The following is a 72089-nucleotide window of genomic DNA, read 5'->3' as shown; positions in this document are numbered from 1 at the left end:
TTTATTAGGATTAAAGTTCTAATCTTAAATAGAAAAAAAAATAATCAAAACAAGCACGAAGAATACACGAGATTTATAATAGTTCACTCTCAATGTGAGAGTTATGTTCACTTTGTCACCATTGCGAGTTTCTTCACTATAACTAAATTAGATATTACAAGAGAATGCACATTAATACTCTCTAAGAATCACCCTAATATATGCCAAGATAATAATTAGGCTCCACACACACTAACAATATTTTGTTTGTGTTCAAATTGTACGATCCTAGCAATTATGTTCATTTCACTCTTCATACAATAACTAACATGCAAGGAAATGGCAATCAACCCTTTTTATTGTCAACCAATCACAACAAAATAATTATATTATTAGTTAAATAATAATTATATTTATAATACTATAATTATTGCTTAAAAATATAATTATTATAATACTGTATTTAAACCAATAGTATAGAAATATTGAAATAATACAATACTACGCAAAGAAAAATAAAAGTACAACAATATATAAAGGGTTGATAAATAGGTTTATTGCCTTACCAAAAGTGCTAGAGGTTAATTGACGTTTGTTTTTCAAAATATAACGATATACAGACTGAGAAGGTAGCATAAAATCCAGAGTCTGACAGCAAACTGGAACATTAGTTGAACACTATTAAAATTGAAAGAATATGAGAATTTTATAGAATAATTCTGTTGAAAATTTTATCATTATTTTTCAATGAAGGAAGCCCTCCATTTATAGAAGAGGGAGAAGGAATGAGGAAGGAAAAAAAGATAGAGAGATAATTGCCTACTTCAATTATATATATAAATATATATAAAATATCTTTATATAATATATAATTGAAGTAGGTCCCTTCTATATATAATATAAATTATATTATTGAAATAGTATTTGCATTATTAATTTTACAGTTACCCACGATTTCAATTTGCGCACTATGTGCCTCATACAGTGTCAATCAATCAACAACCCACGTAGGCATAGCGTACGCATAGTGCACATATTGTTTTTTTTATTTTTTTTATTTTTATAATAATATAAATTATACATTATATTACACATACCCTCAAAATAATTTTTTAATTAAATTTTCATTCACCCATTTATCAATTTTAACATATAAATATACCAAATATATCAAATTTTCCAACATCTATCATCCTAGATTGGTTTCAGTCATAATCTTGTCCTAAAACCAAATGCAAGTTTTATACCAATGTCACAACAACTGATAAAACAAAATTCTTAATGACTACTTTATTTGGATATTTAACTAAAAGTTATACCATCCTTCTTTAATATTGATTAGTTTAATGTGAGTAGACATTTCCAATATATCCCGTCAGTCATTTCACCACAAGAGTCAGTAATATCATCTATAACACCTTCTTCAAGTAAGTAGTTGAAAATTGCATAGAGAATAATTCCATGTTAATCAGGTGTATTTGCAAGATGATGGCATGGGCATTCAATCAATGATGGCAAGTTGTGTTTATAACTGATGTCGTGATAGTAGTCTTTTGTGTAGTTTTTGCATTGATACCAACATAATGAATGATACCTTTTGTGCAGCTTTTTGGTACATAGCAACAATGATAGATTTGGCAAATTTTTGTTAAAACTTGAATCATATGAAGAATACATGTAAATAGAAATAGAATTTTATAATGTTTACACTTTCTTTCTTCATACTATTGTGAATAAGTTAACCTGAAGCAGTTCATCCTTTTTCAAATTTTGTCTACAATGTCAAATCCTACAAGTTACTAAAATTTCTTCTATTGGTGAAATATCTATAATATATGTAACACCCCACCTCCTAGAGATGCCACTATCTTGAAAAACTAGGTATCATTTTTTTTTTCAACACCTAAGATTGCGTTCTTTTTGTTGTTTTCAAGTCATTTTTAGTTTTTAATTTTCTTAAATGATGAAAACGCGTTCTCTTTACTGTTTTTAAAAATGTATTTTTGAAAACAAAAAAAAAATTGTAAAGAAAACTCAAAACAACAAAAAGTTGTTTTGAGTGTTTTCATCCAAAACAAACTCAAAACTCAAAACACATTTATGTATTTATTTATTCATATTTTATTATTATAATAAAAAAATATTACAAAATTCATTAAGTTTAAAATGTAAATATTTTTTTAATAATTTATAAACATTAAATATTTTTAATTTACTGAATAATCAAATTTATTGAATAAAATATTATTAAAAAATTATTTTCAAAATTCCAAAGAGAACGCGTTTTCTAATTTTCTATTTTGAGAAATAGTTTTTCAAAATGACAAAGAGAACGCGTTTTTAATTTTCTAAAAACAGACTATCAAAATAGAAAATTGAAAATAAATTCAAAACTCAAAACTGAAAATTAAAAATTAAAGAGAATGCAACCTAATTTTTCCAAAATAACAGATTTAGATGCGAGAAAGTGGCATGAAAGAAAACCTATATGATAAATAATAACCATGGATTGAAAGTAATAAACATTTTATTGCATCTTAAAAAATGAAACGATCACTTATTACATTGCGTTTATCTATAAAAGTATTAGTGATATGCTCTAATACTAGATCTATATAACATTTAAAAAGGTATTTTGATGTATTCTTGGGATTACTGCCCTTGTGCTGTCCCTCGCCGCTCGTGTCCTCGATTTCAACAGAGAAAATAAATCGTAGGTGGAGATTTTTTGATGTACTCTTGCATATTATAATTTATGCAATGACACGATATTTTCATTCATATCTCTCCATGATATTATTAATGAGTCCATAGATTTTTTTATTAAAAATCTTATTTTTAAGTTATTAAGAATATGTATACGAGATTATTTAGCATAAGAATTCTTAAATTGTTCCTAGTTCTTAGATTCCATAAATACGGATTTTAATTAATTTAGTATGGATTATAAGTTTACTATCTTTGATTAGTATGAGATACTAATGATAAAAAATAGTGAGTTACATGCAATAAAGCACGAGATACATATAATAAATGTGTGGATGATTATTAGTTGAACAAGGCACTAAATATGACATCAATAACAAATCACATAACTAAGAGAATTAATGATTTGTTATTAGTTACAACTATGTAAGTGATCCTTTGATTTGAAGCAACATAATTGTCTTATATATTGGTGTTTGAGATTGTTAAAGTATGTGGACTTGCCCTAATCATGGGTAGAAATGTTCTTTGATGGCTTCTTTCGACTGTTATATGAAGGCACATGTTTGCCAGAAAAGATCCATTACCTATGATGTGAGACGAAATGTCATATGCGATTTTATGTTAGACTGTAATAAAAGAAGTCTTTGACCAGGGCTTGAATGATTGAAAATGAGTTTTCAATGCGCAATCTCACATGATACCAAATAAGATCCATTGCATAGAATTAAGATAGTGAGTTTATTTAGGGGTGTACATGGTGCGGTTTGGGCAGTTTTTGGCCAAAAAAATGCGCCAAACCGCATATGCGGTTTGCACCTATAATCAGACCGAGCGGTCTGATTTGGTGCGGTTTCCGCGGTTTGCTGAAACTTAGTGTTTTGTGTAATTTAGGTGCGGTTTGGTGCGATTTTTGGTTCCAAAATGATAACAAAAAATTATTTAAAATGGGACTGCTAGTCTACTACAAAAAATAATCTAATTATTTTATATATTTTATTTTTTATTTTTTATTTATTTTAATTATTAATATAGTCGAGCGGTTCGGTTTGGAACCGAACCGCCAGCACCCCAAACCGCATAAACCGCGGTTTGGGTATTTTTCAAACCGCACCAGACCGCGTCCTTAAAAAACCACGCGGTTCGGTGCGATTTGGTTTGGTGCGGGCGATTTCTGCGGTCTACCGATTTTTTTGAACACCCCTAAGTTTATTAGTGTATACTCTCATTCGATCAGGACATTAGTAATGAAATGGTTGAATTACATGGTAATCGTTATCAGAATAGGTTTACTCAAAATTAACTTTATTGTCATTTATATTATCTTGATATGTTGTTAGATGTCACTCAAGATTTTTAGGGGGTTTTGAGAATATGAAGAGATTATTGAAATAAATCAAAAAGTTCGATTAACATCAAAGAAGTTTGATGATGCTTCATAATTGCTATTTGGGGGGTGAACATAGAGGCTCACACAACTAAAAGTGAAACGACAAAGTAAGTAATGTTGGGCTTGTATTATGTTCTTAAATACCATTAAGAGTTACTGGAGGACTAATTATATACCATTAAGAGTTAATGGACATATATGTAATTAAGCATGACTCGCAGTATAAAATATAAAATGGTTGATTGATTTTTTTTTTGAAGTTAAAATAAAGCTTTTTAAAAATTTGAAATCTATTGATTGCATTCATAACTATCTATTCAATAGATTATGTAGAATAATCTAAAGTTAAGGGAAAATCCACTAACTCTTCATGCTAATTGTTAAGCCCATATGCTACATGCTTAATTCAGTGGATTATTAGATAATTCCATTGAATTATCTCAAGCTTTGCAAATAAATAAAGAAATGAAAGAAGAAAAAAAGATGATAATCTCTTGACAACTTCTTCTTTCCTTCTACTCTTTTTTTTGGCTCAGTTGAGCTCATTCTTGTTCAATTAAGAACAAAATAAGCTTGCACATTTCCTTTGATAGTCTTCAACTAGCATAAGGAAGCACCAAATTTTGTTTTGCATGCTCACTTGATGTGGACAGCCTAGGTCCTCTTCACTTGAGGAAGAATTAGTCAAACTTGAAAAGAAAACCCTAAGAGCTTATTCATCCACAGGTAACAACGTTTAATTTGTTAATTATTATATGCATATTGGTAAAACAACTAAGCTATATGGGATTGCATGTTTATTTGTTGCCATTAGAATGAATGTATGATTTAAAATCAACTCAATCCGCCCTCAAGATGTAGATCAATTGGCAAAGGAAGAATGTGCTGGGGTGTTGCTCTTTGGACCCGCAGGTTCTGTGTTCGAACCCTAACCAGGAGATAGTTCAACAGGTAAGGAGCGACCCTAAAAAATGAAAAATACTTACTGCCCACACGTTTGAGGTTGTGCTAGGGGTCGAAACTTGCTTGCTGAATTCCCTGATTTACCTCTCCTGCTAAAATCGTGGGTCCGAACAACGGGGGCATTCGTGATAGTGCGTTAAAAAAAAAATCAAGTGAATCCCAACAAAAAGAAATCATAATAACGTAGTTCAGAAAACAAAAGAACTCATTACTATAGCATACATTCTCGTAAATGAAATTATGACCAGTGCCGTACTTGAGATTTCAGGGTCCTAAGTCAAAATGTAAAAATTGGGCCCCCAAATCATAGTGTACATTCAAATTTTATTTTTCATAATAAAATATAAAAAAAATATTCATACCATATCAGAATAAAATTGAAAATTTTATAACTAATCAACTAAAAACTACTCTCCTTGCAGTTTTGGAGGCAAAAATATCAATCAAATTTACATAATCAAGTTGTTCGAGCATTTTTTTTCTCAATAGACAACATAGCCAATCCATTCAATCTGTCTTGTGACATAGTTGAGCGAAGATAAGTCTTGATCAACTTCAACTTGGAAAAACTTCTTTCTACAGATGCAACTGTAACAGGTATAGTTAATAAAATTTTGTAAGCAACACAAGCATTTGGGAAACATCCATCCATTCTGTTCAAATAGTTTACCACATCAATTGTTTTTTTTGTTTCTGTAGGTAAAGAGTATTTCAAGACTGACAACTCCAAAAACAAATCATCTCCATCAATATCGGAATGACCATTATGCGTTAAGGATTTTCAAGATTCTTACAAGACCCCAACAAAATATCATCATCAGCATACTTCAACCTCTTCAAATTAAATAAAAATCCAAATGTTTCCTCATATTTTTGAAATTGTTCAAATCTAGTTTGAAGTGAAGAACGAGCCTAATCAATTATGAAAAGGAAATAATTTACTCTAAAAGAATCTTCTGCTGATTCTGTTACCTCATCATTGCCATCTTCATCAAATTGCTTCTTTCTTCGAATCATATATTTTTCTTGAAATACAGCTTCAACTCCTATTTCATTTGCCATTTATTTTGCTTCAATCATAGCCTTATCAAATCCAGATTCTCTATAGTCATTAAGAAACAAAAGAAGTCCTTCTAAAAGATTGATAGCAACATCAATATTCATATTTTCAACTTGAAGAAATTTACTTGCAAGTGTTAATTGCATGCAACAACTTGTACCAAATTACCATACCAAGCAAGAACTCAAAATTTTGAAGTTCATTTGTTACTAAGGGCTCAGTTTCGCTCTTTGTTTTAGGATCTTCACTACTATCTGCCAAGTCAAATAAAACATCTCTTATTTGTATAGTTTGCTCTTTTATAGCCCTAACACTTTCAACATAACTTTCCCAACGTGTTTGTGACAATGGCTTAAGTGTAAGACCTTTTACATGATCTTTAAAAATTTTCCATTACTTGGTAGAAGAAGAAAACAATGTATAGATGCGTTGTATCACTCTAAAAAATGACATAGTTTTAGGACAACAATTTGCCATATCACATAATGTCAAATTAAGACTATGACAACCACATGGAGTATAGAAAGCCCTTGGATTTATTTCAAGTAGTCTTGTCTGTACACCTTTATGCTTTCTTTTCATATTAGATCCGTTGTCATATCCCTGACCTCTTATATTGTCAATATCAAGCTCAAGATTGGTCAACATATTTTTAAGCTCAGTAAAAAGTCAAAGTCCTGATGTATCATTAACTTTCAAAAATTCTATCCAATATTCTTCTACCGTTGTAGAGTTTGCTGAATCATCCACACATCATATTACAATAGGCATTTGCTCTTCATGACTGGCATCTGGAGTACAATCTAATATGACCGAAAAGTATTTTGCTTATTTAACGTTTCTAACAATTGAACTTTTCACCTCATTTGCCAACATTTGTATCAATTCATTCTGAATTTTAGGGCCCAGATATGTATAATGAGTCTCATGTGCTTGAATACGCCAAATGTGTTCTTTCATAACTGGATCAAATTCAGCAATCATTTTAATCATTTGCAAAAATAGACCATTATTTTCCACATAAAGCTTCTCACAATCTCCTTGAAATGCCAAGTTATTTTTTGCCAATTTTTGGACAACAGCTATTATCCTCTTCAACACATGTCTCCAGTGTTCTCTTTCTTTATTGATTTTAATTTGCACACTTTGATCAATTATTTTATTTTTCTGCAGTCTTGTTTCTAATTCAATCCAACTAGTCATGCAATCTATATGCTCCTTACTTGTTTCATGATTTTTAAGACTCCGACTCATATTATGCCAATCTTTGTATCCTTCATTTCCCAACTGACCAATTTTACTCATTATTTTTTGACTCTTGAATAACTTGCAGCAAAAGCAAAAAATCTTGTCCAAATGAACTGAATATACTAGCCATCTCCTATCTTTTGTTTCTCCATTGAGTAGTACTCTCTTATATTGTGATAATTCAAAATGCATACCAATACTATCTTTATGAAACAATACTCTATCAACTCTTTTTGGACCCCTCTCTACTAAAAAATCTCTTATATTTTGATCAATCTTATCCCAACACCCTGGATCATAAAAATTAATCAACAAATCTTCATGTTGAACATTTTCTTCTTCTTCCTCATTCAACTTATTCACATCAACATTTTCTTTTTCTTCTTCATCGTTCAATTCATTGATATTAATGTGACCGTCTTTGTCTTCATTAAATTCATCAACCTTTTCACATTGTTCATAGATATTGTCATTCCAAGTTTCTTGTTCCTCCACCAAGGTTTTATCTAAGTTTTCAACTATTTCTGTCTTCTCTGTTATTTTGTTGCTACTAAAGTATTTAAACATATCACCGGCTTGACATTGAACTAATGATTCTTCCCTTTGTTTCCTTTTTTCTTTTTTGAGCTCCAGACATATGTTTAGAAGACATGATTTGTGATTATCACTTAACTCTAACAAAAGAAAAAAAAAACAATTATTATAACAATACACAACTCGCTTATGCAATAATAATATTAAACTTAATTCTTAAATTATAATCCAACAAATCAATAAAAATTCACAAATCAATATATGCATAAAATCCTAGTTACCCATAACCCATTACTAGAGCTTCTAATTCACTAAGATTCTAGTTAATCATAATTGAGTTTATAAATTTAAATTATCAAATAAAATAGAAATAATTAAACTCAATTAAATATGTTTGTTCTCTTGATTTCAAACTATAAAATCAAATTCTATATCACAAAACTTGTATACCTAAGGCACACAGAAAACATTAACATCTAGAAATATATAAACATATATATATTTACAGAATACATATATATTTACATATATATATTTATAGAATATATAAACATTAACAAACACATATATATATTTACAAAATATAAAAAAAATAACAAAAATATAAATAATAGAAAAAATAGATCTTATTGGCAGATCCCACCGCCGGCCACCGTGGCCGGTGGTTTCTGACGATCAGAGGCAACCATCCAACACCTTTATCTCTATCAACCAACATAGCAAAAAACCAACAAGATCCAACAGCCGAATCTCTATAGATCTAAGATTAAACTTTCGGCCTAGCCCAAACCGTGTGTATATACGTATATATCATGCATCTATATTGAAAATAATTGCTGATAAAACTAAAAGACATACTTTCTTGTAGATCAATGCCATTTTCACAGTAAAAATACGATTGGATCTAAGATCTGACAACTGAATTTCAAAAAATCACTGATTTAGAAGGTTGTTCTTTTTGAGAGAGTGAAAGAAAATAGAAGAGAGAATCTTCCAAAGAGTTACTGTCGCGTTCAACAGATTTTTTTTTTAGAGAGGAGAGAGATTTATATGGGGTAAACTTGTCATTTTGACACAAGGGCAAAATAATAATTTTCTATTCAAATTTATGGGCCTCTTTAATTGGCAAAATCATGGGCCCTGAGACAATGGGCTCTTGATTTTGCCTATGGGTCCGGGCCTGATTATGATTCTATATAAAAATCAAAATGACTAAAAAGATCTTCAACACAGGGATTAACTGTGGATCTTCTCTTAACCTTGTTAGAGCTACCTAATATGTTTGAATATATCATATTAAATGTTGAATCATTTAGTGATGGCTCAAAACAATTTTCGTGCATGTGGATGCAGAACGACATGTTTTCTATTTTTCCTTGTGTTTAATGATGCAAGGCTTTTATACAACCTTTCACGCCAGGACTGGGGTGGCAACACCAACCACCCATGATGGTAAAATACATTCTTGTCACTAAACAACAATATGATGTGCAAATGTGTCTTATATGGCATGAATCATCATCAGTGTTCTTAACATGTATGGAAAATTATTGGGTCAACAACTCACCTAATAGCTTGTAAATTATCTTGAAAAATGCATCAATTTCAAAAAAAAATTGCTCCAAACACCCTTTGGGTTCGAATTCCTTTCCTAGGCATGAAAATCATCACAAATTCCTACCAAAAAAATTCCAGAATTTTTTCTTTTTTTCTTAATTTTTCACATGTTCCCACGCACATGCACCACTTGCTTACACGCCCACATGCCCAACCATATATACCTCCTTCTCTGGTCTTTTTCTTTGATGGCTTGGTTGTCAACAGCCTTTTTTAGACAGTTATTTCTCCTCATCTAAGCTTTTCTTTTCACTTTTTTTCATTTTTTTCTTTCATTTTTTCTCATTTTCCTTCTCATTTCTAAAAACTATCAAAAATTCAATCCCCGAACTAGTTTTTCGAACCGTGCCCAATTTTCTAGTAACTCGGTTTTTCACTTGATACGTCACTAAAATGTTTAATGAAATCACTTTTACAATCTTTTTTTCTTTCCCTTTTCAAAACCTTCAATCAATTTATTCAGAAATCTCTCTTTCCAACTTAAATTTTGTACCCTAACCTTAGCCCCAACCTTTATTTCCCTAAAATCACCACTTAACTTAGAATTTGAGTTAAAAATAAATATTTTTTATAAAAAATAAGTGCAATCAAACGCACCTTAAATCCAACAATCAAAGGGTCAAAAAAAAAATCCTTAATTATATATCTCACATGACTAGCTGTTAATTACAAAACGGTAGTTAATCAATCATTCTCGTCCTTTCTTCTCCCTCAAGCCTCTTCCTTAGACTCTAATGGCCCTACAGCCTAGCCTTGGCCGACCAAGATAGCCAATGGCGACCTGCTGATGTTGCAATTTGACACTGCAACTTGTTATAGTGTGAACACTGCAACTTTCAAAAATTATAATTAGGCCCTTTTTTCCCCTTTTTACTTTACCCCTAGCAATCATGTCCCTTACCTTTCGAAAAATAGCACAAAGACCCTATGAATTTGGGTTTTTCATATTCATCCCCAATAGTTTTAGAAAAATTCATAAAACCCCAAAAATTTGTCAAATCATATTTTCATCCTAAATCTTAATATTTTGATAATTTTCTATTTCCTTTCAAAAATATTTGAAATTGCTAAAAATTTTAGCTGTTATAATATATGTTTGCATTATATGAATAACAAGACCTTTTTCAGTTTACCTTACCTTCGAATATATATTGTATTGTTACAACTCATTATAATTATATAACTGAAATCTATGAATTAAATATCCCGAATCCATGAAAGCATGTAACTATCATCAAGGCGATTCATTCATTTATGATGAACACATTTCATCCTCGTAGTAAGTTTATAATTTAAGAAAACTAGCTGTTAATTAACTTTGTGGAGAAGTGTTGATAATTTCATGTTAATTATTTACAGAAAAAAAATATAGTTTCATGTTAATGTACTGATAAAACCTACAAATCATAGACTTCAAACACCCATAAACAGACATCAAACTCGTTCCTAGCAAAATACAGTAGGACATAAAAATATATAGCACCTAAACAATGAATTGCAATCCAGCCTCTGCCATCTCATCACCTTGCTTCTTTCCATAATATCCTGGAATACTTTTCCACTACCTTGGGAGTTGTATACCAAAACCAAGACCATTTTAGTTAACTTAATTGGAAAATCACATGAGAATGCTGAATTATAGAGGATGAAACTACCCAGCAAGAAAACTGATAGAACAACTCGTTTCCTATTTCAACTCTCAACTAGATAGGGCATCAAGACAATATTTGGACTCTAGCACAACTATGACTAGATTATCAGAGCCAATGACCATACTTTAACCCCAAAATTCATAAAGCCCTCGTGTAGCATGGCCGGTTAAAACATGATGAATTACTCGAATGATATACGGGAAATACAAGAGAGATCCATAATTAATAGGGGCGGATTCAAGGGAGGGTTGGACTGAGTTTTAGCCTATGCCAAGTCCAGACATCAATATATATATATATATATATATATGCACCACAGCTCTTTGCCTACCCTTTTCAGCTCTTTGTCCTCTACTTACCCCATGTAGTCCACTACCCACATGTTCCCTGGATCCGCCCCTGATGATTAATAATGCTTGATGGCCTCATTTTATATGAAACTATTCTTCATAATTAAATAAATAATGTTTGAATAACATTATTTGATTATGACAAGAAATTCATTTTTGTTTTGCTAATATTTAACAAATTATCACTATAATTGTGATTGAGCTAACAACTAGCCAAATACCAAGTGCAATCACAAAAGTAAAGGAGACAACCAATTTACATAGAAACCCCCTCAATGTGAAAAGTAAAAATCATGGGACCGAAATCCACCTAAAAGTTTCCCTAATATCACCAAATCCTGATTATAAAATTCTCTCAACAGTTATAAGAGGCAAGAGACAAAACAAAATCAATCTTATCTCAAATCAATAAAATAACTAAAGAGATAATGAAGAACAGACTGAACCAAGAGGCAATACGAAGACAACTCGACTCCTAAGGATCTCAGCCTTCAAAATAGATTTCCACCATTCAGATCTTAGAAACACGAGTTTAGAACATACCTTCCAAATTTAAACTCAATCAAACCAGAATAGACCGTTCAATCTCCTGTTCGATCACAGCTGCACAAGCCAAAATAGAAATCCAAGCTAAACCACAAATCAGAAAGAAACCAGCTCTATTCTTAAGGATCACTGCCACCAAATCAAATCTCCACCGTCCAGATCTTACAAAAATGAGTCTCGAACATACCCTCAAAATTTCAGATCAATCGGAGCACAAACAGCCATAGGAACGACTATTCAATCACAGCTGCACATGCAAGAACGAAAATCTGAATTTCTTCCAAAAATTTGTTGTTTTTCTTTTGTTCTTTTCTTCCATTTTTTCCACCTGTTATGCACGGATTTTATACTTTAAGATGCTCAAAAAAACCCTAATTCATTAATGGTATTTTAGTCCCATGAAATAAAGATATTAATAAAAGAAACCAAACTATTCTTTTATAAAACGTCTCAACCATTATTGGTTCATTATTTGGCCATCCTCCAACTAGAAGGAAAACTCGACCCAACAACAAGAATGGATTGGATAGAAAAAAAACACCTTCAATACAAAACATGCTTTAAGACAGCTAAACATGTCTTTAACATTGTCACAAAAACAAGATACTTCTAAATAAGTGTTTCATTACTTCGGAGCTTCGAGCACATAATGATATTCAACATTGTCCTCGTGGATGAACCCAACTAAATACTTAGACTGCATTCTTTTTATTATTTTTAGACTATTTTTAGTTTTCAATTTTCTAAAATAATGAAAATGAGTTTATTTTGTTATTTTTAAAAATGCATTTTCGAAAACAAGAAAAAAAATTGTAAAAGAAATCCAAAATAATTGGTTGTTTTCAAGCAAAACAATCTCTAAATTCAAAACATGGAAAACACAATTCATTTTTCATGTTTTGACTCTAAGAAATAAAAGAAAAGAAGGAAAAGAAGAAAAAAATATTCTTAAATTTTAAAAATAAAATTATATTTTTATTTAAAATTTAAAAAATATAATATATCTATATTATAATTAAAAATATAAGATAACATATAATATATTATTAAGTATATTATACATATTATGTATAATAATATTTAATATAAATTATCACTCAGATGCCAGCAATTTATTAATTAAATTTATTATTTTATTTTAATAGTAAAGTTTTATTAAAAATAGTTAATTTTATCATTTAATAATCAAATTTATTGAATAAATATTAAAAAATAATTTTTCTCAAAATTTTAAAGTAAAAGCATTTTTAATTTTCTGTTTTAAGAAATAATTTTTTAAAATGACAAAAAGAATACGTTTTCAGTTTTCTAAAAATAAACTATCAAAACAAAAAATTAAAAATAAATTTAAAACTCAAAACTAAAAATTAAAAATGTCAAGAGAACACAGCCTTATTCTTTGCAAAAATCATCGACTTATTTTTGTAGCACATATGTAGATATGTCGAAGTATATAGTCCATCTATAACTACATCATTATGTGAAAATAAAACAGGAATAACCATTTCCTAACCTCTGTGAAATAAGGCATGTGTTTTCCTTCCCAAATCTCTAAATACTTGATAACATATATGTCACAATCAAAATTAAGTAAAATGAAACACTTATGATTATTAAAAATAAATTATTGAAGATAGGTGTAACATCCCGCATCGAGCGATAAAAATGATTGGATCAACTTACTTGATGGATCTACGCGAACTTTTCAAGATTCACCCATCCTCATACTTAATCCAAGAGTTCTTTATTTACATTTAACCCAAAAGATATCCAGTTGGTGTTGTTTCCTTTTTACTATTCTCGATATATATTCTAACTTCTCTAGAGTCTCTTATTAAACCTGACCTTAAACTTTCAGGATGCTACAATAAGAACTTAAAGAAAACATAACTAACAATTATGTAACCATTTTCCAACGGGTTTGGTTGTTTGCCACCTTGGGTTGGTTAAGTCTATATATAGCTAAAAATTGGTAAATCAATATTCGGATTTACATGGTATACCAACTCATGTAACCTTACCCTCTAAATTATCTCTAAAATGTGACTCTTCATTCACACAAATTCACTGATTATCTTCAAGTTCCATTATTCCTTTTTGAAATAAAGATGGTGAGCGCACTTGGTTTGGAACACAGCCTACAAAAACAAAATAATTATCAGTCATGTTACATGCTCAATAATTTTACATTTGACTAAGTGGTAATTTATTCTATATATTTACCTACATCATAAAAATGCAAGTATCATTAACCTAACTTTTCTACGAGACCCATTAATTTGATAATATAACTTCATTTGTTCATTTGCTTCAGCTACAAATGATGATTTATTTTCTGGGGATAATGATTCCCATGCTTCCTTTACTTTGTCTTGCATGCATTTTACTTCTCAAATATCATTTCTAGTAAAAAGAAATTAATATGCATAAAGTACATCAATTCCAATGAAGTGTATTTTTAGTTGCATTCTTTAGTTTGTTTCTCATCTTCTTTTCTTTCATATTTGCTTGAAATTCTTTCTTGAAAAGTCTAAAAGAATATAAATTCTATGACATTACAATTACATACATTAGAAATATATAATAGCTCGAACAAGTTAGTACCTAAATAGGGGCAAACCACTTATGTACTTATTTGGCTTAATCTCTTTGGGGATGCTGAGAAGGATGATCATGCTCAATTTCTACACCTTCATTCATTCATCTTGTCTTTCCCTTTAACATCTTTTACATTAGATGATTTTGATTTTCTTCTTGGAGCCATATCTTGCTACACACGAACCACAAATAAGCATAATAATTTCATATCATATCAAATTGGAATAACCCAGCCCAAAGGATGAGAGAAATGGGACTTCTATTAATGATCTCAACTTCTTCGAGTCTATCAATGTTACAAAGGGAAGCTACACCATGGTAGGGTAATCATTTTTACCACATTGATTTTAAGAACTTGAATGCACAAGTTATGGGTAGTGCTCTCTAAGAGGCATATGATAAAAAAAGAGACCTATATATGATGATTTTGAATACTGTAAATAACAAATAGCAAGGAATTTATTTAACAAAAACCAGTTACAGAAGATGAACAGTGTTTCGAGGTTGACTATGGGTGGTGGCCTACTATGAGGCTGAAAGGTGATGTGGAAGCAATGAGGCAAGGGAAATGGCCAATTGGGGTTCTAGAGGATGGAAGAGAAGTATTTTTGTAGAGGAATGAGGGTTGTGGCAATGGAACGACAAAGATGGTGGCCAACGATGAGGATATGGTGGGCAGTGTTATGGCAATGAGGTAGGGGATGTGGTCTATAATTATTGTAGAGGGTAGAAAAAAAGATGTGGCAACAATGAGGAAGGAGGTGTGGCAAAGAATGTGTGGCCCCAATGAGAAATGGGTTGTGGCAGATATGGTGGTAGGCGACGAGGCTGTGGTGGGTGATGAGACATCAATAAGAAGCTGATGTTCAAATCAAGTGATCAGTTTTATATTCAAACTTGAGTGATTAGTTTTGATGATGAAAAACGATATTTGGTTTTTTGAATCCGTTATTGAAAACAATTTGTCATTAAGATAAATAAACGTTTTTGTAAAACTAGCCATTATGATCAAATCAATCTTTATACATATAGCTATGAAAAATTACATTCAAAAGATTGCTTAAACCTTTATTCAAATGGTTTCAAAATGAGGCAATTTTTTTCAAAGAAGGAAGGTCATCTGTTGACTGGTCAAAGTGACATGTTGACCGTTTTTCAAATTTTGGCCAAACTATCGACAGTTGGTAATAGTTTGTTGATCGTTCTGGTGTGCAAAGCTTCTGGTTGTCGACCAATTGCCCTAGGATTGTTGACTGGCAGAATGTTTGCTCATGAGTATGACTTTTATTTGTTGACAAATCTCTAACCATCTGTCGACCAATCTTTTATTTTTTGGTTCATCTGTTGATTGATGCTCATATATTTGTCAACCAATAGAATACCCAGCCTTATTGCTTCGAATGCAAGTTATCTGTCAACCGATGTTCATGTATCTGTCGACTAGCAGAATGCTCAAGTTTATTGTTTTCAAAAATTGTAAGTCATCTGTCGACCGATGCTTATGCGTATGTCGATAGACAGAGTACTTGCACAAGGATCTGTCAACAGTTTCAAATAAACTATCAACCGCTATTTGAATTTTTACTAAACTGTCGACCAATGTGTTGCATCTATCAACCGATTCTATTGCAAGAACACCTAATGGCTAGTTTGTCCACTACTCTCAAATGCTCTCTCCACTTGCAACAACAAAATTCGTGAATGGGCTTTCAAGAGACTATAAATTCAAGTAAAAATGAGGATTCAAACTACTCAAGTGATCAATCTATAAGCTTCCAAGTGTTAACCCATTATTGTGCTTCATTGGTGTATTCAATCTCTTCATTTCAAGGTTTTGTAAAATTAGATTTCAAGTCTTGAATTTGTTTATGATTATATTGTAACTAAGAGTGTATACTCTTAGATATTTTTCTCTTGTATTTCAATTTATGTTCCTAACTTATATAGTTAGAGGACCTACTTATGTTTAAGTATGAGGTTGTATCTTACCTAACTTTGCTAGAAGGCTTGCTTATTTGAGCAAGAGGATTATAATTTCCTAGCTTGGAGCTAGAGAGTCTATCTAGTGTGATATGAGGGCTATAGTGATTTGCTTAAAAAATTTTAGTGAGGAGTTAAGATAATGGATTAGGCTTGTTTAAGCCGAACCACTATACATCACTTGTGTCACTCAATTGCGCTTACTTTTCACTTCATAAATTGTGATTTGCATTCTTTCAATTATCTTTAACTTGCATCAAAAATTTTATCATTCTTAAGTAAGAAAACTTTCAAGTTTCATATCAAAATTTTAAATAACCTAATTCACCCCATCTTAGATATTTGTGTCATAGCAATTCGATTATATCAGAAGTAACCAACAAAGTGGTAAAAAAGGTGGCCAGTGACGATAACTTGGGTAGCGACAAGGGTTTATTGGATATGAGTTGCAAAAGATGGAAAGGTAAATTGAAAAGAAAGTAACTAGGTTAGGGTTTTTATTTGGATGGGTTTACAATTTGTAAAGATTTAACAAGGTAATTTGGATATTTCAATTAAACGGTGTTTGGCCATTAAAAAAAGAAAGGAGAAATGGGGGTGTTTGAGTGGAGAGTCACTCCAAGTGTTAGCTTGGAGATTTTGGCTAGAATTTTTGTATTCTTTTTCTATTTTACACTTCTTACATTCTTGCACTACATTATCTTTCCATCTCTTTGGATTAGGGGTGTCTGCGGTACGGTTTGACTGGTCTAAACTATTTTCAGCACGCCAAACCGTTGATGCGGTTTTTCAATCAAACCAGACCGGTTTGCTTTGGGTGCGGCCAAATCGCACCGCATTTGCGGTTTCGTTTGGTGCAATTTACCACAGTTTAAAAATCTAATACAAGTGAACCTTAAAATCACTAAAAATGCTATTTAAAAATGGTAAATAAAGACACAAATATTGGTAAATAAAGACAATCAAAGGTAAATAAATAGAAACAGAAAATAAAGACAAAACAGTGTAATTTAACATACAACATTTCAACATTGAAAGTAGAAAATAACTTGTTTAGCAATGAATTATGCAATTAACATGTTTAGAAAATAAACAAATTATCAAATTAATCTGTTTAGCAATAATAATAATTTTTTATAATTTTTGTTTATATTTTCTTGGACAATTTGGTTTAAAATTGAACCGCCAACTGTACAAACCACGCAGTACCGCGAACTGCGTAATTTGTACAATGTCCAAACGATTTTCGACTGCAAAAATAAAAAGTCGACCAATTCGGTATGGCTGATTTCCGCTGTGCACCGATTTTTTTAAACACCCTTACTTTGGATTATTGCTGCAATAAGGAAAAATTGAAGGGCAAAAGGTAATTTTTTTTATACACATGTACATCTCCTTATTTTTATAATTAATTAGGTTATTATGTGTTTTTATCTTTTTTATCTATTTATTAAGCCTGGAACATCTCTATTTTGCGTTATGTTGATGAACAATTTATGTACTATTCTATAGTGACTTGCACACGCCATGCATGTGCTCGGTTTCTAGTAATGATATATAATTAAACAGTATTTTTAAAATATGAAAGTTATACTTAATTAAAATAATATATTTGGATATTTAAAACATTATTATAAGCATAACTTTTTTGTTATATATTACTCCACTTAGTTTGATATAATTGTACTTAATTGCATATGTAAAATTAATGTTTATTTAATTTATTTTAATAATATTTTAACCCTTAATATATTGGCATTGGCCTCAAATCTAGCTCCGCGCGCCCCTACATAAAATGGTTAGTTTACACGTCATGTTAATCGCTAGCTAGACATGTTTAAGATATTTCTTAAATATCCAAAATTTTCTTTTCTTTTTGTTAGACATTTAAGACCCACTCATTGTTATTTACTCTTAATTAATAGGGTAAATTATACTTGACATTCTTAAGATTTAATTAAAAAAACACAAAACTCCCTCAATTATTGGAAATGACAGTAGCTGCCATCGACTATATCAACTATGCATCACTTTGCCCCTTATTATAGGATAATTGACTTTTCAAAATTTTCATATATCCAAAATACCATTTTCTATCTACTCTTTCTCTCCTAATAAAATTCCACCATCCATTTTTATGTTAGCATTTTTCTCTGTTCTTTCTCTTTGTTATCTTTTTCTCACTCTTTCTTGAATCTAAGATGGGACCTAACCATCGATGTCAAACCTAGCAACAACACTCAACTAACAAAATAGAGAAAAGATAGAGATAAAGAAATGAAATGCATATCATTCTCCGCCACTATGGAGAAACACCATTCTTGTTGCTTATCTCTTTTCTGGTATGATCTTTTTGTCTCTCTTGCTTTCCCATGCAATGGCAATTCAAATTGCAATCCAACCCTTAATCTTGAGGTTGCGAAAAAAAAAAACCCTAGAAAAAAATAACAAAATCTCAAGCAACTAACAAGATACATGAATTCAATGTGTTAAGCCTCCAAAGGAGTTATGTGATGATTGATAGAGAGAGAGAGAGTGACAAGTCTCTATTCCATATACACCATTGACCATTGTGATGGGGTTCATCATTAATGAGACATGGTGGACAAAGGAAAAAGAAAGAATGAGAAAAAGAAAAGAAGAAAAAAAAGAAAATCCCATCCCCCATGGCATTTGTGGTTTGTTTCCAATGGAAGGGTATGGCTCTTTATTGCCCGAAACCATGGTATTTGTAGCACACAAGCATGCACACACATAGAGAGAGGAAAAAAACATGTTGTTTGTGGCTTATTTTTGGGCAAGAGGATTCTATTAATTGGTCATTGAAAATCACAACTTTATAGCATAAAGGAAAAGATAAGAGAAAAAGAAAAGGAGAAAAAAAAATAAGGGATTAATTTATACCCTAACACCATTGAGCTTCGATAAAAAGATAGATACATCCTTAGCATTTGAGAAATGATAATGACATTCTCTAACTTTATAGCTCTTAGTTACACTTTTCCCTTTATTATTATAAAATTTGTTAATTAATATAATAAAAATACATTTATATTTTCTCTCTTTCTCTCTCTCTTTCTTCCCCCTTCCCATTTATCTTCCTCCTTTATTCAGTGAAGTGGCCAAAATCTAATAATTTGTTAATCTATCTCTCACACTCTCTCCCTTTGGTTCAGTGCTAAACCAAAGAGAGAGACCAACAAATAGTTAAATTTTAGCTTGTTCACCATACAAGAAAAAGAGATCGAATGAAAGAGAAAATATGACAATATTTTAATTATATTAAAATTTTTAACATCAATGAAGTAATGATAATAAAAGAAAAGTGTAGATAAAGACATGAGAGATCTCTATCATTGCTTAAATGTCAATAATATTTCTATTTTTTTATTAGAGCTATGGAGTGTTAAAATATAATTTATTCTAATAATGAAAGGATTGTAAAATCCTTCTACTTGATTTTTTTTATTTTTAACGACAGAGTGGTCTGTCATTCCTGATAATTTAAAATATTTTGTATTCTTTTCACTAAACTTTAGGGTATGGAGTGTAATGTAGAGAAATGGTTGGGCACTAGAGACGTCCCGAAATTGGCAGCCTATGGGAAGAGAGTCGGCCAGTGGTTAGTGGCCGTCACTGTCATCACCATTTCCACTACTCGATTCTCTGTACTTATTCATTACGCCACCACCACGGTCTTTAATTTCATGCTCTCGCGAGCGCGCGATGTGGTCCAAACGCGCAGCATAAAGCAATATCGCCAGCTCGGTGCCGACTTCTTTGCTTTGTTTTTCTAAGAATGACGGTTCATCCTTAGATTTATTTGCATTGCCAATTCCATTTTGGACCGACGATGGCGACCACCGTGATGTAATTCGTACAAGAGAACAATGACCAGACGACGCCTCCTTTCTCGTATTCTCTATCCTATGTATGTTATTATGCATTCAATGTGAAGTTTAATTCGCAGTTTTAGTTTTTTTTTTTTTTTCGTTAGATTTTTGTTTGATTCTCTTGGCAACTGAACTGGTGACGGCGGCTCTGCTGAGTCGCCATCTTTTTCCACATTTTCTATCTTATCCATTCATTCAGTCTACGCTGTGAAAGTTCAGTTTTGGTTTTGATTTCTAATTATTTGTTTAATTTTTGTTCTATTTCTTCGTTGCCGGCGACCTCGGTGGTCGTCGCCGGACTCGTGACGACGACTCTGGCGGGTCATCAGGATTCGCCTTCACACGGATATCGTAGCCAAAGTGAAAAGGTAACTTATTGGTAGGTGATATGATAACGTAAGTTAGTTTGAAGTTTTCTTTTTTTTTGTTTTTTCTGGTACATTGGAAATAAAAAGAAACTAAAAATGAATCTAACCCAAAATAACTCAAATCTCTTTTCAACAACAGATGAAACCCCAGAGAGGCAAAGGTATCAAGAACATGAAACTCCGAAGGACTATCATCACCCAAGCGAGCAAGACAGCTATGTAATTTGTCTCATGAAAAGAGTGAGAAATAGAACATCATCATAGTCTTTGGAGGAAAACCCAAACATCTGAAATCACACTCACAAAGAGATGAGCTGAGGAGACATATATAACCAACCACCCATGAACCTTTATATATAGTCACGCACCACCCCACCAGCCAACGCTTGGCCTGGATTACCCATACAACGCCAAGCCACCTTATCACGAGAGAGATGAAGCTGGATGATGCAGACCCTCTGTAGCGCCGACCTGCTTCATTTCTAACGCAAGGGCATTTGCGTTATAAACCTGGACCTCCTTCATCACCATACCCTCTGCTATGACTTTGGCATTTCTAATTCTAGCCGTTCCAAATCATCCAAATACTAGACAGGAAAAGCAACACACCATCACCAATAGCAGCAAATTGACATAAGTACCAATATTGTATGGGCATAACAACAACAACAACAACAAAAAAAAAAATTGGGGCCATCGAGAGCAGCCACACCCAACATCATCGACACCTCTTTTGCCAGAATACAGTCTCAGAGGACATGCATGACATCCTCTTCAAAATTCAAACACCTTCCACAGATTCTCCGTGCAGATGATGCCATACAACTGACTCATACATAAACGGTTATGCTTTTAATTTCAAGTGATATAATCTTACTTACAAAGTAGTAAAAACACTAAATAAATCTACTTTGACTCGCATGTCAAATTAGTCATGGTATTTTAAAAAGAGTTAAATAAATCATTATATTTTCAAATCTAATATCATTTTAACCATTATAATATAGTGCAAAACCATATTGCAAATGCACTAGGAGGAAGAGCATTGGTAGTTTTGATCTAGAATTCTTGTATGATGAGGTGATTGTGATGGGATTTTTTTAATTTAAATTTCAACTTTATTGGACGGTGTTAAAATAATAATGATTGACATAACCCCTAATTTGAAGGTACAAAATAATTTATTTAATAGTTTTTAAGATCCAATAATTTAACATTTAAATCAAAATGTTCACCCTGATTCGACATTCCAATCCAATAAAAGAAGAAAGAAAGCAGACAAAAGAGCGGGATTTGTTGTTTGCCAGTCAGGCTCTTGGACTGGTGCCCGAAGTGGCCGTTGATGGCGACCACAGCGGATGGTCGTTACATGGAACTGGCAGTGAGCAGGGCAGGCTAGCTGTACGTGCGTGGGAATGCATATTGCACGGAAATGACCGGCACTTTGCCCCCCAGTCTACAGCTCTCTAGCTTGGACCCTTTCCCAAATTTGGATATTTTTCTCCCAAGAATTCATGGGCATCGCAACCTTCACTCATGCTAATTAGCACACCCAAAATGAAATCTCATTCCAAATTAATGGTGTTTGGCCAGAAAACTCATACATGACTTGCCTTTGGTTCTTCCCCCTTAATAAGAATCCTCTCCTCTCCTCTCCTCTCTTCTTTTCCTTCCTAGATTCTCCTACTAAATAATTCATTTTGTCTATGGCCTAGACCTTAATCCCCTCTGTCTTCTACCATCCCAGCTTTTTCATTGCTTTTCATTAGTGTAAACATTTTGATTATATTATATTCATGGATTGGGATGGGGGATTCTATAATTAGAATCTAATTACTTGCTCTTTTTCTACTTCAATCTACCATATAAATTGTATTATATAACATAATAATTAAGTTGTTGTTATATATTTCAAAAGATATTTATATTATTTATTTAAGTTTTCCTTTTGTTTGCTAGAATTTTCTTCTTCCATTTCCCTTTTTTCTTCTACTTCCAGGGAATTCTTTCACCTTAGAGCCCTCTTTTATTTCTGAAATTCAATTTCACTTAATATTAATATTACACTTGGAAGACTATAACAATTTTAACTTTGAGATCACTACTGAAATTACGACTAAAGTTACTATTGAAATTGCATTTGAAAGTCATTATTGAAATTGTGATCGGAACTTACTATTAAAATTGCAACTGGAAGTCATTATTGAAATTACAACTAAAAGTTACTATTAAAATTACGACATAAAGTTGACGAGTTAAAATTGTTCACTTTTCTCTATAAATATAGCATCTCTAGTCTCCGAAACATGATCTTCAACACACAACCTTTCTCTCTCTATCATCTTCTATTGTCTCTTTTTTTGTATCAATATTTATTGAGTTTTATTTTTTTATTGTTCCTGTTACCTTGTTTTACTATTGCTCTATAACTAATATTACCAAGGGCTTGTTATATCCTTTGTGGTAGTTACTTTTAATATAATCATTATTATGCGTGACAGAATCTATCTTTAGTACAATGACGTCACGTTTTAAACTTAATTATTTTTATCATCATCATTTTGTTACTATTCCACCTTCAATTCCTTCAATTTTTTCCCCAACAGTTGTGTAATATAATTATTAGTCACATGGTTCTTAATAACGTATTCTCATATATAACAATTGTTAAGAGCCTTAGGTCCCGATCAGTTTTACAGAATATTTTTCAGTTTTTAATTTTTATTTTTTAACTAAAAATGTCTTAATGTTTTATATTTCAAAAAATCACAGAATTCATTTTTAAAAAAATTAAGAAACATAAAAATGATCATTTCTAATTCATAGTATAAAGTTTAAAAAATAAAAATTAAGTTTTATTTTTTTTAATTAGAGATTTAATTATTTAACCAAAAAAATAAGATTAAAGAGTAGAATATATTTTATACACCTTAAACTTGTGCCGAAAAATACAATTACTATCTCAGTTAGGGTACAAACTTAGGTGAATTTGAGGTTACTTTCACACATAAATTTTTGTGTGATTATCTAATATGTATGATTTAAAGTTTATTATATATATTCAACAAGTTTTCATAATGTTCATCCAAAATTCCAAAATTACACGATCATAACTAAATTCTACATCAATAGCTAAACCACGTTCTTTTTGTTGTTTTCAAACCGTTTTCACTTTTTCAAAATAGTGAAAACGTATTTACTTTCATATTTTTAAAAATATATTTTCAAAAAAATTGAATAATTCTGTAAAAAAAAATTAAAATTACAAAAAATTTCATCACAAACACGTTTAAAAATTTTATAACTCAAAAAACACTACAGACAAAAAGAACTCTTTTTCAGTAATGTCAAAACAGATACTCAAAATACAAAATTAAAAATAAATTTAAAACTCAAAATTAAAAATTAAAATACGAAGAAAATAATCCCTGATTAATTAGGGTATGTTGGGTATATATTACTTAGTTAATATTTTTTAACGAGGAAATGATATTAGTTCTAATTCAAAATTTCTAGTGAATATAAATCAAGAATTTTTTTTAAATTGAATTCGGTCAGAGTGAAATATAAGATATCTAAGCCAACTAATGACTTAAAAATTAAAAGATCTGAATTTTTCTTAACCTAGTTTCACACACATATATATATATATATTTGTCTAGAATATGTAAAAAAATATATGGTGATAATTTGCTACGACAATTGTTAACATTTTAGTACTACTCTTTTAATTTGTGGGTAAAATACACGAACCTTATGAAAATAGGGTAATATGTCTCTTAAAGTTTAAAAGTTAGGATAATTGAACTTTTATCATTAATAAACCCGTATTAGATTTTTATAATAGTTAAAATAAACAAAGTTTGGATAACCCAATAAATTAACAAATCTGCTTAAATATTAGTATTTTATTAATTAAATTTAATATTTGACGTCTAATCATAATGATATCTGACGTGAAGCTGTCAGCTCAATGATAAACTTTCAAATCAACATCCAACCAAAATACCTTTTATTCTCTCCTTGGCAACTACAATGATAGTGTGACAGTGGGAGTCCCTCCATCTGTTTCTCCATGCCCTCCCTCCCTAGTGGACTCAACAATGACGCCTCCCTTGTAAAAGAATAAAGTGTTCATAGAAACAATTTAGATTTCTCGTAAAATAAATTTATATAATTATTTTTAATTGACTAAAGATACACCCAACCCGCTTAACTTCACTCGTTTAAATATTAACCCTCTCAACTTTCAATTTTGAATATATTAGATACCTAAGTCAATACATGAGTTACATGCACGATTGAGGTGCGTGCAATCTTCTTCTCTCTCTTTCCTAGCCTTTCTCATTGCTGGCAATCTTTCGTCTTCTGTGCGACCTCTCGTCTTTTTCTCTATCGACCAACTCTGGTCCATCTTTTCTAGATGCCGACCAACCCCTAGTCTCACATTCCTCTATTGATGGTCATTACCATTTTCTTATTCTCACTCTTACTCTTTATCAGCGGTCGCCAGAGACGTGAGAGGCGAGAGATCGGTCGGTAGCTTGCATTCCCTATGCTTGTGCTGACAACGGTGTCAATTGGGGGCGTCGATAGCAACGGCTGAGCATGGGTGGACAAATCTAGGCCGACGGCGTGGGAGGTAAGCGATTGCTCGCTCGCCTTTCTCGTGCTGGTGGCCGATGACGACGTTGATTGGGGTTAGGAGGGCTAGCGATAACAACGACTAGGCATGGGCAAGCAGATATAGGCTGGCGCTATGGGAGGCTAGGGGTCGATTGATTCGATAGCGTAGAAGGTGGACGGGCAACGGCTCGATGACGTGGGCGGTTGTCTTCGTCTTTCATCACCACCAAAGAGTTGTTGCACCCTCTTCGATCGTTGTAATGAAAAAACCTCGCAAAATCCACAAACCCACAAAATTAGATCAAAGAAAAAATGCAAAACTGTGAGTTAAATCAAAACGACAAACCAAAAAACCAAAGAAAAAGAACTTTCTATTGTGCTCTGGTGAATCGCCGGCGATAGAGGAAATGAAAACAGGGCTTCAAGCCTCAGATTGATCGGTTCAAAACCTACTAAGGTAAAGCCAAGAATCGGTCCCAAGGAAAACCTAAAAGACCAACCTTAGATCGAACCCAAATTTGTCCAAATTGGAAGAAAATAACCCCAACCCGAGAATGAACACCAGCAGCCACTCGATTTCTCCTCTCTAGCTATTTCTCTTACTCACTCTCTCTATTTTCTCGCCCCCTCCAAAAAACCACCCCACAAACAATATATGTAGATAACCATTGAAGAACCAGATAGAAACTCACAAAGATCAAGATAAGCTCCCTAGGTATCCAGAAGATATGAGAAGATGGTGAGGGAAAAAATAGGAAAAAAACAAACCTAGATTTGAATGGCGACGACCAAGTCTCCAGCGACTTCAAATAGGCTAGATCACATAAGATGAGAAATGGGCTAATAGAGATGAATGATGAGCTAATAGGCTAGATAAAGACAAAGAGAATAATGGGCTTTAGATAGAGGAGCTAATGGGCTTAGACCAAAATGGGTTGGGCTTGGATCTTGTTTTGAGCAACTAGGCCAAACTTGCTTTTGTAATACCCTGGGAGCCCATAAGAGAATAGTATATATCGAGGATAAGTAAGGAAGGAAACAATACCAGCTGGATACCTTTTAAGCTGAATGTTGGTAAAGAACTTCCAAGTTAAGCATGCTTAACCTGGGGTAATCCAAGGATGGGTGACCCCTCTGAGAAGTTCGCGTAGCCCATCAGGGTAAGTTATTCTGATCCTTCCTATCGCTCGATGTGGGATGTTACAGGTGGTTTATTAGAGCCGACCCCCAAGCTTCTGAGTGCGGTGGTGGGGCAAACCTCAGCGAGGACGTTGAGTCCCTATGGGGGGTGCATGTAGGCACCTTAGGCGAATCCCACATCGGCCATGCATCGGGAGGAGATCTGGGACCAGTTGTAAGGTTGCATGACGAGAACGTCATGTGCTCAAGAGGAGGAGAATGTAATACCCCGGCAGCCCATAAGAGAATAGTATATATCGAGGATAAGTAAGGAAAGAAACAGCACCAGCTGGATACCTTTTGGGCTAAATGTTGACAAAGATCTCCCAAGTTAAGCGTGCTTGACCTGGGGTAATCCAAGAATGGGTGACCCCTCTAGGAAGTTCGCATAAACCCATCAGGGTAAGTTGTTCCGGTTCTTCCTATCACTCGATGCGGGATATTACAGCTTTCCTCAAAAAATAAGATAAACTATTACTTGAGCTATCTTCTTATCAGACTTTATATAATTGTATTTGAACATTTTTTTAAATCTATCAATTCCGAACTGAATCCTATGATAGGTTTATACTTACTCGATCTTACCATCATCGCCTTGGACTTATTGGGTATCATACCCCAACAGTCACCTTCTGGCGACTGTCCGTTATTGACTAGTTTTTTTTCTTGTAGCAACAAACACATATGGCACGTTCTTATTGGCCCGGTCAATGTGGGTCCCACATTTGACCGCACATATAATTTACTTGTAATGCTCGTTGGAGTTAGGTATGTGATGGTTATAAACTTAATAATTAAGAAACACAATAAATTCAAAATTGAAAGTTCAAGGGGGTTAATAGGTCTTTTTTTTAAGTTCAAGAGACAAAATGGTTAAACAAAAAAAGTTGAGGGGTTGGGTTTCTCTTTAGCCATTTTTAATTTATTTACTCGCAATTACTTTTTAACACCCGAAATATAGTGTCAAAAGTATTGAAAATGTTAATTATTAGCAAAAATTAAGCACTGAAAATGTTAGTAGCTATATATGTCGTATTTTATTGTATTACAGAAGAGAATTTTTCAGTTCAATATATTAAGCAATATTTAAATTTCTGTGATTCTTCCTCAAGCAAGAATACTGTAGCCGCGTTTAGTATTGGGGTTGCTTTGCATCACCTTTTCATGGAAACAGCTAGGAAATAGAGGCGTCCAGGAGGATTTCTTCGAGAGGGAAATCCTACTCGGTTCCCTCTTTGATTTTGCAACTGTTTTTCCATGGTTGTGATTCCAATTTGACCTCCAAGTTGCGGGTCCTCTCTCTCTCTCTCTCTAGATATATATATATATATATATATTATAATAGCGTATGATATGCATGCAGATACCGTCCAACTAATAGGTCTGAACTCTTGTTTGTTATTAATCATTCAGTGTTGACCTAAGCTGAGATGGGAAATACAGTGTCAGTCTGCCTTACATTGTTTAATTTGAATCATGCTACAATTCTGGCTCTTCCTACGACGTTGAATCTTCGCAAAATTGTGGCTGCGATAGTTCGAGCATTTGTTTAAGTGACCCAGTTCGTTAGGCGGTGATTTTCTTAATGCTTCCTAAATCTTAAAATAGTGTGTTGGGGTTTGGCCTTTTCGTTATTGTAGCCAGGGATTTCTAAATTCGTGTTATAGATTTGTTCGGCTTGATCGCATCCGGCCAGCTAATTGCAATTAATGGGTCATGTTGATATTTTGAGCTTTAACTATTCTGCCAATTAATAATCATCCATCTCTAATTACGCACTTGCTGTTTTCAAATCCTTGTGGATATTTGCTTCTGGGTGATGCAATTTGTGGGTTGGTGTCCGAGTTTGATTCGTGCAATTTCAGGTTTAGTTGCCTGTTTTTCTTTTTTTTTCCCCCCAAATCCAATTAGAAATATTTATTTGGCTGTTTGTGTCGTTATTTGGTTCTTCTCACCCACTACCTCGCGGAAAGTTACGTTTTCTGCTTGAATTGATTTTAGAACACCAACAGATTTGTCATAGTTGAAAGCGACATTGTAATTTTGTACGACTTTTTGTTTGGGTTTTTTAATGAATTTTTCAACCATTTGGCATTTGTTTTCCAAGTTGAGGTTGTGGATGATTTTTTTTTTTCAAAGGCTGACTCTTGCAGTCCTTTGTGTTTGGTGCGAGCGTGAATCTTCTTTGCATTTGGCCCATAGATATCTTCTTTTATAAGGACCCTTCAATAATCTCTTTTTATTTAACATACTATCCCCTTGCTACAAAGAAGAGTGCCGTGGCCAAATATTTATTATTTGCCTGTGTGATTGCCTTGCATAATTAGGACAACCCTCTCTGTTTTGTTGCTTATTTGATTGAGGGACAATGAAAACAAGGAGAGGAAGGCGCCCTGAGGTGTGCTTGGTTTTCCTCTGTGCTACCACTTGATTTATTTTCTTCTTATTTTTGTCGGTCTGAAGTTGAATTTTTGGTAGTTGACTACTGTTTATGATGGATTTCTGCAGCCCTTTTGGCCTTCCCTTGTGATGAAGAAATGGCTGAATATCAAGCCCAAGGTTTATGATTTTAGTGAAGATGAAGTTGATACCGAACCTGAGAGTGAAGATGATGGTATGGACCTTATAAATTAACCACGACTCCTCTCTTCTTGCTCTTTCTGTTTTTGATCAGTTCTCCTTTTGCATCTGTCCAGCATACTCTCTTAAAGATGAAAGAGTGCACCCGGCTGACGATCATACCTGTAGAATTCAGGGGAATCAATCTGTATCAGCCAGTCAAACTTCAGGCAACGCATAATTCCTGTTTAGTTCTCTGTCTAGTAGGCTAATACATAGAGATACTGGCATTTTGATATTAGTAAAGCAATAATGAATCCATTCTGATTCATTTCATGTTCCACACCATCTAGCTTTTATAAAGGAAGAGATTCAAACATTTGTAAAAATATGCGGACCAGCTGAATCAATATGAAATATGCACTTGTTGCTTCAGTGGCCACAGAATCCTGAAACTTTAACCTTTTCTACAGGAACACCTTCAAAGGGCTATGAGTCACGACACAGGAGAGGAAAATCAGAAACTCTGCGTCTTCAATACATTAACATGAAGGACGTAAGGTTGGGTCTTCTCTCTTTGGGAATTCTTATTTTTCTTTCTTTCTTCTTCTTCTTCTTCTTCTTTTTCCGTTGAGATCATTTGGCACCTCTTATTTTATAGGGTGACAGTTGGCACTTGGAATGTTGCTGGGAGACTTCCATATGACAATCTTGTGATTGATGAATGGCTTTGCATAAAGGAACCAGCAGACATTTACATTCTTGGGTGAGTGTTTCCTCATGTTGCCAAGGTTATTCGAGTTTAAACTTCCCGCCTACCTGTCCATTTAGAAAGAAAAAGAAGATGAAATTTTCATAGCAATATTAAATATTCTGTTTTTAAGAAATACATGAAGGTATTGAACAATTCTGCAAAAGTAATCTCAGCCAAAAAAAAACTGCAAAAGTAAGAATTCTGAAAGGCTTCTCTGTGGAGAAAGAAAAAAAGAATTGATTTCTCCATAAGAATATTAAATACTGTGCTTTTTAGAAAATTTTCATTTAATGGGCTCACGGAGTTTTTGTGTTAGGAACTGAATGCAAATTCCTGGTTAATTTCTTTCTTGTACTGAATGATAATAAGCAAATATATACAGAACATTTTTTGTGCCTCACAAAATTTGCCCAGCATATTTAAGGGGTTTATAATGTCAGGAAACCATTTTATTTTTGTTATCATTCAAAATGGTTTCCTTTTGTCCATCATTTAGCATTTTCTGCAAAAATGTGGTGATTTTTGGGTGCACAGTAACTTATCAACAACAAAAACAACTGGTAAGCCTTAATCTCACCAGCTGGGGCATAACTTATCAAAAAATAAAATAAAATAAATGGAAATTCAGGATTTACGAAACAACTTAATGGCTGCTTGCCCAATGTGTGGTTTACTATAAGTCTGGAATTGTATGTGAGTTAGAACACACTTTATTTGGTTTGAAGAACAATTTTAAGGGTATTGAATGGAGCCTTGAGATAAGAGACCCTCAAGCATAATTGTCATGCAGTTTTGGTTTCTTTTTGTCTTTTTTGCATATATAAACTTATACATATCTAATATTAATTTCAATACTTTGTCTTTTCATTGCATCTGAGGAATTAGACAAACCTGGAGAAAATCTTATACGATGTTACTTGTCATCGCACTTGCGATGGCAAAATATATGAGGGTGCGTTTGAAATTTTATTCTTCCATTTATACATAGATTAAGGTCCACTGCGACATAGTGATGGTATTGTAACAAAAAGAATATACATTTATTAATAGTATTGTGAACTCAAAAAAGAAATCTGTCAGAATAACTAAAAAGTCATAGACATAAATAAACAAAAAATTTATATCATTTCATGCTGTACTGAAACTGGTCATACTTGATCCTTACAGTAATAGATTGTTGGATACAGTTTAGAAAAGAAATGGTCCTAAACATCTGAAAGTTGAATTTGTTTAAGCAAGTTACAACTTGGTGTTTTTCATGTTTCAACACAATGGAGATGAGACAGCCACATTAGAGGAAGCAGCACGACTTATGCTCAAAAGTTAATCTTTGCTTAAGCTTCCTAAGGATTTCAAATCTTAAAGATAGGATCACGCAACTGAAACTACTGACTGTTCTATAGTACTACAAATATACCTATGAATTCATTATTTTTCCTGTGATTTATGCATCTCACTTGGGTAGTTGCTCAAGTAATTTACCCCTTTTTCCCTTAAAAGAATTGGTCACCTGATGTCACAAGGATGCTGGTTATTAACAGATGTGAATTACTGTTCGTATCATTTGCTACTTCTTAGTGTCAGTCTGTCGTCTTTCACCTTAGGTTTCACTGTGAATATTACTCTCTTGTCAAAGTACTTGCTTGTTGAAGATCTTAATATATTTGGTATGCGTTGGCCTTCTGCAGCTTCCAAGAGGTGGTCCCCTTAAATGCTGGAAATGTACTGGGAGCAGAGACTAGGAGGCCAATTGTAATGTGGGAATCAATTATCCGTAGAACATTGAATAGATCTTCAGAACCTGAGACCAAACACAAATGTTACAGTGCCCCACCCTCTCCTGTATTAAGGACTTCTTCTGCTTCTGATATTCTTGCTGATGAGATTGATGATCCTGTATTTGGGATATTGGATGAGGTGGGTTCAGGAACTACTAATGTTGATGATTCCAAAATACGCGAACTAAATGGAACTATTGGTACAGGAAAGAAGCTGCATTTGAAGAGATTATATGGCATTGATTGTGATAGCAGATTGGACTGGCCTGAACAATCATTGGACACATCTCAAGTTCTTTCTTCTAGCTTCAAACTACGGAGAGTATTCAGCAGTTCCGGACGAGTTGGCTCTGATTGGTTAGAGAATCCTCCATGTGCCAGCCCTCAAAATATTGCATCGCATGGATTGAAAAGATCACATCATAGCTCGGGAAACCTTGGGTTGATATGGATGGATCAACATGAGAAACCTGATAATCCTGATTCTCTCTTTGATATCTCTGATCAATCTTCTGAAGAGGAAGAGGATTCCTTTCCAGAAATATTAGAAATGGAACGAGAAAATTTCCATTTAAAAAGCAGAGAGAAGTCCCGTCCTAAGTATGTCCGGATTGTCAGCAAGCAGATGGTAGGGATATATGTATCAATTTGGGTGCGCAGAAGGTTAAGGAGACGTATAAATAATTTGAAAGTCTCTCCAGTTGGAGTTGGGCTTATGGGCTACATGGGCAACAAGGTATAACTTTCTATTCATTCTAGAATGACTAATATAATCCACCAAGCTTCCTATAATGATAGAGAGATTATGAAAGTAGAACTTTACATTCTTTTTTTATATAACTTGAGGACCCACACATATTTTAATTTGTGCTATGAATAAATTTTCCGGCATAAGTGCTACAAGTTACTACTGTTTTATTTTATCAACACTGTTGAGAGGTTCCCAATAATTATGCTTCTTTATTTTACTAGCAATGGCAAGACATTTCTGACACTTAAGTTGCATTTATTTTTGCCATTCAAGTACTTTTCCCTATTTTGATTTCTTGCAGTTTATCTGATCATGGTGGCATACATGCACAAAATTTTATTGACGTGAACTGGATATCAACCTGATTAATTGTCACTGATACAGGGTTCTATTTCTATTAGCATGACTCTTTATCAAACTCGGCTTTGCTTTGTCTGTTCTCATTTGACCTCTGGGCAAAAGGTCGGGGATGAACAGAAGCGTAACTCTGATGTGCACGAGATATTAAGACGCACTCATTTCTCATCTGTCCTTGATAGTGATCATCCACAGACAATTCCAGCTCATGAGTAAGCATGTTCAGCATAACCATATACCTAGTTTGCTTCTATGAGCTGAGGTTTTATTTTTAAATTTTGTGGGTTCAGAATTTGAACTGGTTGCATCTGTTTGTATCTCTATAATTTGATTTATTTTAATTTAGTGACAGAGAAAATTTATTGATTCAAATTTTTTTGTTTTGTTGCTGGCAGAGGCTTGAAATCATAGATGTACAACTTGGTTCTACAGAAAAAACAAAAAGGAACAAGAAAAGTTTGATAACCATCATTTTCATTTGAAAAAACTATAAAGTAACTTTTTATTTGTCTCCTGAAACTGGTCTCTTTTCAACAAAATTTTACAAAATCAGTTTAACATCTATGTTCTTTGAGCTGTTTCTGGATAAAATAAATAAATAAAGTTCTCAAATTGCAACAAACAAAGACTACAGATTTCTTGTCAACTAGATTCAAAATAGAATGTGTCACTGAAAGAGGATACGCTCCATTTTGTTTGTTCTCTTTTTCATATTTCTTGGGTGAGATTTGCTTTATAAATTGTTTACAGGATTTTTCTTTTTCTTGTTCAGGTTCACCCCTCCAGGGGCTTTTGTTAGTGGAATTTACCTCTCCAAATATATATATATACATACATACATACATACACACATACACATAAAACAACAATCACAAGCCTTAATCCTATTAGGTGGGGTCTGGGACATGAATACGAAATGTCCAATATTGATGGCCATATCCTCTGTTAGGCTATTATATCCTGGCATCTCGAGGGGTTTTCTAACAAGTTTTCTTTAGTCTTCCTCTCTCTTTTTTGCTACAAATTTTCTCCATTTCATCCACTCTCTTCACAAATGTTTTTTTTTTGTCCACATGTTCAAACAACCATAATCCTAAATCCCTCATCTAGGAGCCAACAAAAGAATTATATACTCTTGTTTCTGTTTGTTTAGGCTAGAAAAAAATGCTACAATGGGATTCGTTTTATTACCTTGACTTAAGGAAATTAAAGTTCTACTTTATCATGTGCTAAAGATTTCCACTTTGTAAATTAACAAATTGGAGATAAGAATGAAAGAAATATGGTCCTCTAGGAGCTAGCTACAGAACTATATACTTTTGTTTCTGTTCGTATTTTTAAAATTTGTGGCAAACATGAATTTGTGATTGAGTCCTTTGTGAACAGCAAGATATTCTGGTTTGGGGATTTGAATTATCGTCTCAATATGTTGGACACTGAAGTAAGAGAGCTTGTGGCCAAGAAAAAATGGGATGAACTTCTGAACAGTGATCAGGTGAGTGAAGCTCATGCCAATTAATATTTGTTTTTGCCTGAAAAAAATGCTTCCATAGAGTATAAGAATGTCTCTTTGCGGAAGTTGGGGGAGGATGGCCATTATACACAGCCTTACCCTTGTTTTACAAAAAGGTTGTTTCCACAAGCCAAATCTGTGACCTTCTAGTCATAAAGGAGCAATGTGACTGTTGCTATCAAGGCTTACCTTCAAATATTGGATTTTGCCCTATTGGTGAAGAAGTTTTCATCATTTGAAATATTAATGAACTAATAAAATATTAATCTGATCTAAACCCTAGGGATGTGATTCAGTCCCGATTTATATGATTGTGCTATGAACAGCTATTCTGAAGATCCCGAAGGAGAAAACTCACTTTCAATATTCGAACTTTTCCTCTTTGAAATAAACTACAAGAGGATATTTTAGTTGGATGATCTACGTATATCAACTAAAGTTATTCAAGGTTCTTTTTGTTCATAAATCACATATTATGTGTGGAGCTAATGGATATAATGTCCTTTGATGATCATTGTTATCTAGATCGACCAATACATGCACATACTGAAAATTGAGTACTGATGAAGTGAAATGCATTGGATATGACAGTTGAGCATAGAACTCCACAGTGGGCATGTGTTTGATGGATGGAAGGAGGGGCCAATTACCTTCCCACCTACTTACAAGTATGAAATCAACTCAGACAGATACGTTGGTGAAAATCCAAAAGAAGGGGAGAAGAAGAGATCCCCAGCATGGTAAGTATGAATTTTTTGGACTTGACAAGATTAGGAATATTGGAACTGAGAAAAGGAAAAAAGAAAATGATATGCATTAATTGGGAAGTGTTATATCTCCTTTTTGTTCCAAGCATCAAAATATCATTTTAGGGTTTCCTTGTCACCTTTTCCTCTGTCTGATTAATAGTTGAGCTATCATTTTACCCAGGTTTGCATGTGCACCAATGACCTGACATGCAAAGAGTCAAGCCCTAAGAAATTTTTTGTTCTAATTCAGATGCTGTAGAACTTAACTTGATTTTGAACAAAAGTTGACTAGTATTTGCAAAGTGGAGTTCTCTTCCCCAACATATTATTATTATTTTGATATAGGTTTCACTTGAGTTCTCGTCATATATTACAAACATGAATAAATGAACAAGTTCTTATGACATAAAGCCCTAGCCTGGAAGGTGATTAATATTTCCTTACTTGGACACTATGCAGGTGTGATCGCATACTATGGCTGGGAAAAGGCATAAAACAGCTTTCTTACCAGCGAGCAGAGATAAAGCTTTCAGATCATCGGCCCATCAGTTCAGTTTTCCTGGTTGATGTTGAAGTTTTTGACCACAGGAAGCTCCAAAGGGCTCTTAATGTCACAACTGCCACATCCCATGATTTTCCTTGATGAAGAGGGAGAATTATAACACTTTAGCATATGGCAGGTAATCTAGCTATTATAATAATGAGAGCATACATTTCTTGTTTTCCGTTCTGCAGCATCCAGTAAAACTTTATAGATCCACCAAAATATACAAAGTAAAATTGGATAGAAGAAATTGAATCAATGTTTATTTTACTTTTGAAACTGAAGATATCATCATAATGCAAAAGTCATCTAGCCCTGGTTAACATTGCAGTACTCTAAATTTTGAGATCATTAACTCCCAGAGAAAACAAATCATTAGAAGGGTCTCGTCAGTTAGATTCATCTTTAATTGGTGACGTAGTATTCATATAGCAGACCCTAAATAGTGAGGTAAAACTTGATAGGTTAGTTAGATTCATCTTTCTCCCTCCCTGTTTCAATCTCTTCTATACATTCTTTTCAGGCAGGACATACAGTTCAAGCATGGGAATGCAGGAGTTTTGACAGGTCATGGAGATTTCAACCAAAGAAAAGTGTGGTTTCATGCTTCTGCTGGTCTTTAGCCTGAAGACAGCATGGAAATTCCCACATTTTCAATACACTAGTCAGTACATAATCGTCAACCAAGTGTAACTACTAATTACTCAGAATAAGCTTTTTTTCTTTTAACAAAAATATCTTTTGAGTTCGAGTGAGATTTGTGAGATGAAATTGTTTCAACACTGAATAATGATTGAAGCTCATGGCTCATAGGTGTTGTGAAGGTATCTGTAGCAGTACAAGTGAACCATTGTGCTTTTTACTAGAGTACTCTTTTTGATTAATCCGAACTAGGGTCTGTAAATATAACATAGTGCAACTCTGTTTTTCTGTTTTTGATGGTCCTTGTGGTTGTGGGTCTTGTTTTCTTTCCTTTTAACACTATAAAAAGAAGAATTGGTTCAGGCTGTGATTGTTGATGCTTTTGGAAAATATTGTCATTTTTATTTATAATCATATTGAGCTTTATAATTCATATTATATCTAAGAATTTTCTATGAAGTTTTTCTTAGGTGGCATCTAACTCTTCACTTGTCCCATTTCCTTCGTTCTCCAACAATCTTCACTGCTCTTCATCTCAAATGAAGAGATCATTTTAATTGTATTTCATAATTTTAATATCTTATTTTCAATAAAAGTCGGTTAGGCTTTACCATGAATAATTTCATTTGTAATTCTATCTTTTGTTATATGATCATATATGTATTATAATATCTTTTATCTAGCTGATGACTTATAAAAATAACATTGTCCATTCATTCTGTAAAATCTTTTATTCAAAAACAAATTATATAAATAATAGTTTCCTTAACTTGAAGAGCATATATTCCTCTGTTGGTCAATGCTGCACTCAAAAATTAAGTTTCGAAAACTACAACATTCAAGCACACTCAGCTTGCGATAACAAGAAATTGTTGTCTAACAAGCTTTCCAATCCTTCTCCAAGGATTTCTGGTATCTCAAATTAAGGCCCTTCTAAGTAAAGAGCTAACGTGAACTTATCTAATAAATTATCCACACATTCTAATTAAACTGTCTAGACTACTAATATTTTCAATATCAACTTCTGGATTTTGATGCCCTGCCCCATTAGGTTTTTGCTTTGCTTGCTTGTTAGTGGTACTTTAGGTAACTTAAACCATTAGTCCTAGAGGTAATTTTGGCAATCATAAAGCATCTATCTATCTCAAAGTTCCTGAAACAGCTATTCTCAACCTCCTAGTTAGTTTATCTATAGTTAGTTATCTCAGAGCATATCTATTTACTAGTACGAGTACTTGAAATAAATAAGAGTATTAATATAAGAGAAGGTACAGTTAATTCATATTTAATTCGTTATTATTCTTACGAATAAAGTCACTTAATTTTACAAATTTATGGGTGTCCCTTGTAACTATTAATTAGAAGCTTCACAAGCATTAGTGTAATTTAACCCATTATTGGTTACCCAAGGGAACTCAATTTATAGCATTAGTACTGACCTCACCATATAGAACAGGTTTTCTATGCACGGCAACATGGAATTAATTAGATTATATTGTCAACTACATACCTATGAGCTTTATTTATTAATTAGTAGGTGCAGCTGCAGGCAACTTCTTGGTAACATTTGCCCTGATAATGTTCATGCAATTAATTTTAACCCAAGCAAACAATTAATTAGATAAGATTAGCTGCATCTGCTTTGATTAAGCGCTCCAGAGGAATAATTGCTTCTTGGATGGTGACAACTGAGTTGGTTTGAATTATAACTAAGAACTAATTGGAATAAACAATATTGATCAGAATGGACAGGTCATCAGTTTTAAATGGGTGATTAACGATTAGTGCAAGCGAATTAAGATCACATGAAGCACTGGCATTATAATTCTAATAGAGATTAATTAGTGTTTTCAGGCATGAAAATTTGTGGGATCTTCCTGCAGCTTTTGGTGCTAGTTGTGATATTCTTTCATGGCATGGTAAGTTCAAGTAGTAGTTATGATGGACCTCTGGTTCTCAACTTCTACAAAGAAACATGCCCCTTGGTTCAACAGATTGTGCGGCGAAATGTTGAAATCGCAGTGCTCAAAGACCCTCGCATGGCTGCATCCCTGCTTCGCCTGCACTTTCATGACTGTTTTGTCACGGTGAATATTTAACTCTCTCTCTCTCTCTCTCTGAACTGGGTTTGCTTTAATTTGCTGTGAACTGATGATGGTAGGCCTCTTAAGTATATGCTGTAGTGATTTGAAAGCTGTGGTTAAGTATAACTTCGCTTCTAAAACATTGTTGAAATGGGCATGCAGGGATGTGACGGTTCCGTCCTACTGGACGACTCCGGCAGCATCGTAAGTGAAAAGCAAGCAGGGCCCAATGTAAACTCGCTGCGAGGATTCGAGATCATCGATCGCATCAAATACATCTTGGAGGAGGCCTGTCCCCAAACCGTTTCCTGCGCTGATATCTTAGCCCTTGCCGCTCGTGATGCTGTTGTCTTGGTACAAAAATCACCTTCGGCTGACTACCATGCACTATAGGGACGCTGTGTTCTATCACTTGGATCATTTCTTCTCAGCTTTTACTTCATTCATTGGACAAAAACAGTTCTCAAATTACTAATTGAATTCATGTCGTATAATCTGAACAATTTTAAGAATAAGAATGTTTGCAAATTAATATGATGATAATTAATTAATGTATGTTAATATTGTTGGTGTTTTTCTTTTTTCTGGAAATAATAATGAAGAGAGGAGGGCCCAGTTGGGATATTTACTTGGGGAGGAGGGACTCTATGAAAGCAGGCTTTAATGGTGCCAACAATTTCTTGCCTGCTCCCAATTCCTCTCTTGAGGCTCTAATTGCCAGTTTCCAGAAGCAAGGCCTTGACGCCTCAGACTTGGTTGCTTTGTCAGGTAAATTACTTGCTTAAATTCTACTTAAGAAATTAAAGGGAAAATAACGAGACACTTAAAAAATTTGACATGAAATTCGGTTTCCAATAAATAATCCACTAGATTTGCAGATTTTAGTAAAAGATCATAAATTCTAAATAACCCAGTTCTTGGACAGACAACAAATTAATTAAACTGTAAATTGTCGCAACATCGTTACACTATCTCTATCAAAACACCCAAAATAACCCAGTTCAAATGTTTATCTGAAGCATATTGAATTGCTGATCATCACGTACAGGAGGCCACACAATGGGGGAGGCGAGATGTTTAAGCTTCAGGCAAAGGATTTACGAGGACAACGCCGACAAGTACGATCATCGTGATCAAGAACAGTTGATATACAGAAGACGAGCAGCAGGCAGAGTCTTTAGGAGAGCTTTACGTTCGATATGCCCGAAATCGGGGCGAGACGAAGCACTGGCGCCTCTGGATTCGATGACACCGGCGAGGTTCGACAACCACTACTTCCATAGCATAATTCGGGGAGAAGGGCTGCTGCATTCTGATAACGTGTTGGTGAGGGAAGATTATGCGGAAGGGGAGATAAGGAAGCATGTGTGGGCTTATGCCAATGATCAAGAGCTCTTCTTTGCTGCCTTTGTGAATTCTATGCTCAAGATGGGCAGCATCAATGTGCTCACTGGAGGCCAGGGAGAGATCAGGAGCAACTGTAGATTTATCAACTCCTAGCTAGCTAGCTTGTTGTGACAACTGGATAGGTAATAAGGTATCATCCATTAGAACTGGCAAGGGCGTCGTTGAGGACTTGAGATTTTTTGTTCCCTGAGGTACTTGGCCTTTGTGTTCTGTGCTCTAAGGGCTTCTTCTCAATTTTAATTACTACAACTAATTAGGAACAAGTTCATCATCAATTAATGTCATGAAGATGACTCTGTTTTTGTCCGGCAAGCATGGTCACTAGAGATGGCAAAATGGGCTTGGCCCAACGGGCTGCACTGGGCTAGGGCCAGCATTTTGCTGGCCCATTTAAGGCCGGGCCGATTTGGCCCGGCCCGCTTGGCCCGACGGGCCAAATGGTGGCAGGCCGGGCTGGCCCGCTAATCTCGCCCTCGCCCTCACCCTCACCCTCACCCTCACCCTCCGTCTCGCCCTCGCCCTCACCCTCGTCTCGCCCCTCGCTCTCGCCCTTGCCCTCGCCCTCGTCTCGCCCTCTGTCTCACCCTCGCCCTCACCCTCGTCTCGCCCTCGCTCGCCACCATCGCCCCTCAGTCGCCCTCGCTCATCCTCGCTCGCCCTCTGTCGCCCGCGCCCCTCGCCCTCTCTCGCTCACTGCCTGCTGCCCGTTTGGCCCGCGGGCCCGTGTAGGGCCGGGCTAGGGCCAGCAATCTGCTGGCCCATTTTTAAGTGGGCCGATTTGGCCCGGCCTGCTTAGCCCGCGAGCCATTTGGTGGCGGACCGGGCCGGGCCGGCCTGGCCCGTTTGCCATCTCTAATGGTCACCAAGACACGCATTGCCGAAGATATGTTACAGACTTTGTTATAAAATTGAATTAAATCATAATCAAATCAATCAACCACATACGTACATAGAATTTACGTGAAAAACTCAAATCAAGAAAAATTACGAATAGAAAGAACAAAATATTATTAACTAAATATTGGTAATACAAAAATGTTATAGGTGCAACTAATTTCAAAGCATTAGACACCTATTTATAGACCTAAAATTATCTATGAATAAATACAAAAAATCATATCCTGATCAGAAGATAATACATGAGAATATTCTTCCAAATAAGATAAATCTCACATAAAATTAAATTTGACATCATAATTACAATCAAATTTAAAATCATAATCACTATCAAATTAAGAGTCTCAATCTTAATCAAATTTGAATTCCGAGTCACAATTGTAACAAGCTCACCTTGACACAAAATTCAAATATGGAATTATGTTGGTCCCTTAGGTAATGGTCACTCAAGAGGGGGGTGAATTGAGTGATTAAAAAAATTACTTATTCAATTATTTATATGATTATTCACTCAATATTAAATTGTATCTATGTTACGACAAATAACAATACATATATGAAAGCAATAAAGAACGAGTAATGAACACGGCAATATATAATGATTCGGTGTATCTCAAACACCTAACCACTCTCCTAAAATCTCAACCACTCTTGGGGTTCCACTAAACCAATCAACGCCAAAGTTTAATTTTGACCAGATCTAGAAAATTGAAACAATCCACACAATAGTTTAACGATTACAAAGATCGTCATCACAGGGACACAAGTAAACCACAAAATCAATATATTACAAGGCAATGGTAAAGTAGATAATCAGTTATACCAGATGAAAAATCTCTTTCAGCGCTTCAACTTCCGACTGCCTTAGGCTCGATGTTGAATGAGCAATGGGGCACACAAGCCTTTCAGATCTTGAATGAAACAGTAAGGGCTTTGAAAATTTTTGTTGACGGCTCTTTGAATGCTTTGAACATGATTAGTGAACCTTCAATCCGAGCTTAAAGTGTTTTTATACTCCTTAGGGCAACATGCTTTCCTTTTAAACTTTTCTACCCGTTAGATTCAAATAATCAACTAATAAGAACATTTAGTCAACTATTGCTAAATCTTTAGTCAACTAATATAAATCAATAGTCGACTTACCTAGATCTTTAGTCAACTAATGAAAAGTCCTCGGCCCAATCAACTAATGTTGTAAGAGAGAAAACATTTATGCAAAGATGCTCTCTGCTTAGTCGACTAATGTTATTAGTCAGTCGACTAATGATCAAAAAATACTGAGAATGAATTTTCTTCATTAAAACATATTTGTAGAATGATTTGAATACATAAACATACTTTATTTGAATTAAAGCCATAAGAAATATTAGGAAATAAAATTGGGGGTTAACAATTTGTACATAATTCAAAATTAGTCTTTTTGTTAATTATTAAAACCCTAAAGTAAATTAAATATGACAAGTTGGCTAAACAAATTATCTAAAATTCTTTTTTCCAACAAAATCACAGAGAATTAATCTCCTAATAAATACCAACCAAAACTACACTACAGAAAATACCATTCAAATCCACACAAAGTTTACTATAGTGGATATCTTTAGTCGTACTTAAAGCATATCCACATATCATCATCAACATATCTTTGTTGATCTTAATAACTCCGTATTTATCAATATAAATCCTCCTTAATAACTCCACCTTCATCTAAATCCATCAGTCAAAATTGTATGCATCTTAACCTGCAATAATGAGAATTAAGATATTTCGATCCAATAATGGAATATCATACTTCAAGATGGCCAATACGAAAATCAAATAACCCTAAATAATGTCAAACGATCGATAAATAAAATTCCAATAGAAAACAAACCAGAATACTAGATCTCGACAACAAATTTGGGCAAAAACAAATCTAAATCTGGATTAGCAAATTGGCTGGTCAAATATGGCCTAATGGGTCAACCCTGGGCTGACCAAATCTAAAACGAGTCTGGACATAGTGGGTCAAATCTAATCAAATCTGGATAAGGATCTAGGTTTGTTGAAACAATGGTCTTCTACAATGGAGAAACCCAATCGACAATGACAGTTGTGTTGACAGACAGCAAACAATAAGGAAGGCCGATGGTCAATAGCAAATGATAGAGTTGGCAAATGGGTTGGGCAGCCTATTAGCCCGCCGGCCCAGCCAGGTACTATAGCAAATGGGCTGACCCGAAGAATGCTAGCCGTGTTAGGCCAGTGATCTGTGGCCCGTGGCCCGACCCACCAAAATAGCCCTCGCCCGACAAGGCCCTTGTAAAATTCTTATTCAAGCATATGATAGGAATAATTTTATAGGCTCAAGCATTTTTTAGGCTTTTGATGGCAAGGAATATGGCAGGAACAATTTCAAATTTTCAAACATGATTCAACCCCACTTGCATTTGATGGCAAGGAATATGGCAAGGAATAATTTCAAAATTTAAACAGCATGATTCAACCCCACTTGCATTTGATGGTAGGGAATATGACAAGGAACCATGGCCTTTGGCAAGGAATATGGATTAATTTTTAAATAATATTTTTTCATATTAATAAATTGTAACTAAAATAGCAATATTGTTTAGGAACTTCCTAGAAAAAATGTTAACGTTTTTTATCATATGAGGCGGTTGAGTAGTTTTATTTTTTTATTAAGTTGATAACTGTCTCTATTAAGTGATTTTTTTATACATAGAAAAAAAAACAACTAAATAACTACCTCAACTATCTTAGACTTAGAGACATCCATAATTAATAAGTGGTTAAGAAACTTTCTAAATAAAAAAAATATATTTTCTTACTTTTTTTGGCTCATAATAATAAAATATTTTTATTAACTATCTAAATTGTTAAAAAGACTAATGAGCATAATTTAAGTTGAAAAGAATTGTTATACGTAGGGAATCATGGGCTTTTGCAGTGATTCTCTTTGAAATTCAAAGTTTGAAATTTCATAGCATGTGATCAATTGTCAAAAGTTTTTTAAACTCCCATGATTATTGATGGCAGGGAATATGGCAAGGATTCAAGGAATCATGGCATCAAATTTTCAATAGTTTTTTAGGCTCCCATGATTCTGATCACTTTAAAATTTAAGATTTGAATTTTCATAATATTTTCTAAGTTCCCATGATTCAAACCCATTTGCATTTGATGGCAGGGAACCATAGGCTTTGGCAGGAATATGGATTAATTTTTAAATAATATTTTTGATATTGATAAATTGTAACTAAAATAGCAATGTTGTTTAGGAACTTCCTGAAAAAATGTCAACTTTTTTTTACCATATGACGCGGTTGAATAGTTTTATTTTTTTTATTAAGCTGATAACTGTCAGTATTAAGTGATTTTTTTATACATAAAAAAAATAACTAGATAACTATCTCAACCATCTTAGACTTAGATACATCTGTAATTAATAAGTGGTTAAGAAATTTTCTAAATAAAAAAAATGTTTTCTTACTTTTTTTGGCTCATAAAAATAAAATATTTTTATTAACCATCTAAATTGTTAAAAAGGCTAATGAACATAATTTAACTTGAAAAGAATTGTTGTACGTAGGGAATCATGGGCTTTTGCAGTGATTCTCTTTGAAATTCAAAGTTTGAATTTTCATAGCATGTGATCAATTGTCAAAAGTTTTTTAAGCTCCCATGATTGTTGATGGCAGGGATTCAGGGAACTATGGCATCAAATTCTCAATAGTTTTCTAGACTCTCATGATTCTGATTACTTTGAAATTCAAAATTTGAATTTTCATTGCAACTCGTGGAAACATTCAAATGTTTGTGTCTATATATAAGCAATTGTTGAAGTTGTTCAATCACAAAAAGTGCTTTCACTATCTTACTCTCTTGCTGATATACTATTTTATAAGTTGTCCTGCTCTATTACTATCTTGCTAATTACTATATACTTTCTAGTGTCTCAATATCTTTGATTGGTTTCTTTACTCTACATTTATAATCATATCTTCCCTTCGTTACTCACTCACTCGCAGAAATGATCCTCGCAGTGCTTCTTCCATGGAGCCCCCTCAAGCTAATACATCTTTTGTAAACCCCCAACCACCTTCTATTTCATCTCCAATGGGACCACCCCCCATGATTTTTTTAACAATTGGAGTGGTAGTTAATGGGCACGGTCACACCCATTATTTACTGAATCAGAAACACAACATCCCGAATCACAAGATCCTAATATGTAAATGCTTGGTAACCCCCCTCCCCCCATCTCTACCAACTGAGCAACCCTCACTTGAGGGTCAGACCTCCTCAAAACAACCAAATGAGGAGTCGTCCAACTCACAACGCAACTCTAAGTGACAAAGAACTAGTAATGTATAGCAGGTGTTTGAGATCATTAATATAATCGAGAATGGTTAAAGAGCTCTATGTAAATTTTGCAAAAAAAACTACTCATGCCAACCAGGGGGTGGGACTGGACACTTGATGAGACATACCTTGAAACATGATGATGGTAGGCTAGACACAACGCAAACACAATTGCAACAAGGTAAGGGTTTGATTTTTCAATATAATAGGAAACTTGATAAATCTAGCTTAATAAAACTAACAATTAAAACTGAATCTCTATTTTGTTTGGGGAGGATGCAATGTTTAAATGGTATTGTAAAAATGCATTACAACCTGTAGTTAGGGGTTTTTTCACAAAAGACTATAAAAAATGAAGAGATGAGGTTATATCTAGAATATTTAGAAAATTTGAAAAATATATTTAATGCATTTAATGGAATGGTGTCATTAACGTCAGATATTTGGTATGATGTTATGACAAATAACCGCTATATGTGCGTCACTATACATTGGATTGATGAAAAATGAAAAATTCAAAAAAGAATAATTGGATTCATAGAATTAGTAGAACAATATAGAGGTAATTTAATTGCAAGTAAAATTTGAGAGACCAATTATAATTACAATATTAGTGATAAAATAATGACAATTTCATTTGATAATGCAAGTAACAATGGGTCTGTCATTGAACAACTAAAACGCGAACTTCCATTAATTTTATATGGACAATTGTTTCATAATAGATATGCATGTCATATTTTAAACTTATGTGTATAGAATGGTCTACAAATATATAATGAGGCAATAGCTAAAATAAGGGGTGTTTTGGCTTTAATTCAAAGTAGTGAATCCCGTTCCCGAGAGTGAAAACAACTTGTTAATACATTTGGCTTACCATATAGAAGATTTCCAACAGATGTTCAAATTAGGTGGAATTCAACTTATTTGTTGTTGCAAAAAACTAAACCATATAAACAACAACTTGAATTATTTTGGAAAAGGGAAATGACAGAAGCATGTCAACTAAGGGATAGTGATTGGGAATAACTAGATGTTATTATATATATATTAGAAACATTTTATAATGCAACAAAAATATTTTCTTGTTGTAAATATCCTACCACACATATTTTTATTCGTGAAATATTTCCTATTATTAGTTGTTTTGCAAAACATAGGGGTTCAAATATATATGGACAATTTATAGCCCCCATAAAAAAAAAATAGAAAATATTGGACTAATATACCACTATTATATCTTATGGCAGTTGTATTAAATCCCACACAAAAAGTGCGAATGTGTTGAATATTTTTTGGAGTTTTACGAAATGACTATAGGGGTTGACACACAAGAAATAAACACAAAAGTTCAAAATTTAATTTATAAAATGTATAATTTATATGAGTCACGTTTTGGTAATAAACCAAGTAGTGAAAATTCTTCTTCAGAAAAGAAGTCTAAGGGATTCTTAAAATAGGGGTGGACCACATATCTTAAATTGAAAAAATCAAAGGGCGGTCCACAAACTTCTAGTAGGTTTAACGAACTTGAATTCTATTTAAATAGGAGATCTTCATTTTTTTATTACCAAATTAATACATTTCATATTTTGTCATGGTGGCGTCAAAATCAACATGCGTATCTTGTGTTGGCTGCCATGGCCTGAGATCTCCTAACCCCCCCTCCTCAGGTGTCCACAGTGCCATTGGAGTCAGTTTTTTTTTGCAGGAAATAGGGTATTCCACCCAAAAAGATCAAGGTTGCAACATACGACATTGGAAATGTATATATACTTTAAGAATTGGTTGGATGTTGAATTTGACGAACAAGAGATAGATTTGTACAATGAATCTAGCGAATCAGAACATAATGATAGTATAGAGCCATCCACAGCATAGTGATATTTCCTCTTAAATGGAATACGCCTCACAATTATGGGTTTGAGCTTTTTTATGTATTTTAATAATCAATTATTTTCTCGTACTTTATTTTTTATTATTTTTTCTTCAAACCATACTAACTTAAGCATTGGAATGCCCTCAGGAGCAATCCCGAGGGCAATTCTTTGCAAGTACTTAGACTATTTGAAAGAATCAAGGAGGTTGGGCAACACTTAAAAATTAGTTTATTTTTTTAATATCATTTAATAACCTATTATTCATTTGCATCTTAATATATGTTTGTTATTAAAGCTATACTAACTTAAACATAGAAGTGTTTTCAGGGGCAACCCTGAGGGTAGTTTTTTGCAGGTATTTTTAGCATATGAAGGAGTTGGGCACCCTTCAAGGAGTGGGATATTGAAAAATACAAAATCGACAATCACTTGTAATTACTTATAAACATATTTTAAAAAAAAAATATTTGTTGCATTTTAGAAAAATATTTAAAAAATATGTTTAAAAAATTAAAAATCAATGGCCCACAGCCCATATATTAAGGGCCACAAGGTCGTGCCAGGTCCTAATTCTCATTGCCCAGTCCCGCCCGCCTTCCTCACTAGCCAAATTCGCCCCGACCCACGAAATGGGTAAGCCAAGTGGGAGGCGTGTCGAATCGGCCTAGCCCGCCCATTTGCCATCTCTAGTAGAGGAGTAAGGCGACAAGGCTAGTCGACGATCGATGGTGGAAGAGAGCAAATCAGCAACAAGAAACACGATGACTGACGATGTTCCAACCAATGAAGAGGCGAATGACGAAGGGCAAACGACCCACTAGGTGGAGGAAGACAACAGGATCTAAAGCGACGATAAGGGTAAAGGCTATCGACGGTGAATACAGGGTTGTCGGAGATGAAGGAGAAGGCGGACATGCGGTGGCGGGGGGGGGGGCTGAAAGTGCTGGGCAACTTGAAACTAGTTGTTGGAGATAATGATAATGATGCAAATCCAACAAATGAGATCTATCAAACGTTGATGGTTTGATCCAACAGCTCTGATACCACTTTGTTACAAAATTGGATTGATAAACAAACCACAATCAAACCAATCAACTACACATGAATACGGAATTTACGTGAAAAACCCAAATTGAGAAAAATCCAAGGCAAAGAGAATAAAATATTACTAACTAAATATTGGTAATATAAAAGTGATATAGCTGCAATTAATTTCAGAGCATTGGACCCTTATTTATAGACCTAAAATCATCTATGAATGAACACAAGAAATCACAATCAGAAGATGACGCATTAGGATATTCCTTTAGATGAGATAAATCTCACATAAAATCGAATTTGATAACATCATAATCGCAGTCAAATTCAAAGTCATAATCACAATCAAATTAGGAGTCTCAATCTCAGTCAAATTTAAATTTCGAGTCACAATTGTAATAAACTCCATATGACAATACACAACATCACCCAAATCACTTCCAGCTGTGTTGAATTGCATTGGTTAAATGCCTTTGAAGTTTGCCTTAATGGATTCATCTATAGACAAAATAATGATTCAATGGGATATATATATATATATATATAGAGAGAGAGAGAGAGAGAGAATTAAGGCTACTAAGGCAAAAATCTCAAGCACGTACAAAATCTTACATCACTTCTATGCTTTTTTAGAAAAGGAAATTTGGTGCCTGAGCTTATCTAAGCACGGTTGGTAATTCAACAATACTTTTAAACGTGACAAAATTTTTAATAGTTGTGATTCTTCTTAAATAAGTTTAGATATATGCATGCAAAAGGGAATTTGAAGACTAATTACCATATTAATAGATACAGTGTCTCAATTCTTTCAGGTATCATTGTATTTATATATAAATGTGGCATTCTCATTATATTTGTAGGCCTTTTACCCCCCTCCCCCCAAGCAAAAAAAAAAACACCCATATTATCCAACAGAGTAACTCATCTCTTTCTCTCTCTCTCTCTCATTCTCTTTCTTTGTGGTAAAGAAAGATAAGGCTTGAAAAAGGTTGATTAATGAACTCTGAAGGGAAATTAGAAGGGAAGAAAAAGAGCTGAGACTTTCAGCAATGGATTACACGCTCACTTATATATGATAGAGCAACCTTCGGAATATATATTTGATTAGTTAAGGCTAAATAACTTCAAAATTCCAACCTAATTTATCTCATTATGCTTGTTGTTGTGAAGATATAATAATAAATTTATACATGCGGGAGAGTCTTTAATTTTCAAGAGATCTATAAAAAGGAAATTGGTCAAAGGGAGAAAGACATCCTCCACACAAGCTTTCCAATGCTTAAGTCAGATATGCATGAAATCAAAGTGAAAGCAATGTGTTTACAGTAATGTTTTTCACCTACCTAGAGGGGTCTCCTCTTATTTATAGAGGCGATAGATGACAGGTGGCAAAGTCTCTCATAGTCTTGGGATTGTTCATTCCAATGTTTAGAGAGATCTCAAATGTAATGGTTTACATTAAATAGTAAGGGAATGCTGCAAGGGAGACTACCCAAATAGGCTATTGGGGCTTCTTTTATGGGTCTCCCATGAGAGTTCACCAAAAAGAGCCTCTCGAACTCTTTTATTTAGCAGACTCTTTTGGGCTCATAGGTATTACCATTTTGCGTGGCCTGTAAAAAAATGGGTCTCATGGACCATGTAACATCAATTGTTCCCTACTCTTTCTTCTAGATCTCCAAGGTTAAAGAGTAATTTTTCTACATAATCATGTTCTTTGGAGGACTCCCTCCTAGTGTTAAGCTCAAGGGTGTGTAAACAAGATTTTGAAGATGACAAAAATAATTTTATGATATAAATATATTTCAGCCTCTTGCAATGTAAAACATAGGTTTTGATGATAACAAAATTATTTGTTTGTTAGAGATATACTTTATCAACTCATTGTAATTTTGTTTATTAGAGATATACTTTATCAACTCATTGTGCTGAAAAATGGTGTATTGAAATAGCTAAGTATTTTAAGTCGACTAAAGTTTATCTTAGGTCAACCAAAGTAAGGTGGAATGTTTAAATCTCCTCATATGCCATTTAGGTCAATCGAAGTTTATGTTCAGTTGACTAAAGTTTGCCAGTATGTTGGCCTTTTATCTTAGGTCGACCTAGCCTTCGATCAAAATTGTGTATTAGGTCGACTGAAGTTCAACGGACGTTTTTGATTATCCTAATTTCTATATCTTTTTTTATTACATGCCAAAGGTATATTTTTTAATGTATGTGCATCTTGCTTCACAAAGTCGTGATTTGATTTCTCATGATAAAAAAATATAATTTATTGTTAGAAAATATTAGTTCTTCAGCCCTCCTAAATTGACTTTTCCGTAAAAAAAAATTCTCAGTTGTGTTCTAAGTTTTCAACAGATACTAGTTGAAGCTGGAAATGGATGAAGAATTTCTGCATTCCAAAAGATTGTTTATTCCTTAATTTGTAACAACTAGTTTCTCTACAAATGTGTATAAATTCAAAGCTTGTGTGAAGGCTAAAGGGAAAGAGAACAAACTTGATAGACTATTCAAGCAAGAGTGAGAAAGCTCAAGTGCTGGAAGTATGTTGGCTAGTGGAATTCTCAATCCATTGATGACTTCTTTGATATTGCCTCTAGTTATAAGTCTATTATTATTTACTTGTTGTGCAAGGGATAGTATTTGTTAGCTGAGTGCTAATGGTTCTTATTTAGGCAAAGAATTGTATGTTGGTTCTAGTTTAATTAAAAGCTAGTGTTGATTCTCCCTAATGAAACCTCAAACTAAGTCTTCAGAGCTTCAAGCTCGGTTCAGAGAGAGATAACTAGGTTCTTTAAAGAGTTGAATCTCTATAAAAATTATCTTGTTTTCTGTGGTTGCTTGATTTTATTGTACTTGTTCAAATTGTAATTACCACATATTAAGATAAAAACTCCAAAAGTTTTCAAAAGAGCTAAAAATTATTAAATTTCTAAAAACTTAATTCACCATCTTTTTAGGTATTTTTCTGGGCAACACCTAGGATACTCTTTGGTCCCTGACAGAGGACAATGATTCTCTAGCTTTTTATTATAGTCCTTATCTCATCAAATTAATCCATAAACTGATATTCTTTGTGGGCTTTTTCATGAAGCGTCATGTGTTATGCCAACTCATCCTTCAATCCAACAGATGAGGTCTCCCGTAGGGTCTCATCTAGAGTAACGAGTGTCATTGTCGCTTTGACTCCCGAGGATGCTTATAAAAAATGAGGACCACTATCTTTTTTTCTTTCATTTTTTTCACTTCCTAGAAGACTCTCTTGCAATTTTCTTAGACTCACACATATTTCTTTTCATCAAGAGATTATCTCACTGCTGGAATAGACTCACTTCCAGGTCTCTTCTCCCAAGAGACCCTTCCGAATTTCTATGCCAAGAGACTTTAGTCAAACTTTTTAGTTTGAGAGATTGTTGAGTTCCTTCACTTTAAGAGACTAGGATTCCATTCTTGGTAAGTTAAATTAATTTGATGATAAAGGTAAAACAAACTTGTAGGCTCGTCTCCCAATGTGAAGCGCAAATAATCTTAAGAACTATTTCTCATCTTACAAGGGATGATCTCACGAGAATTTGCTCGGTTTTTCCTTTTCTTGAGGAATACGAAGTAAGGCTCCATGGTGAAGGAAACACCTCCACCACCCGAGTGTTCAGTGATTATATAGGTATCCATGAGTCTTCCCTGTCTTTGATTCCCTCTCCCTAGTTTTGGGATGAATTTTTTTAGAGAAACTCGCCTAGTCCCAACCCAACCTCATCCCAATGGGTGGGTCTAGTTGGTCGTATTCACTATTTTATGCCACCAACATGGAATGGAGCTATCGTTGAGCTGTTCAACTACTTCGATCAATTGTGACGAATTGACCATTGCGTGAGTTTTTATACACTCCAATAGTTGTCAGGGGTTAAGAAACTTTTTGCCAATCTCCCTAACAAGATGGACAATTTTAAACTAGAATTGTTCATATTGAGGCAGAAACAGAGACAAAATTTTGTTACTAATTTATTAACAAAAAAATTACATCTATAAAGTTGTCTCTAAAACATTCGTCTCAAAACCCGTCTCATCAGAGACAGAAACAAAGACAGAATTTATTTCCATCTCTAAATCAATCTCTGCTAGATATAAAATTTATTTCCGTCTCTAAATTTTGTCTCTAAAAATGATTTTTTTTTTTTTTTTTTTTAGTGAAGGCCCAACACATAATGGCATTCTCCCAATCATGGAGCACGAGGGACTCGTAATTTTCTATATAATCATAAGGGTTCTGTAACAACCTGCCTTACACAGGCGCGTCACTATAAGAGAATCCCCGGGAATTCTTTTTTTTTTTTTTTCAAGTCTGCTACGCATAGCACCATGGGTACAATTTTCACATGCAGATAAAACACCTGTCACATACAATGGCCGGCGCCCGCGGTGACTTCAAGAACAATCTTCACCTGTAGGTAAAAATTTTGAGAACCCCAGTCTTGCTCGTTTAACTAACAAGATCAATAGTTCTAAAACTAAACAAGACACAATATAACGCAACAGATTAAATAATATCAAAAGGTCGTGGCCTACCACGAGTTCCTTACAAGGTGTTCTCACACCGAAATATGGATTACAAACTACCAAATGATAACAGCATTATCATACAACTGTTCGTACATATCCCAAAATAAATACTAATGCCTCCAAAATGATACAACGACTATCAAACTAAACACCATTGGCCTCACGGGTCATGTCCTCGACTTCGCAGCAGTCCCTGGATGGAACGTTGAATGTTTCAAGGGCATCACCCAGGTTAGATGATAAAACATCTAAGTGATGGTATGAAACAGTTTACAGAATGCACGAAAGACATATGAGCATGGCATAAACAGACAACAACAACATGCAACACGTCTAATTTGAGAAATCTGTCTGACATACTCAACTCCTGTGGAAAATCCATTCCACACACATTTGAGGTTAACCTTATCGCGACATACTTAATCCTCGGGTTCCTTACCGTGTCACCCGTTCACCTGCATTAACCTTATCCCATTCTCAAAAAGACTCAATCTCGTCCCATACAGACACAACAACAACACGAAAAAAAATCGACATCCCGCTGATATGAAAATCACACGCCATACACCGACTCTTTTATAAGTTGAAGCAGTTGATGCAATATACCACATGTTCAATATGCAAATGATGACACAAGTACACAAGAAAAACGCCTTTGCAAAAAAACCTAAGTTCTAGAGGGTATAACCGCTCACTAGAACTAGTTCAATCACGTGTAACTAAGTTTGGGAGGGTAAAACCACTCACCTAAACCCACTACACACACTCTGACACATTTTTAAGACAAGATAAAACTAGAATCAAATCACTCACCTCGATTCGAAAAAGTCCGATTTTTGCCTCAAAAAATGTCGTGTCTCGAAAAACATGCAATCCTTCTTTCCAACAACCCAATCGTCTCCTATTTACCATTAAGACCTTAGATATCAATATTTCTATTTTTTCATAATTTTCTCAATTTTCCTATTTTTTCCTATTTTCAAACATTTCTTCCTCTCGAAAAATTATAATAAATACCAAACACTATTATTTTCCAAATATTTTCGCACAAACCTACCTAAAATAATTTTATCAAAATTAAAAAATTAATTTCAGAACAAAAACCTACCTCACACGCCCTCACACACCACCCAATGCTTCGGCGAGTGAAGCCCACTCGCAGCCGGTGCAGGTCGTCTTCTCCGGCGATGGTGACTTTCCAGTGACCTTCTTTGGCCAAGAAGACTTCAGGGTCTTGAAGATCTTGATGAGGCAACCTCGATGGTGCTTTCAAACAGTCAAAACAATCGCTGGAAGAGGGTTTAAAACCCGGTTGAAGGTCGCGGCTCCGGCGAGCTTGATTTTTCGGCCAAAGCTCTAAAATCCTATCAAACGCACACCAATCTCTTCGAAACTCTCCAGAAATGATCCTTACGACTCAAAGAACAAAAGCCCCATATCCCTGAAGCTCGATTCAAGCAAAAACGGAAGCAATTTCAATCGATTTTCTTTTCAAACCCTCGGCCTCCTACCCTTTTTATACCCATTTTCGACGCAAATTCCCACCAGATCTTGCTTGTTCTTATCCCCTTATCCCCAAATCTATCTTCCAAGTTGATCAACTAGCCCTAAATCATGAGATTTGGCCTTTAAAAATTTTGGCCAAATCGACGGTCACTTCCGCCATTAAATTCGGTCGCATCAAGGCCATTTCCGGCCTATGGCAAGCCCCAATGGCTTCATCATCACTTGGAGGCTACTCTGAAGGCTCCAGGCGACCTTCATGATGCCTCCAGAGCTGGATGTCGGCGGCCATGTGCTGCGGTCGCATTCCCACTATGAAGTTTCCAAATTTTGCATTTTCGCCCCTAAGCATTTTCCAATTGCATTTTATCCCTATCCATGGCACCCCTAGACTTTTCGTTAATTCCTTGACTGCCCACACATTCTAAACTTCTTATTTCCCTCAAGAATTTTTGAGAAATTCATCGTTTCGACCTCCCTCGGACAGTTTACGAAATTTGCACTTTTACCCGAATGCCCCTAATCGCGTGTTCTTGACTTCAAGCCTTCGCGAATCTCTTGGTTTTGTCGAATATTGCTTATTTGGACAACTTTACCTTCATTGACTTGCTTTGACATAATCCCTCGCCTTTCATTTATGTTTTGAATATTATGCGAATGCCCAAAACTTTGCTAAATACCATTTTGACCCCGTAATTTTTAAAAATACTCTTAATATTAAATACTGGGTATTACAGGTTCGCTTTCCTTAATTAAGTGGCCAATTGGGGCATCTTAAACTTTTATCTCCTTAAGTTCTAGAATAAAGAGATTTTCCTCCTCTACTAGTCTTCTTGAGCAAGTACAAGCCATTTTTGTTCTTAAAAAATTCATTAATAATTTTTTTCATGTCAACTGTTTCTTAGGCACTAAATGCAAATTGGTTCCTCACTTAGGTCCTTTTTGTCTGGATTTTTGTGGATCCCAATCTTTCCAATAGTCGTCATCTTCACAATTTCTAGGTATTTCTCCCCCGAATGAGGTTCTCTTACATCCTTGTCTTTTTGGCTAGCAAATCTCCTCTCCAAAGCCCAAACAACTCTGAAAAAGTCTCTTGGTTGTTTGCCCCCAGGGGGCTTCCAAAAGGAAGAGACTTTTCTGAGCTCCCACAAAATTTATAGGAAGAGGGCCAAGTTGTCTTCAAGTCATGAAGTTCTACAAACACTACAAAAAATCCATAATTTAGTGACAGGAGAATCCGTCGCTAAAAGAAGAAAACCCATCACTAAATTTTTTAGTGACGGAAAAAATTCGTTACTAAAATTGGCGTCACTAAAATTTAGTGACGGAATTTAGCGACTGCACATATTTAGTGACAAAATCAGCGATTGGAAGACACCCGTCGTTGATCAGTGACGGAAGACCCCGTTGCTTGATTAGCAATGGAATCTCCCATCACTAATTAGCGACGGGAATAACCCGTCACTAATCAATGACGGGAATAACCCCGTCACTAATTAAAATAAGCGACGGGTATAACCCGTCACTAAATTATAAAATAATAAAATAAATATATTATTTATTTTTAATATATTAATGAATAATATTTTTTAATAAATTAAATAAAAAATAAATTTTTTAATAGTGAATAATTAATATATATTAAAAATATAAAATTATATAAATAAAATTTATGATAATTAACAATATATTAATATTTTTTATGTATATTATTATTCATTTTAGTTTTTTGTATAATTAATATTTTATTGAAAAAAATTGACATAATAATTTTTTATTTCTAATTTTTTTATCTTGTTTAAATAATTAATAATATATACACAACACAATAATATATACATAATATGTAACTATATAAATGTAAAATAATTAATAATATACGTGCAATAAATATGAATGACATTGATATTTTTCATCTTAAAAACATTCAAAGAAGCATTTAAAAGTTAAAATAACAAAATACTAAAAATATAATGCACAAAGAAGAAAAAGAAAATACCTGATAAATTTTAGTGATACTCATATCTTCTAAATAAAGATTCTACAACAAAAAAAAATTAAATAAAATTTTGAATGTGAAATTGGGAGTGCAGAGGGGCGAGGAGAGGGAGAAGAGAAATGAGGGGGGGAAGAAAGTGTCTGGGGGAAGAAGGGGGGATTTATAGGAGAGGGGGAAATTCAAAAGGAGGGAAGGGGGGAGGGAAAATTCAAAAAGATGAGGGGAGAGCGTGGTTGGGAAGGGGGCGCGAGGGTTAGCTGGATTAGGGTTTAGTGACGGGTCTGTGCGTCACTAAACACAAATGTTTTGTTAGTGATCACGGGATAGCCTGTCACTAAACGCCTTGCATTTAGTGACGGGACATCCCGTCGCTAAACATTTTGTTTAGTAATGGGCTGTCCGTCACTAAAATAAATTTTATTTTTAAAATTTTTAGCTACAAAATATTCTGTCGTTAAACAATTTTAATTTTTATTTAATTTTTTTAATTATTTAGCAACAAAAATATTCCGTTGTGAAATAAATTAAATTTTAAATTAAAAGGGGGAGGGCGCTACTGGAAGGAGGGCAGAGTTAGGTAACTAAATGTTTGGTTTAGTGACGGGCTGCCCATCGCTAAACGTTTTGTTTAGTGACAGCCTGCCCATCACTAAATGCAAAGCGTTTAGTGACGGGATAGCCTATCAGTAAATCACTAAACGAACATTTAGCAAGGGGCCTACTCGTTACTATTTAGTGACCGGTTGCCTGTCACTAAAATAAATTTAATTTTTTTAAATATTTAGCGATGGAATATTTTATCGTTAAATAATTTTAATTTTTATTTAATTTTTTAATTATTTAGCAACGAAAATATTCCGTCACTAAATAAATTTAAATTTAATTTAATTTTTTAAAGATTTAGCGACGAAATATTTCGTCATTAAATAGTTTTAATTTTAAGTTTAATTTTTTTTTAATTATTTAGTGACGGGAATATTTCGTCACTAAATAAATATAATTTTATTTAAAAAAATTTAATTCTTTCCGATGGAATTTTTCGTTGCTAAATTTAATAAATAATATTAAAAAAAATTCCATCACTAAATTTAAAAAAAATAAATTTGTTAGTGACGAAATATTCCGTCACAAACCCATCACTAAATTTTAGCAATGGAATATCCGTCGCTAAGCTGTCTCTAATTAGCGATGAAAAAATTCCATCATCACTAAATCCATTACTAAAATGTGTTTTTTTGGTAGTGAAAGTTTGCAATAATTAATGGTGCATGAGGAATGATACTTACAAAACACCTCTCATCTCCCTAAGTGCTTAGATACTTTCATCATGTTGTTTTCTAAGTGTTTCATATTTAGTGAGAAGGACATTCAAAAGAGTCGCTTTGGAGGTATATATCTAGGGCTCTCATTGAGAGAGTCTCCTGCAATCTCTAGAGATACTCGGGAGACTAGATATCAGGTTCTTCACACAGTTGTTAATGCCATTTCATTTTTATTCGATTTGGACTTTTTGATCGGCCTCTCACAAACAACACCAACTCTTATTGTCGAGATACATCAATAAATTTATAACCACATGAGAGTCTTCGATGTTCAGGGGACGTGTAAGAAAAAAGCTAGTTAGAGGGCGTTATGTGTCTCTTACGCAAACCCTCTTATACTTAAATTAGATTTATCAAAAATCAAAAGTGAATTAAGGCAATGTGTTTAGAGTAATGTTTTTTTGCCTACCTAGAGATCGAGGAGAAGTCTCCTCCTATTTATAGATGTAGTAGATGATAAGTGGTGAGATCTCCCGTAATCTCAAAATTATTCGTTCTGACGTTATAGGAGAATATTTTGGAAATAATAAGTTGCATTAAAAATCAAGAGAATGTTATACAAGAGACTACCTGGGAGACTCTTTGAGAGCCTCTTTTATGAGTCCGTCGAGAGGATCTTTTGAGAGACTTCACTCAAGAGAATCTCCCGAACCCTTTTATTTAACAGACTCTTCTAAACTCATGCGGTTTGTCATTTTGCAGGCATGTCAAAAATAGGCCTCATGAGCCAGGTAACATCAATATTACTTATATAGGAAATTAGACGTTTGTGATTGGTCTTAATGTATGTGATTTTATATAAAAATTTTACAAAATTATCTATCTCATATATATATATATATATATATATTGGTACATTGAGAATGAAAAACTCCACTGAAGTAGATTACAATTACAAAACAGGTACAATCACATTATTTTGATTATACAAAAGCTTTATTAAGGATATTAGCTTTCCATTGCTAAGCAGTACAGTACGTTAGGCACTCCAACAAAGAACTAAACCAAGTAGTTAAGACTTCAAACTTTCCATTAGTTTTGACTCAAGTCTGTAAACAAAAATACTTTACAAATTTTCTGTAGCTAGTCGAATGATGTGACTCATTAACATCTTATTAATTACAAAAATAAAGAATTCATCAACATATATAGATAATAATTAATATCCATATATAGATTAAAATACGTCTTTTATAAAATTGCAAACATGTATGGAATCTTTGTAGGTAGTAGTATATTTTGGGAGGAATTCATATTTGATCTAATTCAAATGTATAAAATCGTTTCTGTACTTTTTATAGAAAAAAAACGTTTTTGACTATTCAAACAAACTAATTACACCTTATAGCCACTTTTATGCAAGATACCAAAAATACCCTTAATGAGATTTTAAAATAGAAAACCCACATTGTCCTTAGTTTCTTTTACCAAAATACCTTTATCTCTTTCATATAACTTTTCTTCTCTCTCCTCTTTCAACATTCACGTTAGTCTCTTTCTCTCTATTATCAAACTATCAAAACTCAGTAATTCTTCATACATTCAATCTTTTTGCTTGTTGAGTCATTCAATTTTCTTCATCAATCGCAGCAACCTTACTGAAATCCCATTCAACAAGTTTTTTTCTCTCTAACAAACAATTTCACTCAATCTCAAGATATCAATTTGATTTGTATTTGTTTTATTTTTTAAAATAATTTTTGTGTTCAAATTGCTTATTAAGGCCGTGTAAAATTATTGTAATTGTGAACAGAACATATTTTGATAGATATCATTCTAAATCTGTACTAATTTGGGTGATAAAAAAAATTTTTGGAACTGCACATCATTATCGGGTTTTGTGGGCCACAAAGCCCGATCGGGCTTTGTGACCCACAAAGTCCCCCATCGGGCCTTGTGGTTCACGAAGCCCGATCGGGCTTTGTCCTATCGGGCTTTGTGGCCCACAAAGTCCCCCATCGGGCTTTCTGGCCCACAAAGCCCAAAAATAAATTTTTTCAATTTTTCTTGACTTTTTTTTACAAATTAATGTGTTCCATTAATACAAAAATGATGTCTTTTTACGTTTATTGGGTTAATTGAATGTATATATCACAACAAACATTATTATCTTTCACTTTGTGTGAGAATGTCCATCCATTATCAACACAACTAATACATGATCAATTGTTCTAACTAATATTGGACAAAACAAATATAATACTATGATAATAAACTTACTCAAGAATAAAAGTGTAATTTCTTAACAATAATTTATATTTTGAGACTATTATTGGACAACTTAAAAAAATCCCATTGTAAAAACAAAAAAAAAAAAAAATCTGGCTTTATGGCCTACAAAGTCTCCCATCGGGCTTTGTGACCCACAAAGTCCCCCATCGGGCCTTGTGGTTCACGAAGCCCGATCGGGCTTTGTCCCATCGGGTTTTGTGGCCCACAAAGTCCCCCATCGGGCTTTGTGGCCCACAAAGCCCGAAATTAATTTTTTTTAATTTTCTTGATTTTTTCTTCAAATTAGTGTGTTCCATTAACACTAAAATGATGTTTTTTTACGTTTATTGGGTTAATTGAATGTATATATCCCAACAAACATCATTATCTTTCACTTTATATGAAAATGTCCATCCATTATCAACACAACTAATACATGATCAATTGTTCTAACTAATATTGCACAAAACAAATATAATGGTATGATAATAAACTTACTCAAGAATAAAAGTGTAATTTCTTAACAATAATTTATATTTTAAGACTATTATTGGACAACTTAAAAAAATCCCATTGCAAAAAAAAAAAAAAAAAAAACGGGCTTTATGGCCTACAAAGTCTCCCATCGGGCTTTGCGACCCACAAAGTCCCCCATCGGGCCTTGTGGTTCACGAAGCCCGATCGGGCTTTGTCCCATCGGGTTTTGTCGCCCACAAAGCCCGAAATTATTTTTTTTTTTAATTTTCTTGATTTTTTCTTCAAATTAGTGTATTCCATTAGCACTAAAATGATATTTTTTTACGTTTATTGGGTTAATTGAATGTATATATTCCAACAAACATTATTATCTTTCACTTTGTACGAGAATGTCCTTTCATTATCAACACAACTAATACATGATCAATTGTTCTAACTAATATTGAACAAAACAAATATAATGCTATGATAATAAACTTACTCAAGAATAAAAGTGTAATTTCTTAACAATAATTTATTTTTTGAGACTACTAGTCGGCAACTTAAAAAAATCCCATTGGAAAAAAAAAAAAAAAAAAAAAATCAAGCTTTACGGCCAACAAAGTTTCCCATCAGGCCTTGTGGTCCACGAAGCCCGATCGGGCTTTGTCCCATCGGGCTTTGTGGCCCACAAAGCCTGAAATTAATTTTTTTTAATTTTCTTGATTTTTTCTTCAAATTAGTGTGTTCCATTAACACTAAAATGATGTCTTTTTACGTTTATTGGGTTAATTGAATGTATATATCCCAACAAACATCATTATCTTTCACTTTGTATGAAAATGTCTATCCATTATCAACACAACTAATACATGATCAATTGTTCTAACTAATATTGCATAAAACAAATATAATGGTATGATAATAAACTTACTCAAGAATAAAAGTGTAATTTCTTAACAATAATTTATATTTTAAGACTATTATTGGACAACTTAAAAAAATCCCATTGCAAAAAAAAAAAAAAAAAAACGGGCTTTATGGTCTACAAAGTCTCCCATCGGGCTTTGCGACCCACAAAGTCCCCCATCAGGCCTTGTGGTTCACGAAACCCGATCGGGTTTTGTGGCCTACAAAGCCCGAAATTAATTTTTTTTTTAATTTTCTTGATTTTTTCTTCAAATTAGTGTGTTCCATTAGCACTAAAATGATGTCTTTTTACGTTTATTGGGTTAATTGAATGTATATATTCCAACAAACATCATTATCTTTCACTTTGTATGAGAATGTCCTTTCATTATCAACACAACTAATACATGATCAATTGTTCTAACTAATATTGGACAAAACAAATATAATGATATGATAATAAACTTACTCAAGAATAAAAGTGTAATTTCTTAACAATAATTTATTTTTTGAGACTACTAGTGGGCAACTTAAAAAAATCTCATTGCAAAAAAAAAAAAATAAAAAAAATCAAGCTTTACGGCCAACAAAGTTTCCCATCGGGCTTTGTGACCCATAAAGTCCCCCATCGGGCCTTGTGGTCCACGAAGCCCGATCGGGCTTTGTCCCATCGGGCTTTGTGGCCCACAAAGTCTTCCATCGGGTTTTGTGGTCCACAAAGCCCGAAATTAATTTTTTTTAATTTTTTTAATTTTTTTTTTCAAATTAGTGTGTTCCATTAGCACTAAAATGATGCATTTTTACGTTTATTGGGTTAATTGAATGTATATATTCTAACAAACATCATTATCTTTCACTTTGTGTGAGAATGTCCATCCATTATTAACACAACTAATACATGATCAATTGTTCTAACTAATATTGGACAAAACAAATATAATACTATGATAATAAACTTACTCAAGAATAAAAGTGTAATTTCTTAACAATAATTTATATTTTGAGACTATTATTGGACAACTTAAAAAAATCCCATTGTAAAAACAAAAAAAAAAAAAATCTGGCTTTATGGCCTACAAAGTCTCTCATCGGGCTTTGTGACCCACAAAGTCCCCCATCGGGCCTTGTGGTTCACGAAGCCCGATCGGGCTTTGTCCCATCGGGTTTTGTGGCCCACAAAGTCCCCCATCGGGCTTTGTGGCCCACAAAGCCCGAAATTAATTTTTTTTAATTTTCTTGATTTTTTCTTCAAATTAGTGTGTTCCATTAGCACTAAAATGATGTCTTTTTACGTTTATTGGGTTAATTGAATGTATATATCCCAACAAACATCATTATCTTTCACTTTATATGAAAATGTCCATCCATTATCAACACAACTAATACATGATCAATTGTTCTAACTAATATTGCACAAAACAAATATAACGGTATGATAATAAACTTACTCAAGAATAAAAGTATAATTTCTTAACAATAAATTATTTTTTTAGACTACTAGTGGGCAACTTAAAAAAATCCCATTGCAAAAAAAAAATCAAGTTTTGCGACCAACAAAGTTTCCCATCGGGCTTTGTGACCCACAAAGTCCCCCATCGGGCCTTGTGGTCCACAAGCCCGATCGGGCTTTGTCCCATCAGGCTTTGTGGCCCACAAAGCCCGAAATTAATTTTTTTTAATTTTTTTGATTTTTTTTTCAAATTAGTGTGTTCTATTAGCACTAAAATAATATCTTTTTATGTTTATTGGGTTAATTGAATGTATATATCATAACAAACATCATTATCTTTCACTTTGTGTGAGAATGTCCATCAACTATCAACACAACCAATACATGATCAATTGTTCTAGATAATATTGGACAAAGCAAAGATAATGTTATGGTAATAAATTTACTCAAGAACAAAAGTGTAATTTCTTAACAATAATTTATTTTTTGAGACTATTATTGGGCAACTTTGAAAATATCTCATTGCAAAAAAAAAAAAAAAAAAATCGGGCTTTGTGGCTCACAAAGTTTGTCATCGGGTTTTGTGGGCCACAAAGTTCGCCATCGGGTTTTGTGGTCCGCAAAGGCCAAAAATGAAATTTTTTAAATTTTTTTGATTTTTTTCAAATTAGTGTGTTCCATTAGTACTAAAAATTTAAAAAATAATAATTATTAAAAAATGTATTTAGTAGTAAATTATTTTTTTAGGGGGAACCGAACATGTGTTCGAGACCCAACCAGTTATTAAAATATTAAAAAAATAATAATTAAAAAATAATAGTAATTATTAGTAAATAATAATAATTTAATAGTTGAAAATATATTATTGTAATTATGATTTGCAATTATTATTACAATTTAAAAATTAAATAATAATCATTGAATAACAATTTTTCAATTATATATTTAATAATACATATATATTTAAATTTTTTAATTATTATTATTTAATTAATTTTATTTATATGTAATAATATATATATATTTAATAATTAAAAAGGGTGGAGATTTATCGGGTCTGTTGTGGGGGTTAAATAGAAATTTAACCCTTTTATTTTTTTTTTTATTGAGGGTAGTTTGGGAATTCATTATCTTTGTCTTTATTCTTAATTTTTAATAAAAGTGGATTGTTGAAAAGTTAAAGATTATGGTTCAAAGCGGTAAAGTGGCTATTTTTTGTAACTATTTGTTTGGAGGGGTTAAAAACGTTTTTTTGTAAAAAAGGGGATAAAAACAAATTTTGTATTTATGGGGGGTTATTTTTTACAATTTCCACTTTTTTATATTAAACGTCTATATATAGTAACATCCTTTCCTAGCTAGCTATATGTGTACAATTAGACCTAACTTATGCCAAGTGTCACTAATCTATGAAACCCTAACTGCAGGCCATGAGATAATCACCAGTATTTTGTCCATCTCCTGAATTATTCCCAAAGCTTTGTCTCCCACGATGCCCTTATTTGGTGACTTCAACCTGTTCTGCAAGCAGATAAAAGGAGTAAATTAAGATATATGATTGAGTTCCAAAGCTTTGTGAAAATTGACTTTGTCAGCTTTGCATTATTATCATATAATATATACTCTTTTGCTAATGCAAGGGCAAAATAGTATTTTTGGGACTATAGTACAGGCTGAAAGAGTTATTCTGCAAGGTAAGATAAATTGACAAAGAGGGTTATTGAATGAGGGTTAAAAGACCAAAATGCCTTCACCCACTTTACAAATTTGCAAAATAGACCGCTGCCCTGTTTTCTCTTTTCTCCCTTCTCATAGTTGTGATGCAACCGCAACTGCTCTTTGCCTCGCCGCCTCGCTGCCATCACCTCGACACCTCACAGCACCTAGCCTCAAGTCGCCTTGTTAACCATCATTGCATTCTCTGACAGTCGACGAGGCGAGACGAAAGGCAATTGACGATCGCATTATAGCCATGGGAAAGGAGAGAGGAAAGAGCAGGACTACAGTGGCCCACTTTGTAAATTTGTAAAGTGGGCGAGAGTATTTTGCTCTTTTAGTCCCCATTCAATAAGGGATTCGGTAAGCCTTTCGGGCTTTTCAGAATTTTCCAAACTAAAATATGTATATAGTTGGATATGATGTTGAGGTGGTTGTTATAAAAGCTGTGTGTTTGAGTTTCTTTTTCAATTTTCATGCCTCAATTGCCCTCTTCCAAGTCCCAATATAATCCATTTGTTCCAAGGGACGAAGAAAATCACCAAAAATCAATCAGTGTATTGGTGTGCAACTGCTACGACTCTGTAAAAGAAAAAGTTGGCAAAGAGCTGAAACTGAAAGTACGTAGAGAAGTTGCGAAGGGATGGAGAATGGGATGGGTGGCTCACTGCCGGTGGAGAACGTGCAACAACTTGCTTCCAAGAAGCTGAAGGACATTCCGCTCCGGTATATCCGACCGGAGCTCCACTCCGACGAAGTCTCCACCGACGAGTCTCTGCAGATTCCGGCGGTCGACTTCGGCAAGCTTGATCTCGGAACCGATCATGAATCAGCAAAGCTTCATGGCGCCTGCAAAGATTGGGGATTCTTCCAGGTTCTTCTCGCGCACTCGCGAAACATTCCGACTATTGAGAATTTATTTCTAAAAGTAATTTTGAAAGTTAGTTTAGCAGTAACTAATTGAGACGATTGTGGTGGTGATGTTGACGGAGGGAGCAGTTGATCAATCACGGGATATCGGAAGCAATCGAGGAGATGAAAGCGGTGACGGAGGAGTTCTTCAAGCTGCCGCTGGAGGAGAAGATGGAATACGCGCAGCTAACGAACAGCATTGAAGGATACGGACAGGCCTTCGTGGTGTCTGAAGATCAGAAGCTCGACTGGGGCGACATGCTCTTCCTTATTGCCCTGCCGCTTGCTCGCCGGAATATGAGATTTTGGCCTGCCAATCCCACCGCATTCAGGTACCTAAAACTCAACTCGTGGACAAAATTTCTGTAACAGAATTCTCCCGGACATCATACTACATGTTTTGTGTTTTCGTAACGACGATCAGGTAATTGTTATTTTTTGATCAAAATATTATATACAAATAGAACTATATGTTAACCCTAAACCCCAAGTTTTAAACACGTACGTGATGATTGGATATCATCTACATATATACATATATGCCAGATCAACGTTGGATAGGTACTCGTCGGAACTGAAGAGAGTTTCAATGAGGTTAGTGAAGGCCATGGCTGAGAACCTTGGGCTGGAGCAGCAGGATGATCTCACAAGCTTGTTTGAAGAGTGCGTACAGGGAATAAGGATGAACTATTATCCGCCATGCGAGCATCATGCAACCAAGGTTTCCGGCCTTTCTCCGCATTCGGACGCCACCGGAATCACCCTTCTGGTTCAAGTCAACCAAGTCCCCGGCCTCCAGATCAAGAAAAATGGCAAATGGGTCCCCGTTAAACCCCTCCCCAATGCAATAATCGTCAACATTGGCGACATAATCGAGGTATTTTATGTGTGTGTGTGTGTGTGTGTGTGATCCATATCCCCAAGTAGTTGAAAACTTGTGTTGGCTAACTCCTCAATTTCTTGATCCGGGCTAAAACTACCGTAAGAGTTTGCAGTTTAATTTCTACAAATACTATATATAATATACAGATATATATATAGTGAATTATTTCATTATTGTGTTTTGCTCTTGATTTTGTGTAAACATTGGCAGATAATGAGTAATGGAGAATACGGTAGCATTGAGCACAGAGCAATGGTGAACCCGGAAACGGAGCGGCTCTCCATTGCCGGGTTTCATAGCCCGACCATGGCAGCGATGATCGGACCCCTCGCCGGACTGGTGAAGGAGTCGTCAGAGGGAGCCAAGTACAAGACAGTAAGCCATGAGGATTATGTGAAATTGGTGGTGAGGAGCAAGCTTGATGGTAAAAGCCTGTTGGAGAATCTCAGAACCACGTAGTAATAAAGTTAATATATATGAATATCATCTTGCAAATGAACCCATAAGCTAATCAACTTTAGCAGTTCTCATTTATATTTGTTACACATTGCAACTCTCTCTCCCTCTCTCTCTCTCTCTCTCTCTCTTCATATGATGCAAAATATCATTCTATTTGTCCCCAAATTATAGGTCATGCGGTTAGATAAGTAATATATTAGTATCAATATAGTAGATTCTAAGTTCGATCTTTGTATGTGTAAAAGTCAAAGGCCCAACTTATAATTTATCTTTTCTGATATAATTAAAAACACAAACATCAATTGCGCAAGAACAATCGTCCCAAAATGCCATTCAATTTGTCATATCAATTGTGATGCTCACGTCAAGTGGAAGAAATCCCTATGGACGAAGAGAAGTAAATTTCTGTGGTGAATTCAGTCTAAGCAATTAATGCAACAAACACCGACTAAGGAAAAATTCGCAAAGTAGCGCCATCTCTTGGGCAGAGACAGAGACAGAGACAGGCAGAGGGCGAAGACTAAGAGCATTTGAGTTTTTTCAAACAAAAGCTTCAAATTTCTTAGGATACCTTCATAGTTCAAACAAAAGCTTCAGGTTTTTCTTCAATTTCAAACAAAAATTAAGCCCCTCCACATATATTGTTGTTCAACTTCAACATTTTCAAACAAAAGCTACAATTCCAGACAGAGACTCAATACTTATTATATACCATATCATATACGTACCCTTTAAAGAAATATACTAAATATCATATGCATTAGTCTGGTCTAATTAATTATCAGTTAAACATCAATCATACAAATTCGTATTTACCCAAATCTAAAGATATTGAGATACTACTCAATGAAGCCCAAAAAATTAAACATAAATATAAATAATATCACACATATAAGAATATAGATATAAAACTTTTAAAGATCATACAATATTAAACTTACCTTTACTCTTATTATATGTTACATTATTTATTTATTTATTTTCTTTCATTAATATTTACTTTTCTATAATAAAGAATAATAGAGATTCACATTTCTTAATTTATAAGTAGATTTAAAGGTATAATATTGTTATATATTTATATTATCAATATACATTAAATCTTTCGTTTAAGCAATACTTGTAACAAAGTAATCATTTACTTATTTACAAAAAAAAAAAAAATGGCAATAGTAATAATTTTATATGCTTCTACAATATCATCATTTTATATAAAAGTTTTATTATAAATTTTTAATTGTACACATATTTTTATAACAATAAAATATCATATTATAACAGCCACAAATCCAACATCTCAAAAAGTCAAATTTCTCATCTTAAAGACTTCGCAACTCAACTTCAAGATTTTTGTAGAAGAGATTAATCACGGAACCCAACAACCAAAATCAAACACGAGACCTTCCACCGATTATATAGCGGTTATAGTTCACACTCCTCAAGTACGTGCTCGCCCCCAACCGCTGAGTTATCCCTGGAGGCCACAAATCTAATATCTTATCCATACAATATTAACACCTACGATTGCAATTTTTCAATTCCCTCGAATGGATGGATGAGCAATGTTCAACATTAATTAATTGCTGCACATCTTTGATTGTCAACATTTACGTATGTGTATATATGTATATGTTCTTGACTATTAATTAACCATGCATAATGCATCTTTCAAAGAAAACGTTCTTTGATGTACCATTTTCAACAATGTTTGAATATATATGCCAATGTGGTTAGGTCCATTACGTTTCTAGAAAGAGTGTGTTGGGGGTGATTTATATATTAACAGACATTAGGTGTAATGTAAGAGAGTTGAATTAATTGAGAAAGAGAATTGTTGATGAAGATACATAATACATGTTCTAGTGTTCCTTTTAATTAACATTGTTACTTGTTCGAGGAGGAGGGGGTAAAATGTTAAAATCATTATAGTGCTAATGAGTTTTGAGTATAAAGTTCAGCTTTTATTTTATGAGCCTTAATTATATATAATTCTGCTGGTATAATGTTAGTTATCAAAAAAAAATACTAAAACCAAAAACCTAAAATCACATAAAAGTCTACATAGAAATTACTCCATCTACATAAAATAAGTAAATTTTACCCTAAATTTAGTTTGTACATTCCTCAATTTGGGTCAGATTGTAAAGACGGGATTTATGGAAAGTTCAACTTTTATTTTTTATTTTTTATTTTTAAATTTTAAAAATCAAGAAAAAGAAAGGTACTTTCTCTTTGTTGTTTTCAGGCTATTTTTAGTTTTAAATTTTCTAAATCAATGAAAATGCGTTTATTTTATCATTTTCAAAAATACATTTTTGAAAACAAACAAAAAAATTATAAAGGAAATTCAAAACAACAAAATGTTATTTTAGTTGTTTTCAACCAAAACATTCTATAAATCCAAAACATGGAAAACACAATTTATTTTTCATGTTTTGGCTCTAAAAAGAAAAGGGGAAAAAAGAAAAGAAGGAAAAAAAAATTATTCTTAAATTTTAAAAATAAAATTATATATTTATTTAAAATTTTAAAAATGTAATATATTTATATTATAATTAAAAATATGCGATAACATATAATATATTATTAAGTATATTACGCATGTTATAAATGCGTTTTCTAATGATACAATTTTATCATTTATAATCACATTATGTAATATTAGTTCATGTCTTTAATTTTTATTTTAATGTTTTCTATTTATAATCAATCATACTTCCTATGTTTTTTTAAGTTAATTTATTTATTTATTTGAAATTAAATAATTTTAATTTTTTAGATAGTTAAATTTATTTAATAAAATATCATTAAAAAATTATTTTCAAAATTTTAAAAAGAAGCGTTTTTTAATTTTTTATTTTAAAAAATAATTTTTTAAACTGACAAAAAGAACGTAATTTTAATTTTTTAAAAATAAATTAAAAATTAAAAAACAAAAAAAAACAGCCTAAGTTTCTTTCTTTTATTTTTTAAATGAAGTGATGATTGTATTTAATTAAAAAGAAAAGCAAAACATTATCTTACGGTGACCCCCCCCCCCCCCCCCCCCCCCCCCAATATATGAAATAGACTACCAAAATAAAAGAAATCCATCGCCAGGATAAAATAATGGAAGGGAAACCAGCAGCGCCCAATGTGTACAAAACGGACATTGGAGAGTTGCATGTTGCATCAACTCAACCATCGTATTAATTTCTTTACCACGCCATCTCTCTCCCTTTGAGAAGGAAAGATCACGGGAAAGCCGCCGTCCTATGAAGCCCCGGCGGCAAGCTCAACCGCTAGTCAAATGGCCTGATTCATTCATATCCATCGTCAATCTCCCCATCCGTATCTCTCTATGTCTGTTAGCTAAACGCCTATGTCGTCCTCCTCCAAATTTTTACTAGCTAGCGCATCTATAGGGTGGGCTACGACAGGGCCGGTCCTGGGTTTAATAAGGCCCAGGGCAAAATTTATCAAGTGTGCCCTTTTATATAAATTAAATAAAAAATAATAAAATTAATTAATTAATTAATTTTATTAAAGTTATTAAAATTTATAAAAGACAAAGAAGAATACTTTGGGGCCTCATTAAATTTTTTTTTGAGAAAAATTCAATGGGACAAAATTTCAAACGAAAGAAAAAGAGTACCTCGCATTGTAAACAATACATTATTAAACGAAAATTATATATTTGAGTCTACATTCATTTTCATCTAGATTAATATTTATTTTCATCTGTAGGAAAGGTTCATCAATATTTTCATTTTCATCTACATCACCAATTTCTTCATTCACTTCATTCTCATTTTTGACTAATTCTTCAAATTGAATTAGTTATTCACATTCATTTGGTAAATCTTCATCTAAATTTTCAAGTGAAGTATTAGTTTATTTAACAAAATATTTATTCAAATATCCACTTAAACTTTGAGCAATTTCTTCTTCTTTTTTCTTTCTTTGTCTTTTAAGATTTTCGGAAAGTTGTTTCTTAAGAAATATTTTTTTTATTTTTATAATAAACACAATACAATAAAAAAAATAAAACTAATTAACAAAGAACAATAAAACTTGAATTTTTTATATATTTTCTTTCACTTGAAACTTCCAATTATAAAGAATAAGAATCCCAATTAAGTTTTCAGTTGAATCAAATAATAAATAAGAAAAAGTTAATAAAGATATGTATTACAATTTACAAATTTTCAGGGCAAAAAATTCATAAAACAAGAAAAAAATGACAAATTTCTTAATTTGACATAACAGTGTAATATGACTAGAATCCATTATACCCTCAGTATTGTTTTTTATGTAATTGATGTCCCTAACAGTCTAATATAATAGTACATAATTAAAACTTGAAACATATATTATGGATCTGTATTGAAAATTAAAAATAATTACTGAAAATTTTAAAAAACTTACCTTTTTATAGATCGAGACCACTTTCACGGTGAAAATGCGATCAAATCGAAGATCAAACAGTTAGATTTTACAAAATTAATTGTTTATTGATATATTGTTGAGAGAAAATTAAAGGAAGAGAAATAGAGAGAATGAGTTGGGTTTCAAATTTTTGCCGTGAAGGAGAGGGGAAGAGAGAATAGTGAGGGAATAAATAGATTAATTTTGTGAAAGTGGAGGAGGTAGTTAGAGATAAAATATAAAGTATAGGGGACAACTTTTGAGGGGGTTGAGAGAATAGGGGGGCAAAAATAAATATATTATATATTTTATTAAATTTTTTCTGATTATGAAGGATAAAAATAAAAATAATATATATTTTATTAATTTTTTTCTAACTTTTGTGCCCCCCTCAGTTATGGGCCCAGGGCTGTAGCCCTGGCAGCCCTGGGCCAGGGCCGGCTCTGGGCTACGACTCTATAATATATTAGTCTCTCTATTACCCAAATTCTCTTTACTATTACAAATAGGGTTGCACCGTTTCCATATTCATTGAATAATTCAAAAATGCTCTGATCCCCCCAATTATGTCAAATTAAGTTATACACTGTTTGCATATTAAAATTAAAATCCAAATTTTTATTTTTATTTTTTTATCAATACTATAAGCTTTCTATATGAAAAAACTTATCCTAGTAGCTTGTCAAATAAGTTAAATATATGAGATAATTGCCCAAATTCAAAACGGTTTCGTTGGCCCTCTATATTCCCTGCACAAAAGGCACAGCATGGAGAAGAGAAAAGGAAGATTAGCGAAGCTGAAGGAGTACAACTTAAACGTGCCATCATCCCATCAAAACAAATACTAATTAGCCTTCAAGAATATTTCTACTAAAACGATATTCACAAAAAAAAAAAAAAGGAATATACTTCATTATAAGGATGTGGTTTTATAGTAATCCCAAATCGAACACCAACAATGAAGGTGAGTGATTAGGGGAGGGAAACGCCACTGCGTCAAATGGTGGTCAAGACAAAAAAGATAGCAAAAGAGATGCAGGAAAGCTTCCAGACAAGAATGGTCACTTCAGAAAAACGGGACATGAGCTAACAATGTATTTTTTTTGTGGAATACTGATAATTATACCGAAATGAATGGGTGACCAAAATGAGCTGGCTCAAAAACCCATACTCACATTTGATTGCAACAGCAGCCCAGTTCAGCCTCCCATCCTTCTTATTTGTGACCATGAGGTCATTCAAAGTGGAACTATTTGAAGAATGTCTCATAAGATAGCTACAGGGAAAGTCCGATCATA

General features: G+C 33.6%; 3 protein-coding genes across 4 annotated transcripts; all 3 read left to right on the top strand.

The window, feature by feature from the left end:
- Positions 1–28077: 28077 nt before the first annotated feature.
- On the top strand, positions 28078–36633 carry LOC127813412 (type I inositol polyphosphate 5-phosphatase 2-like). Of its 2 annotated transcripts, XM_052354370.1 has the most exons (11): positions 28078–29087; positions 29198–29303; positions 29386–29478; positions 29722–29809; positions 29910–30014; positions 31691–32516; positions 32916–33100; positions 34275–34383; positions 34993–35141; positions 35610–35830; positions 36218–36633. In XM_052354370.1, the coding sequence occupies exons 1-10, from the start codon at positions 29058–29060 to the stop codon at positions 35791–35793; spliced, it is 1875 nt and encodes a 624-aa protein (XP_052210330.1). In that variant the 5' UTR covers positions 28078–29057; the 3' UTR covers positions 35794–35830; positions 36218–36633. The 2 variants fall into 2 exon arrangements, with proteins under 2 accessions (XP_052210330.1, XP_052210332.1); XM_052354372.1 differs by lacking the exons at positions 28078–29087; positions 29198–29303 and having other exon boundaries at positions 29386–29494.
- Positions 36634–36842: 209 nt separating this feature from the next.
- LOC127813413 (peroxidase 20) lies at positions 36843–40311 on the top strand. The gene is made up of 4 exons (XM_052354373.1): positions 36843–38423; positions 38583–38774; positions 39023–39188; positions 39469–40311. The coding sequence occupies exons 1-4, from the start codon at positions 38193–38195 to the stop codon at positions 39918–39920; spliced, it is 1041 nt and encodes a 346-aa protein (XP_052210333.1). The 5' UTR covers positions 36843–38192; the 3' UTR covers positions 39921–40311.
- Positions 40312–64047: 23736 nt separating this feature from the next.
- LOC127812779 (S-norcoclaurine synthase 1-like) lies at positions 64048–66412 on the top strand. Its single transcript, XM_052353308.1, has 5 exons — positions 64048–64108; positions 64772–65004; positions 65130–65374; positions 65589–65919; positions 66136–66412. Exons 1-5 carry the CDS (start codon positions 64048–64050, stop codon positions 66382–66384), a joined length of 1119 nt encoding a protein of 372 aa, XP_052209268.1. The 3' UTR covers positions 66385–66412.
- Positions 66413–72089: the final 5677 nt, after the last annotated feature.

The sequence above is a fragment of the Diospyros lotus genome, chromosome 11 (assembly GCF_014633365.1).
Source record: "Diospyros lotus cultivar Yz01 chromosome 11, ASM1463336v1, whole genome shotgun sequence".
Classification (NCBI taxonomy): Eukaryota; Viridiplantae; Streptophyta; class Magnoliopsida; order Ericales; family Ebenaceae; genus Diospyros; species Diospyros lotus.
The sequence above is the reverse complement of the archived record's forward strand: the minus strand, read 5'-3'. Positions and strand labels throughout refer to the sequence as shown.

Bases quoted from the DNA above. Each gene is read 5' to 3' on its own strand.
- LOC127813413 (XM_052354373.1), top strand. From the start codon at position 38,193: ATGAAAATTTGTGGGATCTTCCTGCAGCTTTTGGTGCTAGTTGTGATA. The intron at 38,424-38,582 runs GTGAATATTTAA...ATGGGCATGCAG, and splicing joins TTCATGACTGTTTTGTCACG to GGATGTGACGGTTCCGTCCT. The intron at 39,189-39,468 runs GTAAATTACTTG...CATCACGTACAG, and splicing joins AGACTTGGTTGCTTTGTCAG to GAGGCCACACAATGGGGGAG.
- LOC127813412 (XM_052354370.1), top strand. From the start codon at position 29,058: ATGAAAACAAGGAGAGGAAGGCGCCCTGAG. The intron at 29,479-29,721 runs GCAACGCATAAT...CCTTTTCTACAG, and splicing joins ATCAGCCAGTCAAACTTCAG to GAACACCTTCAAAGGGCTAT. The intron at 30,015-31,690 runs GTGAGTGTTTCC...GGCCTTCTGCAG, and splicing joins GCAGACATTTACATTCTTGG to CTTCCAAGAGGTGGTCCCCT.
- LOC127812779 (XM_052353308.1), top strand. From the start codon at position 64,048: ATGCAAGGGCAAAATAGTATTTTTGGGACTATAGTACAGGCTGAAAGA. The intron at 65,375-65,588 runs GTACCTAAAACT...CATATATGCCAG, and splicing joins GCCAATCCCACCGCATTCAG to ATCAACGTTGGATAGGTACT. The intron at 65,920-66,135 runs GTATTTTATGTG...AAACATTGGCAG, and splicing joins ACATTGGCGACATAATCGAG to ATAATGAGTAATGGAGAATA.